At 44.1% G+C, this 72,089-nt stretch overlaps 1 protein-coding gene across 1 annotated transcript; it reads right to left on the bottom strand.

Moving 5' to 3' along the window:
- Window positions 1-28,223: 28,223 nt before the first annotated feature.
- Window positions 28,224-71,759, bottom strand: nfe2l2a (nfe2 like bZIP transcription factor 2a). The gene is made up of 5 exons (XM_085986092.1): window positions 71,615-71,759; window positions 33,034-33,303; window positions 32,724-32,819; window positions 32,048-32,230; window positions 28,224-29,935 (listed from the first exon to the last, which is right to left on the bottom strand). Exons 1-5 carry the CDS (start codon window positions 71,654-71,656, stop codon window positions 28,682-28,684), a joined length of 1,845 nt encoding a protein of 614 aa, XP_085842218.1. The 5' UTR covers window positions 71,657-71,759; the 3' UTR covers window positions 28,224-28,681.
- Between the last annotated feature and the right edge of the window lie 330 nt (window positions 71,760-72,089).

Below are 72,089 nucleotides of genomic sequence, written 5' to 3'. Positions count from 1 at the left end.
CTTTTTCTCTTCACATATCTATAAAAGCTTTTACAGTCAGTTTTTATGTTCCTTGCAAGCTTACTCTCATATTCCATTTTCCCCTTCTTAATTAATCCCTTTGTCCTCCTTTTTTGAATCCTAAACTGCTCCCAATCCTCAGGTTTACTGCTTTTTCTGGCCAATTTATATGTCCTCTCCTTGGATCTTATGCTATCCCTAATTTCCCTTGTTAGCCACGGTTGAGTCACCTTTTTTGTTTTATTTTTATGCCAAACTGGGATGAACAAATTCTGCAGTTCATCCATGCAATCTTTGAATGTTTGCCATTGCCTATCCACCGTCAACCCTTTGAGTGACATTCCCCAATCAATCCTACCCAACTCGTGCCTCAGACCATCGTAGTTTCCTTTATTTAAATTCAGGACCCTAGTCCCTGAGTCAACTATTTCATTCTCCATCTTAATGAAGAATTCGATCATATTATGATCGCTCCGACCCAAGGGGCCTCGTACAACAAGATTGCTAATGAATCCTTTCTCGTTACATAATACCCAGTCTAAGATGGCCTGATCTCTGGTTGGTTCCTCGACATATTGGTCCAGGAAACCATCCCGTAAACACTCCAGGAATTCCTCCTCCACAGTATTGTTACTAATTTGGTTAACCCAATCTATATGTAGATTAAAGTCACCCATGATGACTGCTGTGCCCTTATTGCACGCTTCTCTAATTTCCCTTTTAATGCCATCCCCAACCTCCGCATTACTGTTTCGAGGTCTATATACCACTCCCACTAATGTTTTCTGCCCCTTGGTATTTCTCAGTTCTACCCATACAGATTCCACATCATCAGAGCTAATATCCTTCCTTACAATTGTGTTAATCCCTTCTTTAACCAGCAATGCTACCCCACCTCCTTTCCCTTTTTGCCTATCTTTCCTGAATATTGAATACCCTGGATGTTGATTTCCCAGCCTTGGCCACCCTAGAGCCATGTTTCCATAATCCCAATCAAATCATATTCGTTTACCTCTATTTGCGCAGCTAATTCATCCACCTTATTATGAATGCTCCTTGCATTAAGACACAAAGCCTTCAGGCTTGTTTTTTTAATGCTCTTAGACCTATTAGAATTATTATTTACTGTGGCCATGTTTGATTTAAACCGTTGATTTCTCTGACTGCCACTTTTGTTTTTCTCCTTCCTATCTTTTGCTTTTATCCTTGTTTCCCTTTCCTCTGTCCCCCTGCTCAGGTTCCCAACCATAATATAATAGCATGTTTCTAGAGGTGGTCACCCTGCAGTTTAAGAGTATGCAGGCAGAGAGGGAATGGGTGACCACCAGACAGAAGAGTAGGACCAGGCAGGTAGTGCAGGAGTCCCCGGAGTGCATTGCGCTCTCCAACCAGTATTCTGTTCTGAGTACTGGTGAGGGCGATGGTTCCTCTGGGGAGTGCAGCCAGAGTCAAGTCCATGGCACCATGGGTGGCTCAGCTGCATGGGGGGAGGAAAGAGTGGAAGAGCAATAGTGGTAGGGGATTCAATAGTTACGGGAGCAGACGGGTGTTTCTGCGGCCGTAGACGTGACTCCAGGATGGTATGTTGCCTCCCTGGTGCCAGGGTCAAGGATGTCGTTGAGCGGCTGCAAGACACTCTGAGGAGGGTGGGTGATCAGCCAGAGGTCGTTGTCCATAACGGTACCAACGATATAGGCAGAAAGAGGGATGAGGTTGTGCAGGCAGAGTTTAGGGAGCTAGGAGAGAGATTAAAAAGCAGGACCTCAAAGGTAGTAATCTCTGGATTACTCCCGGTGCCACGTGCTAGTGAGTACAGGAATAGGAGGATAGAACAGATGAATGCGTGGCTGGAGAGATGGTGTAGGAGGGAGCCGGCTTTAGATTCCTGAGGCATTGGGACCATTTCTGGGGAAGGTGGAACCTGTACAAGCCGTACGGGTTACACCTCAACAGAGCCGGGACCAATATTCTTGCGAGGAGGTTTGTTAGTGCTGTTGGGGAGGGTTTAAACTAGCTTGGCAGGGGGATGGGCACCAGCATATAGGAGTAGAAAAGAGGAATAAGGTGCATAAAAGAGTTCTGAAGAAGGGTTTCGACCTGAAATGTTAACTCTGTTTCTCTCTCCACGGATGTTGCCTGGCCTGTTGAGTTTTTCCAGCTTTTTCTGTTGTTATTTCAGATTTCCAGCATCTGCAGTATTTTGCTATCATAAAAGAGTGAATGTGTTGGATAGTACTAGAGAAGGTAGTACTAGCGGCGGTAGTAGTACCATAATAGATGGGAGCAAACTAAGAAAGAGTACGAAAAATTCAAAAATGGGTTTAGAATGCATGTATGTAAAGTATGGTGAATAAGGTTGGTGAGCTACAAGCACAATTAGCCATGTGGCAATATGATGTGACAACGGAAACATGGCTTAAAAACGGTGAGGACTGAACACTTAATATTCAAGGGTACAAGGTGTTCAGAAAAGATAGGGAAGGAAAAAAGGGAGGTGGGGTGGTAGTGCTGATTAAGGAAGACATTGTAGTGTTGGAAAGGGAGGATGTTCTTGAGGGGACAAGGACAGAATCCATTTGGTTAGAGTTGAGGAGCAAAAAGGATCTGATCACACTATTGGGGGTATTCTATAGGCCTCCAAATAGCGAGAGGGAGGTAGAGGAGCAAATCTGCAGGGAAATCGCAGAGATATGCAAGAGCTATAGAACGGTGATATTGGGGGGCTTGAATTACCCAAATAGCGATTGGGATAATGCTAGGGTAAAGGGAAAGGAGGGGGAGGAATTTCTGAAATGTGTTCACGAGAATTTCCTTGACCAATATGTTCTTGGCCCAACTAAGAAGCAGGCATTGCTGGATCTGGTGCTGGGGAATGAGCTGGGCTAGGTTGATCAAATGTCTGTGGGAGAACACTTCGGTACGAGTGATCATCGTATCATAAGATTTAGATTAGCAATGGAGAGGAGCAAGGAACAATCTAGAATGGAACTTCTAAACTTGAATAGGGCTCACTTCAATGGGTTGCGAAAGGATCTAGCCAGGGTAAAATGGAATCAAAGACTGACAGGAAAAACTGTGGGTGATCTTTAAGGAGGAGATGTTCCAAGTACAGGCTAGGTACATTCCAACAAGAGGGAAGTAGAATAGATTGGGAAACTACATTAAAAGGTATGACAGTGGACAAGCAATGGCTAGCATTTAAAGAATTAATACATAATTTACAACAAATATACATTCCTTTAAGGCACAAAAACCCCACAGGAAAAGTGGTCCAACCGTGGCTAACAAGAGAAGTTAAAGGTAGTATTAGATCAAAGGAAGAGGCTTATAATGCTGCCAAAAAGAGTAATAAACCTGAGGATTAGGAGGATTTTAGAATTCAGCAATAGACCAAGAAATTGATAAAGAAAGGGAATACAGAATATGAGAGTAAACTAGCGAGAGATGTAAAAACAGACTGAAAAAGCTTCTATAGGTATGTAAAAAGGAAAAGATTAGTGAAAGTAAATGTGGGTCCCTTACAGGCTGAGACAGGAGAAATTATAACGGGGAATAAGGAAATGGCAGAGAAATGAAACAAATACATTGGGCCCGATTTTGTGGATTGTGTGGGAAATGGTCGGATTCCCTGAATGTGGGATTCTGACACACAAAAAAATGGGTCAGCCAGCTGCACGCAATTTTCCCTCAAGTGGCCAATTAATTTCCAGCGTGTGGGCAGCCTTGCTAATTGTCCATTTCCAGTCAGGAAGCCCCACAGTATGATGTCATCATTCGTGGTGCTTTCAAGGTCCACAGCAAGCATTGCTTCCTCTGTTGGCTTCCAAACGAACCATACAGGATGGCAGAGGAGCCTGCAGCAGCTGTGGCCAGTGCCAGACCCTGAGCTGCCTCCAAAATCGACGAAGCTTCACTGCAGGCATTATTGGATGGGGTTAGGGCCCACAGGGAGGTCCTCTTCCCTAGGTCAGGCAGGAAGAGGCCTCCCACTGAGACCAAGGCTGCATGGATGCAGGTGTCAGCAGATGTCAACTCGAATGTGCATGTAACCTTGGCATCACATCTCTAGCTCCTTCCTCTACTCCCCCACAGGACCATCCAGAGCCCCTGTCCCCACTGTGGAGGAGGAAGAGGCTGTGCAGCCAGACTCCTCAGAGGAAGCTCCAACCTCTGAGGGCGCAACATCAGCAGAAGTAAGCGCACCCAGCACCAGCGCAGACACTCACACTTCGGGGGGACCTTCGGGACATAGAGTAGTGTTGTCACCTGGTGTTTCACAGCTCACAAGTGAGCCTCAGCAGATTCTGGAGACAGGGACAGCAGTGGAGAGTCCTCGTCGGTGGGCGCAGGACTCTGCCAGCTCAGCACAGCTGCGCTGCATGTCGACCCTCTGCCTCTGGGTCCATCCGCAAGAGAAGAGGTGATGGATCTCCATGCACAGATGCAGGAGTCTCTGGCAGGCTTTGTCTCCAGGGTCGCTGCGAGTGCGGAGCGAATGGAGGAGTCCATAGCGACCATGAGCAGAGCCTTTGTGGAGTCATTGGCGCAGGAACGCATCACCATGGAAAGGTTGGCAACCTCCATGGAGGAGATAACTCGCCAGGGTACGGAAAACATGGTGAGTGCTCATAAGAGAATGACATCTCTTGAGGAATGTTGGCCATCTATTGAACAGAGAAACCAGACCTTCATGGAAATCCTTCTGAGTAGGACTGCCAGTGCAGATAGGGGTCCCCATGGCCCCCTCAAGCGCAGCAAGGTGCTCTCAAGCCACTTCCAAGCGCTGGCCCCTTCTGGTCTGTGCAGCTTCAGGTGAGTGAGCAGCAGCCTGGTGCTCCTGGTGCTCATCATGCTGTTCCTAATTCTGCTGCTGCCGCCTCTGCTGCTGGAGATCCTCTAATGGCAAGAAGGGAAGGAAGAAAAGGCGTCCCATGCTTCTGGTAGATGCCTCCGCTGAGGAAGCGCTGAGTGAGGGTGGCGAGAGGGGCTTCCCAGGAGATCACATTGGAGAAGTGTGTGAGGCTGCAACCTTCCACAGCTGTGCCTAAGCCTTGAAGAAGTAGCCCCAAGCCTGCAACAACAAGGTCCTTCAACATACAAGTGCTGTCCCTTTAAATTGCAGCTTTCCCGAATGACCTGCAGCTGACAGCAAGCAAGCCGGCATGCTTCACGCCAGGTTTCATCAGCGGGGTTCCCCGCAGGCGTGTTTAGCGTGGGGAACCCCTGAAAATCGCAAGGGCACCCTAAAATGGCATTAAACATGCCAATAATTGCTGATTAGGGTCCCGACGGCCAGTCCCACCAGCAGCGGGCGGGACTGAATCGGCTCACGGAGAAACGGCGGTCTGAAAGTCGGACGGGGCAGGGAATCAGATGGGGGGGTCGCGACCCCCTATTTCGGTGATTTTCGGCCCCCGCCCGCCCGAAAAGCCGCCCGACGGCTGGCAGAAAATCGGGGCCATTGTGTCTGTCTTCACGGAAGAAGACGCAAAAAACTTCCCGGAAATAGTGGAGAACCAAGGCTCTAGCGAGAATGAGGAACTGAAAGAAATTAGTATTAGTAAAAAAGTAGTACTGGAGAAAGTAATGGTACTGAAAGCCGATAAATCCCTTGGACCTGATGGCCTACATCCTAGGGTTTTGAAAGAGTTGGCTACAGAGATAGTGGATGCATTGGTTGCCATTTTCCAAAATTCCATAGATTCTAGAACGGTTCCCACGGATTGGAAGGTAGCAAATGTAACCCCACTATTTAAGGAAGGAGGGAGAGAGAAAACGGGGAACTACAGACTAGTTAGCCTGACATCAGTAGTAGGGAAAATGCTAGAATCTATTATTAAGGATGTGGTAACAGGGCACTCAGAAAGTAATATTAGGATTGGGCAGAGTCAACACGGATTTATGAAAGGGAAATCGTGTTTGACAAATCTGTTGGAGTTTTTTGAGGTTGTAACTAGCAGAATAGATAAGGGGGAACCAATGGATGAGCTGTATTTGAATTTTCAGAAGGCATTCAATAAGGTGCCACACAAGAGGTTATTAAACAAAATTAGGGCTCATGGGATTGGGGGTAATATATTAGCATGGATTGAGGATTGGTTAACGGACAGAAAACAGAGTAGGAATAAATGGGTTGGTAGGCTGTAGCTAGTGGGGTACCACAAGGATCAGTGCTGGGCCTCAGCTATTCACAATCTATATCAATGATTTGGATGAGGGGACCAAATGTAATATATCCAAGTTAGGTGGGAATGTAAGTTGTGAGGAGGATGCAAGGAGGCTTCAAGGGGATATAGACAGGCTAATTGAGTGGGCAAGAACATGGCAAATGGAACATAATGTGGAGAAATATGAAGTTATCCACTTTGGTAGGAAAAATAGAAAAGCAGAGTTATTTTTAAATGGTGAGAGATTGGGAAATGTTGGTGTTCAGAGGAACCTGGGTGCCCTTGTACACGAATCACTGAAAGTTAACAAGCAGGTACAGAAAGCAAATGGTATGTTGGCCTTCATTACAAGAGGATTTGAGTATAAGAGTAAAGACTTCTTACTGCAATTATATAGGGCCCTAGTGAGACCACACCTGGAGTATTGTGTACAGTTTTGGTCTCCTTACCTAAGGAAGGATATACTTGCCATAGAGGGAGTGCAACGAAGATTCACCAGACTGGTTCCTGGAATGGGGGATTGACCTATGAGGAGAGATTGAGTAGACTAGGCCTATATTCTCTAGAGTTTAGAAGAATGAGAGGTGATCTCATTGAAACATACAAAATTCTTACAGGGCTTGACAGGGTAGATTCAGGGAGGATGTTTGCCCTGGCTGGGGAGTCTAGAACCAGGGGTCACAGTCTCAGAATAAGGGGTAGGCCATTTAGGACTGAGATGAGGAGAGATTTCTGCACTCAGAGGGTGGTGAATCTTTGGAATTCTCTACCCCAGAGGGCTGTGGAGGCTCAGTCATTGAGTATATTCAAGACAGAGATCATAGATTTTTGAATATTATGGGAATAGTTCAGGAAAGTGGTGATGAGGTAGAAGATCAGCCATGATCTTATTGAATGGCAGAACAGGCTCGAAGGGCGAAATGGCCTACTCCTGCTCCTATTTCTTATGTTCTTATCCATATTCATGTCTACCACTTCAATGCCCTGTCTGCATCTGTGTTCTCTATCACAGACTCTGTCTCCGAACACTTCCTTGTATTCCTCAAGGAATTCCTCTGAGGCTGTATGCCTCAGAGACATGGACCATGTACAGCAGGCACCTCAAAGCACTGGAGAGATACCACCGACGCTGCTTCCGCAAGATCCTGCAAATCCATTGGCAGGATAGGTGCACCAACATTAGTGTTCTTGCTCAGGCCAACATCTCCAGCATCGAAGCTTTGACCACGCTCAATCAGCTCCGATGGATGGGTCACATTGTCCGCATGCCCGATACGAGACTCCCAAAACAAGCGCTCTACTCGGAGCTCCGGCACGGCAAGAGAGCCCCAGGTGGGCAGAGGAAATGCTTCAAGGACACCCTCAAAGCCTCCTTGAAAAAGTGTAACATCCCCATCGACACCTGGGAATCCCTGGCCCAAGACCGCACAAAGTGGAGGAGAAGCATTCGGGAAGGCACCGAGCACCTCCAGTCTCTTCGCCGGGAGCAAGCGGAAGCCAAGCGCAAACAACGGAAGGAGCGCACGTCAACCCAAGCACCCCACCCACCCGCCCCTTCAACCACCGTCTGCCCCACCTGTGACAGGGACTGTAGGTCCTGCATTGGACTCATCAGTCACCTGCGAACTCATTTTTAATGTGGAAGCAAGTCATCCTCGGTTCCGAGGGACTGCCTAAGAGAAGTATTCCTCACCACCCACAACCTTCTTCCTCCCCACTTCCTTCTGCATCTGCCCTGAAAAAACTCCCCAAATCACTTACAACTGCCTAATCATTGGCCCTCTATTTGCCACAATTCTTCTGCAGCCTTCAATTTGCTCAACCAATCCTTCGCCTATATCTTTGCCCTTCCCCCAGCAAAGTCTTTACTCCCATCTTGGTCACTCCCCCTTGTATGGCCTGCATCTTTGCTCCCTCACGTCCAAGGGGTGCAGATTTGAGTGCGTCTGCTGCACAACTGATTTAGCCATCCATCACCCGATCTGGCTGGACCACGTTGGGTGCTATTGGGCCTCACTCAATTGCCAAAACTGCCTTCCACCCGAGGATCATCCTGAAGAGCAAAGATAACCCCTAGCTTATTTTCTCCACTACCAATCATTTCCTTAAACCCTTCCAGACTCATCTCCAATAAGTGTGAGGAGCTCATGGACTCCTTTGTCACGAGATGATTCATTCGGATTCTCTGCTGCCGCACTCCCTTCCAAACCTGCCTCAGCCTTTAACCCGCATCTCTCTAGTTTTTCTCCTAGTTCAACTCATGCCACTCCAAGCTCATCTTGTCCATGAGACCCATCACCTGCTCCCCTTATCCCATTCTCATTAAATTACTGACCACCCAATATCTCTTTTTGGCCCTTATGCTAGCTGACATTGTAACTGGTGCCCTGTCCTCAGGTACTGTCTATCTTCCTTTCAAAATCACTGTTGTCGCCCCCTCCACAAAAACCACCCTCAACCCCTTTATCCTTGTAAATTACCACTCTATTTCCAACCTGCAAATTACCACTCTATTTCCAACCTGCATTTCCTTTCCAAATACCTTGAATGTCCTGTCACCTCTCAAATCTCTGCACATCTTTCCATGTTTGAATCTCTCCAATCAAGTTTCATCCCCTGGCATAGCACTGAAATGACCCTAACCAAAGTCAGAAGCGACATCATCTTTTACTGTGATGCTGGTGCATTATAGCTCCTTTTCCTTCTCAACCTCTCTGCAGCTGTTGAATTGGTCGACTACACCGTCCTTCTCCCATGCCTTTCCACCATCTGTCCTTGGCTTCCTCCTCTTCCTCATCTACATTATGCCCCTTGCCAACATCATCTGCAAACATAAGGCCAGCTTCCATATGTATGCTGATGACAAACAACTGTGCCTCTCCACCACCTCTCTTGACCCCGACAACTGCTTCTGTGTTATCTAACTCTTTGACATCCAGTCTTTGAGCCTCAATTTCCTCCTATTAAACATTGGGAAGACTGAAACCATTACAACTCTACAAACTTCATACCATTGCCACTAATTCCAACCCCCTCTCCAGCCACAGTCTTAGGCTGAACCAGCTGGCTCACAACCTCGCCATCCAATGTTCCCTGTAAGCAGCCGCGCAGCGCTCCAGGAAACCCGCGCAGCCAGCTTTTCAATGTAAAAGCCGTGCATGCATTGTCACTATTATTTGACCCAAGCTGAGTTTACGACTTGTATTCTCTCCATCACATAGACATCTGACTTCAACCTCTAACATCGCCCATCTCTGTTAGTTCAGCCCATTTCCTGCTGAAACCTTCATCTGTGCCCTTTCACCTCTGGACTCTACTATTTCAATGCATTTCTAGCCAATCTCCCATCTCTGTAAGCTTTAGCTCGTGCACTAAGTTCTGCTCATCATCACTGACCTACATTAGCTCCCAATCGCCCAGCCACTCAAATTTAAAATTGCCATCCTCATGTTGAAATCACTTCATGACCTCGCCCTTCCCTATCTCTGTAACCTCCTGCAGTCTTACTTTCTCTCCTGAAATCTCCATTCCTCTGACCAGTGCCTCCCCATCATTAGCAGCATACCTTCAGCCATCTTGGCCTCATTCTCTAGAATTTCCCCCAACCCCCTCCGCCTCATAGTCTCTCTCTCTCCCCTCCTTAAAGCCTACGTCTTTGTACAAAATTTTTGGTCACTCTTCCTAATATCTCCTTTAGTTTGGTGTCCATGTTTCTTTTGCTTAGGCCTCTGTGAAGTGCCTTGGAATTTTTTTTATATGTTTTCTATCTTAAAGGCACTAGATAAATTCAAGTTGATGTTCATCTGAGGGAGACAGGCAACAAGGACTTGGAGGGCCCTAAAAGGTAACTGTATCCTTTTTTTCAGACTGTGCACCAGAGCTTTGGGGCTGGAGGCCTTCATGCTGCTGTTTTTCGAGAGCAGCTGGAAGGCCCTGGAGCTGGCAGATATTACTCCTACTGCAGGCCTGAAACTGTTATAGCAGTGGCTGACTTCCCTCCACCTCATCTAGGCACTGCCAGGGGACAGGTATTTGCTGGGGAACCTGCATCCCATTAAAATGTGCTGAGCCTGGATTCAGGTCATGTCAGTGTGGTAAACCACTTTTATCGTTCACTACCGTTACACTATGGTTATCACTGTTATATCGTTACACTATGGTTATCACTGTTTACACTGTTGTATCACTACACGAGGTCGCCTCTTGCCACGCTGTTATACCTGGGCTGACCACTGCTGACTCCGCCCATAGCTCCGCCTACTTGCCCAGGTATAAAGGTGGTCGACTGGCTGGTATTCCTCCTTGTTGGATCCGATCACCCACGAGGGTGGGCTCTGTTATTTAGCCAATAAAAACCTATAGTTACTTTCTTAACTCGTCGCTTTTCATTGGATGAATTGATAGGTATATCAGTCAGATGTACTCTGAGTACACACGTGTCCAGGTGAAGGGTAGGGGTGAAAAAATGGGCCCCATTATATTTTGATTTGTGGTGTTGCTATGGTTTTGTCTTTTTGTAGAATTTGCTATTGGATCGGCTGTGGCATTGGTCCTAGTAAGCTGAAGTCTATGTTTTATAATAGTAGCTCACAAAGATTACGAATAAATTATCTTTTCATGTAACTGTCTCTCCATTTGTCTCCCACTCTCTCTTTCTATTTTACTCTCTTTGTCTTCACTTTTTATAGCTCTCGCATGTTTTCCTTGTCATCTCAGCCTTTGCCTCCAATAACTTTGTCACTCCTTTTGGTTAAATCTTTGGCTGGAATTTCCTCGGGAGTTCCCCTATTCCATTGCCATAACTTTGGCAGAATTTGATGCTGGAAACCCTGAGGAAATCACTGGCCTTTTTCTCTTCTATATACTATCAGTTTTAATCTTTCACTCTTATCTCTCTCCCTGTATTTTTGTATCCCTGAAGGGCAGGGAAGCCACAAATACTATGTACTGCACTTTCCATGAGAAAGAGGGAGCAAAGGACTGTGCACTTACCTTGACACTCTGTATTTGTTCTTGGATCTCCTGGCTCTGCAAAACCATGTTTATCTCCTTTGTAAAACTGTCCTTATTTATTTCCTACACCATGCTTCCTTCTATGGAGCTTGAGCTGTTACCTTTTTGGAGGAGGGTGGCCCTTAAAGAGCTACCACCCTCCTTTGCTGTACCTCCCTTCAGCGTTAAATACAGGGCTTCATTACTGAATGGAGCTATTTTATCCATGCTGTAGCTTGACAGTTGACACACCTAAAAAGTGACTACTTAAGGTTGAACATCCTCCTTTAAATACAGCTAATGGCCTCAATTTTGTGATTGGAAGATAGTCAGCTTGCCAGCCTGACTTCCGGGGGATATTTTCCGTGTGTAGAGAACCCAGGCAAATGAGAGGCTGACGTAAATTGCCAAATTGCGTGCAACAACCCCCACCGTTCAGTGGACACAGGAGCACCTGCTCTACGTGCAAGTGCAAATTCCATTTTTCATGTCTCTCAAAAGAGAGGGAAACTTCCTCCCATTGACAATAGATATTTTGGGACTCTCACAGTATATCTCTAGAAATAGGAGAGAATGTATTACAGTTTAATTGGTTAGTTACTATTGGTATTAGAATTACGTAAGCTACATTTGTGCTTTTTTACTTGCCAAGTTTCTCTGCTCTCCTTACTTAGCTATCCACTCACATTTTGTGGAACTCATTCCGTCATTTCCAAACTGCCTCCTTCGATTCCACTGCCCCTCCTGGTATTGGCCACCCTCTTCTGTTGCCTAAGTCTTTGAGAATTCTTCAGGGTAAATCATGGTACTTCCAAGGTAGATCTTGGGAATTGGTAATAAATTGGCTGAAGGTTAGAAAGCATGGGGTACATTTTTAAAGGAGTTACTGAATACTGGTGAGGGCGATGGTTCCTCTGGGGAGTACAGCCAGAGCCGAGTCCACGGCACCACGGGTGGCTCAGCTGCACAGGGAGGAAGGAGGAAGATTGGGCAAGCAATAGTGATAGGCGATTCAATAGTTAGTGGAACAGACGGGCGTTTCTGCGTCCGCAGACACGATTTTAGCATGGTATGTTGCTTCCCTGGTGCCAGGGTCAAGGATGTCACTGAGCGGCTGCAGAACATTCTGAGGGGGGAGAGTGAGCAGCCAGAGGTCGTGGTCAATATCGGTATCAACAACTGGTAGAATGAGGGAAGAGGTCCTGCAGGCAGATTTTAGGGAGCTAGGAAAGAGATTAAACGCAGGACCTCAAAGGTAGTAATTTCCAGATTACTCCCGGTGCCACGAGCTAGTGATTATAGAAATAGGAGGATAGAACAGATGAATGTGTGGCTGGAGAGATGGTGTAAGAGGGAGGGCTTTAGATTCCTGGGACATTGGGACCGGTTCTGGGGGAGGTGGGACCTGTACAGGCCGGACGGGTTGCACCTCAGCAGAGCCGGGACCAATGTCCTTGTCGTGGTGGTGGTGGGGGGGGGGGGGGGGGGGGGTGGAGAGGTGTTGCTAGTGCTGTTGAGGAGGGTTTAAACTAATTAGACAGGGGGATGGGCACCAGGATGTAGCATTAGAAAGGAGAAACAAGGTGTACAAAGGATTGGGAGGGACAGATAGCGCTAGAGTAAGAAATAGTACGCTTTTAGGTGGAGTCAGACTAAGAGAATACAAGAAGGTCTAAGATAGGTTTACAGTACATGTGTGTAAATAAGGTTGGTGAGCTGCAGGTGCAAATAGCCACATGGGAATATGATAAGGTGGCAATAACTGAGACCTGGCTCAAAAAAGGGCAGGATTGGGTACTAAATATTCCTGGAAATAAGCTGTTCAGGAAAGATAGGGAAGGGAAGGAAAGAAAGGAGGTGGGATGGCAGTATTGATTAAGGAGAATATTACAGTGCTGGAGAGAGATGATGTCCTGGAAGGGTCAAGGACAGAATCTATTTGGTTAGAGCTAAGAAACAATAGAGGTGCCATTACACTACTATGTGTAGTCTATAGGCTACCAACTATTGGGAAGGATATAGAGGAGCAAATTTGCAGGGAAATTACAGAGGTGCAAGAACCATAGAGTAAAAAGGCTGGCTGTACTTAAAAAGTAGATAAGTCACCAGGACCAGATGGGCTGCATCCTAGGATGCTGAGGGAAGTAAAGGTGGAAATTGCGGAGGTACTGGCCATAATCTTCCAATCCTCCTTAGATACGGGGGTGGTGTCAGAGGACTGGAGAATTGCAAATGTTGCACCCTTGTTCAAAAAAGGGTGTAAGGATAAACCCAGCAACTATAGGCCAGTCACTTTGACCTCAGTAGTGGGGAAGCTTTTAGAAACGATAATCCGGGACAAAATGAACAGTCACTTGGACACATGTGGATTAATTAAGGAAAGCCAGCACGGATTTGTTAAAGGCAAATCGTGTTTAACTAACTTGATTGAGTTTTTTGATGAGGGAACAGAGAGAGTTGATGAGGGCAATGTGGTTGATGTGGTGTACATGGACTTCCAAAAGGTGTTTGATAAAGTGCCGCCTAACAGGCTTGCCAGCAAGATTGAAGCCCATGGAATAAAAGGGACAGTGGCAGCATGGATACGAAATTGGCTAAGTGACAGGAAACAGAGTAGTGGTGACCGGTTGTTTTTTGGACTGGAGGAAGCTTTACAGTGGTGTTCCCCAGGGGTCGGTATTAGGAACACTGCTTTTCTTGATATATAATGACTTGGACTTGGGTGTACAGGGTACAATTTCAAAATTTGCACATGACACAAAACTTGGAAGTACAGTGAACAGTGAGGATATAGACAGGCTGGTGGAATGGGCAGACATGTGGCAGATTAAATTTAATGCAGAAAAGTGCAAAGTGATACATTTTGGTAGGAAGAACGAGGATAGGTAATATAAACTAAATGGTACAACTCTAAAGGGGGTGCATGAACGGGGCGACCTGGGAGCGTATGTGCACAAATCGTTGACGGTGGCAGGGCTGGTCCGACCTCAACTGGAGTATTGTGTCCAATTCTGGGCACCGCACTTTAGGAAGGATGTGAAGGCCTTAGAGAGGGTGCAGAAAAGATTTACAAGAATGATTTCATGGATGAGGGACTTCAGTTACATGGATAGACTGAAGAAGTTGAGGTTTCCCTCCTTCAAGCAGAGAAGGTGTGGAGATGCCGGAGTTGGACTGGGGTGGACAAATGTAAGAAGTCACACAACACCAGGTTATAGTCCAACAGCTTTATTTGAAATCACAAGCTTTCGGAGCGCTGCTCCTTCGTCAGGTGAAGTGGAGAAATGCATAAAGACACAGCTTATATAGTCAGAGAATAATGTCAGATGTTTACAGGTAATGTTTCCAACTGCCATTTATCCCACCTCGGCAGAGAGATAATCACAGATGATTGCTGTGATTATCTCTCTGCCGAGGTGGGATAAATGGCAGTTGGAAACATTACCTGTAAACATCTGACATTATTCTCTGACTATATAAGCTGTGTCTTTATGCATTTCTCCACTTCACCTGACGAAGGAGCAGCGCTCCGAAAGCTTGTGATTTCAAATAAAGCTGTTGGACTATAACCTGGTGTTGTGTGACTTCTTACATTCAAGCAGAGAAGGTTGAGGGGAGATTTGATAGAGGTATTCAAAATCATGAGAGGCCTAGACAGAGTAGATAAAGAGAAACTGTTCCCATTGGCGGAAGGGTCGAGAACCAAAGGACACAGTTTTAAGGTGATTGGCAGAAGAACCAAAGGCGACATGAGGAAAAAAAATTTACTCAGCGAGTGGTTAGGATTTGGAATGCACTGCTTGAGAGGGCGGTGGAGGCAGATTCAATCATGGCTTTCAAAAGGGAATTGGACGAGTACCTGAAGGAAAAAAATTTGTAGGGTTACAAGGAAAGGCAGGGTAGTGGGACTAGCTGAAGTGCTCTGGCAGAGAGCTGGCATGGGCACAATGTGTCGTATGGCCTCCTTCTCTGCTGTAACCATTCTCTGATTCTAGGATGGGGATAAGTGCTGAGCGGGGTGCCCCAGAGCTCAGTGTTGGGATCATTATTATTTCTAATTTATATTGATTTGAATTCAGAAACTCCATGCAAATTAGTGACATTTACTGATGAATGATGCCAAATTAGATGGGGTGGTGGAATCGAAGGAGGCAGTTTGGAAATTACATAATGAGTTGGACAAAATGTGAGCGAACAGAAAAATGGCAGAGAAAATTTAAGAAAGATAAAATTTAATGCAGGCAAGTGCAAAGTACTGAACATAGGAAGGAAAAATGGGTGACAGATGTACTCCAAGAATAATATTGAAATAGTTATGGATGAGGTTGAAAGAGATCTTGAAGTCTTAGTAGCATTAATGCTTACGATGTCCAGAGCAACAATCAACAAAGCTAATAGAATGTTGAACTACTTAGCTAAAACAGAATACAAGTCAGAGGAGGCCCTGATCAAACTGTACAGTGCTTTTAGCGTAAAGCGCTTTACAGGATCGTTATCAGACAAATTTTGACACTGAGTCACATAAGGGGGATATTAGAACAGGTGACCAAAAGTATGGTCAAAGAGGTAGGTCTTAAGGAGTGTCTTGAATAAGAATAGAGAAGCGGAGAGTGCCTTGAGCACTGTCAAGTTCTGGTTACCAAGATGTATTCAAGCGCTGGAGGCAGTGCAGAGAAATGTTAGGAGGTTGATCCTTTGTGTAAAAGGTCTGAGTTATGAGGAGAGACTGAGGCTTTACAGGCTGGAAAGGATGTGCCTGAGGGATGATCTTATAGAGGTATATAAGATAGTTAAGGAAATGGTAAGTCCTGACTATTACTTTAAGTTAAATTGCAAGAGTAGGACAAGGGGACATGGATTCAAACTAGTAAAAGTTAAATTTAGCACTGATATCTGGAAGTTTTTCTTAACACCAAGAGTGATCAACACATGGAATTAATTTACAGATAGTGGAGGTGAAAACCCTTGAATCATTTAAGAAACAATTAGATGCTACAGTGGGTCAAATATAGGGGGTAGACATTGGACCTTGTTCCCTTTTTACGGGTGTAAACTGTGAGCAATGAGAGGCAATTGCAGGGACCAACATCTTGCACCCCATGGACATCTGAAAGATGTCCAGCCCGATAGTGGGTCTGTCCATTATTCAGGTGTCCAGGGCTGCTACTTAAAATGGATGTTAGCCCCCTTGCAGAAGCTAATGAGGAGCCTAATGCCGGTTTTAGGCCCTCATTAGTAAATTGGGCTGCCCTGAGTGGAGCAGGCCCGACACCTGTTCTGGATGCAACTAAGCAAGCGGCTGCCATCAAATAGATTACGTATATCTTTAAACATTTTGATGTGGAGCCAGGAGGAGCAAGAGTGCCACTTCCAGCCTGTGATTAGAACACCTCCTGTTGTCCATTTACACTGCCCCCTAGGATTTACATGAGGGCCACTGTCGGCAAAGCAAGGAGAAGGAATTGATCCATTGGCAACATGGAAGCTGTCTCTGGGGGTGTGACAGGTGCTAGCAGCTCGCCCAAACTATTGAAATGAGGCCAAGGCCCAATTTCAGGTGAGTCTCGCACCTTTCAGTTGGGACGCTCATTGTTTGCATACTGTTAATTATGTGCCTGAGAACAGACTACAACCAAGTTCTTCCCCATACAATTTTCCTGGATAGATGAACTAAGATGGGCTAAATGTTTTGCCTTCTTTGTAATTATTTTCTGACCTTGTGACCTAAGTGGCCATTATTCCTGTATGAATCTTGATAGTGAGTGTTGGTAGACTACACAGTTGTAAGGACATGGCAGCTGAGCCTTATCCTGTTGTCATCCAATGTTCACAGACTTTCACTTCCAGCCTGAGTCATGGATAGTGTTCAGGAATGAGCTGGTTTTCTTTTTTCAAACCAAAGGCACTAAGGCCAACTGTGCTGCCCCCACTTCCACCACAGCTGAAATCAGCTAACTCCAGATGGATCAGAGGTTGAACCTGGGACCTTCCTGCTCTGAAATAAAAACAGAAAATGCTGGAAACACTCAGCTGGTTAGGCAGCATCTGTGGCGAAAGGAAGGCAGGGTTAACGTTTCAGGTTGATGGGGGTAGAAATTCATGTACTTACCGCCAGTCCGTAGTCCCATGAAATGGCGAAAAAATGGCGGCCACTGCTCTTTAGCCAGCTGGTGGTGGGTCCCGCGGCGGCCGCCATTTTCCTCCTCTTTGCACTGCCGGTAACTGACATTGCCCTTAACAAGAAACGGTGACTTCAATTGGCATGCAACGCTGACTTAACAACACCACTCCAAACTTCGACGCTAGTGCTGAATTCAGCGCTGGGCCCTAAGCATGACAGGTAAACCTGGTACATCTTTCAGGTAAGTTTGGATTTAAGCTTTTGGACTTTTTATTTTATTTTATTGCAGTAGTGGCTTACTGCAATAGATGTTAAAAGTTTTTTTAAGTGCGTAGGGAGTGCAGCTGGAAGCTTGCAAGGCCTTGGATGGTAAAGGAAGGCCTCTGAGAAGACAGAAAATGCTGCAAATACTCAGCAGATCAGGCAACATCCAGAGAAACAGAGCTCACATCTCGGGTCGAGATCTTGACTGACCAGCTGAGTATTTCCAGCATTTTATGCTGTCATTTCAGATTTACAGCATCCACTCGCAGAGGGAAGAGGAAGACACAGAAAAGGAAGAAGCTGAAGAGGAGGAAGCAGAAGGAAGATTGCTACCCAGATAGCCCCTTTCTGGCAGAATATCTGGGATGGAATCATCTACCTGCTGTACCAGTGACCACAACCCCAATTCCCCTTTCCACATTTGTCCCACACCTTACCTACCTTCTTTTACTGACCATCACAGCGTCCTCTTGGCCACATTGCTGAAATTCTTCTTCTTCCTCCTCTTTCCTCCCTCCTCCTTGTATGAAATGAGGAATGCACAAAGATGGCATTGTGGCGAAGGGAGGGCGGGAAAGCAAGAGGTGCATGCGAGAAGGAGGATACTGTATGAGGATACCAGCATCTTTTATCCTTTCAGCCCTGTTGCTGGCCAAGGGCTCAGTGCAGGCCATTCTTAGCAGGGGCATGGCTATCTCCTCCAAGGGGGTGAGGTGAGGCTAGCAATGGGAAATGTGGCTTGTGATTGGTGCCGATTGTTGGTAAGGTGAGTGATTGGGGGTGGGGGTTGTGCATTGAGCAGTGTATGAGGCAAGTGGTGCAGTTGGTAGGAGATGGCTTTTGAAGATACATTCACTCAACTTGACCAGTGGTCTGAGTCATGAATCATCTTTGGGCACTGGAGCCAGGTGGTGGGGCAACACTGCTGGCAGTGACTGCCTCATGATGTAGCCCCACATTATTCTTTTTGGAGGGCCTCCTGGCCCCTGTGGGTAGAGGACCTGTCTTGCAGTGTTGACCCCTGCACAAAGCTGGAGTGCTGCGTGCAAGACCCTGGGTACCCCTGATCTGGCTTGTTGAGCCAATATTGCTAGTGCTGAAGCAGTTTTCCCATTTTTTTGAGGTTCAGAAGGGAATTCAGCATTGAGCTGAATGATCATATGAGACTTTTTAATGTTAATTTTTTGGAAGGCAGTAAGGGCTGGTAACTGCATTTTTTCACTGCCTTTTAATTTGTATTAGTTCTGAGTGCATTGCCCCTTTAATTCCTAGCTCTTTTAATTGCCCATAAGTACTTGCGAGCTCCACAGCCTCGCTCTGAGACTGTGCGAAGCTCTAACTCCACTTCGAGGCGAAGTTCCCGTCCTGGAGGTCTCCCCTAATGTCACCAGGAGGGCGTTGCATGGAAGGTTAGCGCTGCGCCACCAATCTTCAGCCCCGTTGTGGCCATTTTCAGCCGGCAACTTACGTGGCGAATACGAATTTCTAGACCATGATCTTTTGTCAGTGTTCTGACAAAGGGTCATCCACCTGGAACATTACCCCTACTTTCCTCTCTCCACAGACGCTGAGTCTGTCCAACATTTTCTGTTTTTACTTCAGATTTCCAGCATCTGCAGCAATTTATTTTTTGTTTTGATTTTTCTGGTCTGGGTGGGTCAGCTAATCACTGTGTAAACCCACTGACCAAGTAGGGGAGCTGTCTTGTACTTTCATTTCAGCTGCATTTCCATCCAGACTGGTGCAATACAAATTCATTTTGTGCTTAAAATATCTCATTTCAATATGAGGTCAGTGAAACTTTTCATCCTATGTATTTTTTTTTTGCCTTCCCACTCTTCTGTTTTTCTAGTGTTTACTTTTAATTCTGACATTAAAACTTACATAAGTAATCTCTCCTTTATGGCAATGTATTGACATTGTAAACAAGAGAAAATAAAATAAAGAAAAATAAAAGCTGAGTAAATATGGAAATAGTTTGCTTTTTAAGTTTACTGATTAATTAGATAAAATATGAAAATATTTATTATCAATAGTCAAAGTTCAATTCTATTGCAGTTATAATATGTGTTTTATTTGGTACAATTATGTGCTAAGAAAAGATATACTGGAATTATATTTAAAATAGCTGCTTACAATTTTTAAGTATTAAGGCCCAGGAATGTATTGGTTCTGCCAGTCTCTTGCCTTAACACCTGGACAATACTGTCAGAAACCCCAGGACAAAAGCAGAGACCCAGTTGTGAAAAGTCTACACAGATCTCCACTGATACCAGAAGTTTTCTGGTTTCTTTGCAAGGGGACGAACCTCTGTTTGCTCCTTACAAGGCAAATGATGGCCAGTGCCAAGGAACTCCTAAACGGGAGTTCATGTTTCTCAGGCTGGAAGGGGGTTCGACATATCCGTGAAAGACAGTACTTCAAATGAGTGGAGGTGTACTGGCCTCCAAAAGGGCTATTTGGGCCCCACCAGTGGGGTTCAGATCAGGCAAGTGGCCTGGACACCTAAAGTGATTTTTTTTTCTCACAAAAGCAGAGTGTCAAGGGACAATGGCTGGTATGGGGGGAATCTGGGCAACAGGCAGGTGGGCACTAGAGTTTCTAGTGGATATGTGCAGGCAGGTGCCAAAGATGCACCCGAAGTGGCACTTGCACCTGCCTGGCCCATGTAAATGAGGGGTCCTTGCACTGACCCCATAGACCCTCGGTTGGCAGTAATTTCACCTGCCCCTTAGTTGTGCAGTGTCCCAGAACTTTTCTTGAAATTGGGCACAGGTTTCTTTTATGCACTGAGTTAGCATTATTAGCAGTTTAGAGGGGCAGAGAATGAGATTGTATCATCTAGTGGGTAGGATCAGCAGTGATGGATTTGATGCCTGACCTGCTGAGTGCTTTCAGCATTTTCTGTTTTTATTTCAATTTCCAGTATCCGCAGTATTTTGCTCGTTTAATGGATCTGATCTTTTCTTGCCTTTTTGCATGTTCATACAGCACAGGCAGATGCAGCAGAGTATGGGACTAATAATGTGCTCTGTGGCACCCATTGCACTGCTACAGTTTGGCAATAGGTGCCTGTATTATCAGGAGCGGAGGCCTACTCAGTGACGGATGCATATTGTGCTTTGAATGTCAAGAGTCTGTATGAAGATTGTACACAAAGCTCATTAAGGGCATTCATTTTAATTCAATTAATGTAACACTATATAATGCATTGGGAGTGGCTGAACAGCTCTCCAGATGTTCAACATTAATTTCAAAGGTAGGCTCCTTCTGTTTTGTATAAGGTTCTTAAACTGCACTTTATTTTTTAAAATTGCTGCCATTACCTGCTCATTATTTTTACTCATAATACTGTAGAGCTGAATAGTTGTTTGTCTGTATCACTGCTGTACACAAAGGAAGTTTAATCTGTACAATCAGCTTCTTAATTCTACGCTATCTGATAGCTCAGCCCGTTGGCTCTGTGTCTATGCTCATACTGTGCTGCCTATATGGGTATTCCTCTCTGTTTCCGGTTTTGAAGGAGAATGAGAGGAGCCAAGCTAAACAGATATGTTGGCACCTTCAGTGTATTTAGAATCTGTCCTTACTTTGTACTCATTTGTATAAGGCCAGACATTTGTAGATGGGCGTGCAATAAGACATCTGCATGGGCAGACTGATTGTTTATCCAAGGGAGCCATCACAGAATTGAACATTTTCCTGCAACCACAACTAGAAATTATCTTCATGACAGAGATGGCTCTGTCTGTGGCAATCAAGATAGCCACTGCCTTTGACTTTGTAGAGTCCTTCCAAGCAACAAACCTGCAGTTCACAGATGCCTTATTTTTCATACAGACTGAGGTCATACTTGACACATAGGAAGATGGCTGTGGTTGTCAGCAGTCAATCATCACAGGTTAAGGACATTGTTGTAGGATTTCCTTAGGGAAGTGTCGTTGGCCCAACACTTAACCTGGCAGCAAATTTGTAGACCTAGTTTTTCTTTGCAAATCCTACTGTTTATGCTTAGAAATAGAGTAGAAAGCTTGTATGTGAGGAACCAACTAGGGAACAGGCTATTTTAGATCTGGTGTTGTGCAGCGAGAAAGGGTTAATTAATAACCTTGTACTAAAGGGGCCCTGAGGGAAGAGTGACCATAATATGATAGAATTTTATATTGAGTTTGAAAGTGATTGTTTAGATTTAAGACCCTAGTTTCAGATTTAACAAAGCAAATTACGTAGGTATGAGGGGGGGGGGGGGGGGGGGAGTTGGCTAAAATAGATTGGGAAATGACATTGAAAGGTAGGATGGTAGACAAGCAATGGCTAGCATTTAAAGAATTAATTTACAACAAATATACATTCCTTTAAGGCACAAAAACTCCACAGGAAAAGTGGTCCAACCGTGGCTAACGAGAAGTTAAAGATCATTAGATCAAAGGAAGAGGCTTATAATGTTGCCAAAAAGAGCAATAAGCCTGAGAATTGGGAGGATTTTAGAATCCAGCAAAAGAGGACCAAGAAATTGATAAAGGGAAAATAGAATGAGAGTAAACTAGCAAGAAACATAAAAACAGACTGTAAAAGCTATAGGTACAGATATGTAAAAAGGAAAAGATTAGTGAAAATTAATGTAGGTCCCTTACAGGATGAGACAGCAGAAATTATAATGGACAATAAGGAAATGGCAGGGAAATTAAACAAATACTTTGTGTCTGTCTTCAGGGAAGAAGACGCAAAAAACCTTCTGAAAATAGTGGAGAATCAAGGGTCTAGCGAAAATGAGAAATTGAAAGAAATTATTAGTAAAAAAATAGTACTGCAGAAATTAATGGGACTGAAAGCCAATAAATCCCCTGGACCTGATGGCCTACATCCTAGGGTTTTGAAAGAGGTGGTTATAGAGATAGATGATGTACTGGTTGTCATCTTCCAGTTTGACCTTGTGTAGTGGTAGCTCTATTAATCTGGTTACTATCCATGATTGTTGAAGAGACTTTTGCTATATCTGTACCGTTCTCAGCAGTTTGTTTATGTATAAACTTGACCCAGTGAGCCGGTTAAGAACTTGCATTTATTTACATTGTGATTTTAACATCATAAATGTCCAAAGGTACTTCTCAAAGCCAGAATGGATGAGAGCTGGTAAGATGGCAGGATTTAAGGAGAGAGTCCTAAAGTGCTACCTCTCTGTCCATGTTCAAAAGCCTCCTCACGACACACCTCTTGATCATGCCTTCAGTCACTTCCCCAGTTCTTTTACTATTATGTTTCATTCACAATGTAAATGCAAGAAGTTGTTCTTAACTGACTCACTGTTGAAATTGCAAACCTAATAGGCTAATTGATGGGTCAAAGTGCTGACATAAATAACAGGGAATAAACAGAGAAGCTTTGAGAAGACATTAGTGTAGATGTCATCTTTCTGGTCACTACTTAGGTGGTGGAGAGCACAAAGATGTAGGATGTGACTAAAACTTTTGGTCTATATCAGGATACCTGAAATTTGGCCTTCATACTCTCTGAAACATGTCTATTTCAATGACACCTTGGAAATGCTCCATGTGACAATGTATTAACTTGCTTGGTTAATAATATTTATGTCCAGCAAAGTAGGATTTGCTTTGTGAAAAATAAATATATAAAAATGTCATGTTTGTCTCACTGAAAGCAGAAGGTTGTTGAGAAAGAAGGAAATAAAGGGGAAGGAAAGAAAAAAAGTTCAGGCAGATGGTTTAAGAAGTTTTCTGAGGGACCATTGGGAGAACAATCTCCAAGCAGAAAAAAAGTATTGAGGGAAAGTTGAAAGTTTATTTTTTTTTTAAATTAGGCCCCAAATTTCCACACTGAGTTGCATCGCTGTTACACCAATGAAAAAAGGTTTGTTCCCACTGGTGTTCTGGAGAGATAGTTACACAAGTGTTTCCGGGGTCATCTCATTTGCATGCCAATTGGAATAGTCATGGTCATAAATCCAGGTAAAATGGGTGGAATTCGTCGGAGTGCATGAAAACGAGTGCAGCAGGTAAAAAGTCAGTCCAGCCAGCACACTTCAGCAGCAGAGTGGGCAATAACCAGGTAAGGAAGGAACAGTGTTTGGCTCACTCATTTGAGACTCAGCTAACTTTATTGCATGATTCAGGCACAGTAACTTGTCTATATGGGAGTAGGAAGTTACAAAGGGACATAGACTAACTGAGTGGGCAAAATTATGACAGATAGCATTCAATATGGGGAAGAGTGAGGTCACCCATTTTGGATCTGAGAAAGACATAAGAATATTTTCTTAATGGTGAGAGAATGAGTTGTGGAGGAGCAGAGGGATTTAGCAGTCTATGCATACAAATCACAAAGTTAGTGTACAGGTACAAAATGTAATCAAAAAGGCTAATGGAATATTGGCTTTTAGCTCAAGGGCATTGGAATACAAAAAGAGAAGAGATGCTTTAGTTGTACAGAGCCTAGGTTACACCCTGTCTGGAGCACTGCATTCAGTTTTGGACACTAAACCCCAGGAAAGATATATTGGCCTTGGAGGGAGTACATTGCAGATTCATCAGAATGATGTTGGGCTTAAAAGGTTAAATTTATGAGGGGAAGTTGCATAAACCTGGTTTGTATGCCTTGGGCTTATAAAGTGGAGGGGTGATCTAATCAAAGTCTTTAAATTGATGCCCAACAAGGAGAAGGCAATGCAGCTTGTGGGGAGGCACTCAGCTCTTGCCATGAAGATGGCAAAGTTGATGACATATTACCAGCACTGGGCCGTGACAGAACACCTACACTGTTGCCCTTGATATCCCTGTGAAAATCCACAAGAGTGTAAAGTTCACACATTTTTAGCTTCTTCCCTTTCCTGCAGAACCATCATAGCAATGGGGGGCAGAGGAGGAGGAAGATGATGAGCAGCAAGACAGATATTTCTTCCTGGTTGATGATGACAACTATGGTGATAAAAAAGATAATGAGGGCCAGGTCAGCCAAGAATTCTTGCAGCATGATCCTTTCCAGCATTCATCTGCCCCAACACACTCTCTCTAGCACTTCCTTCCTCACTCCCAGGCACCAGCTTAGATACTTTCACCTGGATTCACAGAACTCGGGGAGTGGGGTGAGGATGTGCCACCTTCCCAATGAAGCTGGAGAAAAAAGTTCCCCATGGCTTTGGAGTCATGGCACCCAGAAAATCATGGATACTCACTTGAAAAGATGTATGTTCAAGGAACATTTTATCTATGTGCAGGCTGCGAGGTAAATCTCCAAGGATTTGCAGGAACTGACTGGCGTGGCTCACAAGTCTATAGCTGTCTTATGTGGTAACATCTTTGTAGCAGGCACTAATGTAACGAATGACAGCTTGATTGGAATCTGAAGATGATCCCCCATCTAAGAAGTGAGCAGGATCCAGTCAGTGCCTCCATCTCTATTGAAGCACAGACTACAGTGCTGGTGGCAATGGGGAAGGGAATAGAGCACAACCTGCATTATGTCTTCAAGACCATTGTGACTGCTGTGCCTCAGGCTTTCAGGATCTGATGGCTACCATTAGGCCATCTCTCCTGCTGATTAATTGTGTCACAGATCCAGGGGCCAGTGGAACAGCGATGGCGGTCATCTCTCAGGACTGCAGCACATGCCAGGCCTCCAGCCTTCTCCCTCAGAGTACCAGGCCAGTGGAACATGGGAGATGAAGCCAGTTTGCCCAGGAGCAAGCTACAGCGCTGCAGCCAGCAGTGGCTCCCTGCCAGGAGCAAGCTGCCATGGGATGAGGGCCACTTCAGTTCCATGAGCCTTCTGTAGAGCATGAGCTGCCAACCGCCTCCCACAATCCTGGCACTCAGGTGGCACCTAGAAGCATGAGGATAAAAAAAAGACATGTACAGACACCCAGAGGAAGCACTATGTTAAAGAGTAGGATAATTGTGTCTACTTTGTAAATCACTAAAAACAGAATGTGCCTAGACATGGCACTTGGTTATTGATGGTTAGAGACTTGGTACTGATGTCTTCATTCAGGAAATGATTATTGGCACACTCACTTATGTAGGGGCAAAAAGGGCTGATATGTTGTCATGTGGTAGGATGGGTAATGGATTGAGGGAGTACCTCTTTATTTGAAAGTGGGGGGAAGGAGGTAAGCTGTGAAATAAAAGGTAGAGTGTGTTACATGGAAGACTTCAGTGACGACTTGTGCTGTGATGCCTCTTGACAAAAGGAGTCTCCTTTGATCCATCCTGTTCTGCTGCTCCTCCTCCTCCATGATAACATACAAGGTTATGGCAATATGGAATGCCACACCTGCTCCCAGGAAGCCCTCACTGTGGGTGGTGGTTCTAAAATCTGCTGGCAGTTTGACCCTGTGAGAAGCATCAAACAAATCCCAGGTTGGGCAGAAATGACTTCCACCCGACTTCAGAATTTGCTCAGCAGCATCACCGTGTAATGAGAACCTGTAACTACATACATACAGACTCAAAGAAGTACTCTTCTAATTCAGAGTCATAGTGGCACCGAAAATGCTACTTAGTCCAGAATAAGCAGTACATACAGGCGTCACAGGCAAAGGAGATGCACACAAACATGCAAAACTCCAGCATGCTTATTGCCTAGCCTCAGCACCAGTCCAAATCCCACTCCAATCCATATTGCTCACTTTGATTTTTCCCAGCACTCAACTATTAACTGGGAATTGCTTATGCCATGGCACCTACCCATCTTCTCTCAGCTGAAATGAAAACAAAACAATTAAAACAGAAAAGCAGAAGAGAGGGCAGCACGGTGGCATAGTGGTTAGCACTGTTGCCTCACAGCGCCAGGGACCCGGGTTCGAATCCGGCCTCGGGTGACTGTGCAAACTCCACACCGGGTGCTCCGGTTTCCTCCCACAGTCCAAAGATGTGCGGGTTAGGATGATTGGCTATGATAAATTGACCCTTAGTGTTAGGGGGATTAAATACGTTGGGTTACGGGGATAGGGTGGGATATGTGTTGGTGTAGGGGTACGGGGATCGGGTGGGATATGTCTCGGTGCAGGTTCGATGGGCCGAAATGGCCTCTATCTGCACTGTGGGGTTTCTGTGATTCAGTGATTCTGTGAATAGGAGATAAAATAGAAGTCAAGCGGAGGAGGAAGACACTAGCAAAACAAGACATTGAGACTTGCTCACAGAAAGACAATAGGTACTGTTCTGCTAACTTTCCAACAGGAGCTGCACTATGGGAGATTCACTAGTATGTAAAAAAACTCATTTATGGTTATGCTCACAGACCAAAAAATGAATTAGTACATACAGTATTTTCCTCATCAATTGCAGGTAGTTAAATAAATGTGTCCCTCATCTACCAGAATTACATTTGTGTCTAATGTACTGTAGTTGCATTAATACACAATTGTTTACATATTGTTAGTTGTATTATTCTTCCCCTCAGATTGAGTTAAAGTTTATGGTTTGTTTTATTTTGATGTTTTCATACAAAAGAAAAACAAATGCAGTTACCTTCAAAGTTTTCACCTTTCCTATTGACCAAGTTGGATACATTTTTGTTAGGCAAGTGTATCAAGAGATATGGAGCAAAGGCAGGTAAATAGAGTTGAGGTACAGATCAGCCATGATCTAACTGAATGGCATGAAGGGGCTGAATGTTTTAAGAAGGGTATGGTGAACAAAACATTATTAAAAACACTTAGTGAAAATACACCAACTGGAATGAGAATTGCATATGAAACAGAAATGGTTAGCTACAGTAGCAGTGGTGGGAAAAGGACAGATTCTCCCCCCCAACATGATAGATCAGGAATATACTTGTCTCAGAATTCTGTAAGTTGATTTTACATTATTTTTTTTAATGATCTAGTGTTTCCACTTAAATGCTCAAAGATACTTGAATGATTGCAGAAGATTGACCCTAGGTGAATAGATGTGTGCAAGCATAGATCAGTCAATACTCATACAAACAAAAATGTTCTAGACAGTCTGAAGTTAGTTTGGCCATTTGGTATACATTTTAAGAGGTTACTGTCAGAAATGGTCAAAAGTGACCAAGTAGTCAAATGCTTGGGAGTTAAAACTATTTACCTACACAGATGTGAGTTTACATGCCATATTCTATCCATGGTCCCAGTCTTGAAAACATAGGACTTATTTTCTTTCAGGTAGTTGCAGTGTTGATTTACAGCTCCTACAAACCAGTGCTAAAATTACATACAAATACCACTAATAAGTGAGCTATATATTTCAAAAATAGGGCTTCTGAGATAGTAATTCACTGAAAAGTTAAAAAACGGGAATATAACCTATTCACAACTTTCAGTGAACCTCTCTGCTCCATGGAGAGAACAGGCTGTTGATCAGTGACTGGAAGAATCAGCAAAAAACAACTCTAGAGAACTAGAGGGAACAGTGCAGAGAATGAATCATGCAAGAATCTCAAATGTGGCAGACCAGAGAAGGGGCTCAAGGAGATACAAGACTGTTTGTCTAGGATAAGCAAGTGACACGTGGAAGAGCACCATTTCAGTTTTTAACTCAATAGATCCAAACTGGAACCTATTTTTGGATTCTAATCATGTAAATACTGAAGTTGCAGAGGCCACACTTTCAGGACACAAGTCAACACTCTTGTAGAGCATAAACAGTTACATTTTATTTAATTTTTTTCTATATAAAGCAAAGAAAATGAAAAAATCATAATAGATTTTCAATTTTTCCATTTTTATCTATTTTTGAAATGTAATAAAGTTATAAAACAAGTACTTGCAACAGAAGAAATATTAGCTTACTAAAATACAATCTTTATAATTCTATGAAAGACCTTCAATTTAATAGCAAATTAGATATATATCTGCATATATAAATAAGATGTGCAGTATTTACAAAACTATACAGGAACACTAATAGAAAAAAAGGTGTGCTAAGCAGTAGAGAAATAATCAAAATGAAAGCACTGGAGAAAAGGCGGCCATTTACAGTCAATTTGCAGCCATCACTTCTGTTTCACCTCTAAGCCACCAGTAGCTGTAAGAAATAGCTTTAGTTAGTTCTTTTGCATAGGAGACTCAGTAACATATGAAAATGAAAGTCAAACTTGCATTTCACATGAGTCTCAGTTTAAAAAAAAAAGGGTCCAATAAAACAAAGCCTTTGGAATTTCATTCTCTCTTTATCTCAAGTTTCTTGCTCCTTGGAACGAGGAATACACTGCCATCACTGGTCTGCTGTAGCGAGTATTCACTGGGAGAATACGGATTTCCATCTTCATCTCGTAGCATACTAAAAACCTCATGATACAGATTGTTCAGCTGCTGTTTGATCTGCTGAAGGCTTTTGGCATGCTCCCCCTTTTCTTGGAGGAGCTCCTCCTTCTCATCTTTAAGGTGATCCAGATCGTGTTCGAGTCCCATTATGCTTTCTAGTTTACGCTTGCGGCAATTCTGAGCTGCCACCTTGTTTTTGCCACGGCGACGGATATCACGAATGAGTGCAAGCTGGGCCTCACCAAGCTGGTACTTGGACACCATTTCATTGAAATCATCAACAGGAAGGTTAACAATCTTTCTGACAGAGAAAGGAACATTCAGTGCTTTAGCCCGCTGCTCATCCCTAGTGAGCCGAGCTTCCATCCGTTTGGAATATTTGTCTTTGGTGAATGGGGCTTTACTGTGGCCAGGACTCACTGGCAGATCATCCTTTGGTCCTTCAGTGTAAAGGTTCAGGCTAGCATTTGACTGTGTAAGATCATGAAGAGAGGGTGCCCGATAGTGACTGTCATTTTGAAACTGCATTGGGTACAGCTCAGCAAATTCAGGCTTAACACTCCCAGGACTGCATTCCATGTCATCCATGTCAGAGTCACTGTAACCATTAGAAGCATCTCCACAAACAGACGATTGCATTGAATTACCTGGAGAGGCTCCACTAGGGCTTGAGCCCATAGACAGGCCAGAGTCTGAATCAAGAATTTCAGGCAAATTTGGTGGCTGCTTACAATCAAAATCTTTATTCACTTCCAAGTGAGAGATGCTGATTTGTTCAAGAGGAGGATCATCCCGAATGCTAGTAAGTGATTCATTCATCTTGGTACCTTGGGAAATGTTGCTGCTTTTCTGGGTATTCAGAGACGTAGAGAAAAGCAGGTCACTGAAATGATTATTGCTGAATGGAAGGTTCATACTATCTGAAACATTTGATTTGAGCTGGAGGAGTGTGTGGCTTGCAGGTGGCATTACTTCTTCATAGGGACCATCAAAAAGAGAGAGGAAACTTGTGTTGCTGCCTATCATATGGTCAGCTGGCAGATTTGCACCGAGGCTGTAGCTGTCACTTTGCATTTCAGAAGTTTTGCTCTTGGAAGTATATCCTGTAGATCCAATACTAGTAACATTCTCATTCTGCATGCACAGCCACTGTACAGAAAAAGCACACATACAAACACATAAGGAAGAATCAAGATATACCTTCACCATTTTATTAAAAAAAAAGTTGAGTGTTGCCTGAAGTGAGTTCGAAGTGTGTAAGATTTATGAAAGGTAGTGAAGATGTTTCCACTTATGAGGGAGACAAAGACTTGGGGCCATTAATACAAGAGTGTCACTAATAAAACCAACAGGGAATTCAGGAGAAACTTCTTTACCCAGAGAGTGGTTAGAATGTGGAACTCGCTACCACAGAGAGTGGTTGAGGCAATTAGCATGGATGCATTGAAGAGAAACTGGATAAACATACGAGGGAGAAAGGAATAGAAGGTTATCCTGATAGGCATGGAAGAGTAGTGGGAGGAGGTTCGTATGGAGCATAAATACCGTCACAGGCCAGTTGGGCCGAATAGCCTGTTTCTGTGCTGTAAATTCTATGTAAAATAGTGCAGAAACTTGCTTTCACATGGGTCAGGCTGCATCTATTCAAAAAGTCAGCAAAAAATCTCATATGCAACTGCTAAATATTTAACCAGCAGGACTACTTCCAAAGGCAAAATAAGAAACTGCCTGAAATTGTAGTAGTAAATATCTATAAAAATAAAATTGAGTTTAATAATGTAATTAGCTGACTTTGGTGGAAATTTTTGACCCCGGTTACAGGGGCAACTGCAAGAAACAAGCATGTTCTCAAATAAATTGCCCCCTATTTGTTTGTTAAAGATACTAAGAATACAATAAATGTTTAGCTTAAAAAAATTATTCAAATGTTAGAAGGTCCTGATGCTATAAATTTGGTGATGTTGATGTAATGAGGGAGTGTGAAGCTTTCTACATAACCTGTCAAAATCATGCTGACAGTCAGCAAGTGCAAAAAAGCCACAGACAACCAGTGGCCAATGTGATTTTACTGCATTAGATACATTTCTCAAATCACTTGAGTATCGACAGTCTGCACAGGGACCTAACTCCCAACACTGAAAAGTTATTATGAAAGACACAAATATTAAACATTAATCTGGAAGATTTCCTGTCTTATACGTTCCTTCCCTTTAAACATAGAAACATAGAAGATAGGAGCAGGAGTAGGCCATTCGGCCCCTTGAGCCTGCTCCGCCATTCAATGAGATCATGGCTGATCATCCAAGTTCAGTACCCTGTCCCTGCCTTCTCCCCATATCCCTTTAGCCTTAAGAAATATATCCAACTCTTTCTTGAATATATTTAATGAACTGGCCTCCACCGCCCTCTGTGGCAGAGAATTCCACAGGTTCACCACTCTCTGGGTGAAGAAATTCCTCATCTCTGTCCTAAATGGCTTACCCCTTATCTTTAGACTGTGATCCCTGGTTCTGGACTCCCTGACCATCGGGAACATCCTTCCTGCATCTAGTCTGTCTAGTCCTGTTAGAATTTTATAAATTTCAATGAGATCCCCTCTCATTCTTCTAAACTCCAGCGAGTATAAGCCCAATCGACCCAACCTCTCCTCATAAGTCATTCCTGCCATCCCAGGTATCAACCTGGTGAATCTTCGCTGCACTCCCTCCATGGCAAGAACATCCTTCCTCAGAGAAGGCAACCAAAACTGCACACAATACTCAAGATGTGGTCTCACCAAGGCACACTCAAGATATTTACTTGCAGTGCTGTCATTAACTTAGTCTCAACTCTCAAGATAAAATGTAGCTTCTGTAAATTAGAGGAAAGTAAAAGTTTATACATACACCACTGCCGCCGCCACCCCCCCCCCCCCACAATATATTTTCTCTCATGCAATAATTACACTCAAATAGTACTGCACACTGTATGATTAAATCCTCCATACCAAATGTAGATACACTCTGCAGGATGAAAGCTTTTATTGTTTAAAATGTCCACTTATCTGCATTTAAACACATACACACAAATTAAGGTCACATAATATGCATTTGAAGAAAGAAAGTAAATGGAGCTGGACCCTGAATGTCAGATTAATATCCTCCGAGACAATGGCAGGTTTGTTCTGTGAACAAATGGTTTATTACAGGTCTGAATTCTTTGGGTGTTTGTTACATCCATGCTCCCTCTGTACTAAGTGCTGAATTCAGCTATTGTATTTACCTGAAGCTCCGGGATCGAGAGCAGCTCTTGCCAGGTTTGCTCCAAGTCCTCCAGAGAGTTTGATTCAGGTGCTGCGGATGGAAGGATCGAAGTAGTTCCTTGCTGTGTCTGATGAGGAGCCATTGGCTGTGGACTGCTCTGAGCTGGAACTGGAACGGGAGATTCAAGTGCAACTGTACGAGACTAGAAACAATAAGTTTTTTAAGTTTTTTTTATGAAAAGAGCCCTTTGCTGCTGCCCAACCCTTACAGTAAACCTTACATTTCCTGAGTTATGTTGCAAAAATCTTAGGAGGAACTATTTAGGTTCCCTGAATCTCTGGTTACATTTCCTCATAAAAGCTGCCAGTGTTTCAGTTATTGTGACTGGAACAGTAAAACCAGAAGGTAACACTGTAGTGTATCTATAGTTCTTACAGTAAAAGTTTTGCATTTTAAAATAATCCACCCGATAGCCGCTTTTAAAGTACTGCATTTATTTCAGAAACATCCAAATTCTAAATGAATTCCTGTTCTAACAGGGCAACTAAAATCAAGTGCCTTATAACCACAGGAACTGACACATTTTCAAAATTGCACACACAGCTATTATAAAGATAAACATTAGGAACTCAGCAAACACAACATCTTTCTAGGGTTTACAGTTAGATGGTAGGACTGGTTATAAAAGGACTCACCTCTACGTCCTCTACAAATGGAAATGACTCTGCAAGAAGCTGCATGCATTCATCAAATGACAAAGCTCCATCATCTTTCTCTCTTGTATTTGCAGTCTGAATTAAAATTGGTCGGCAACCAAATATTTTTAAAAAAAAGGAGTGGGGAGAGAAGAAAAATAAAGTTTAATATGATGTTTTTGCATATATTTATATAGAGATCTATACAAAAATTAGATGCATTTCTAAGTTTGTTTTCATAAAGCTGTAGTGGAAGAGCAAAGTAGTTCCTGAAGCTGTACTTCATACAGGGCTGTTCAAGTCTTTGTACCTGTGCAGGTTCTGGAATTCCTCCTGGGATCTCAGGTTCACTGTGCTTTGCTGGCCGAATGGCAACAAATTCGCCGGTCTCTTCATCTAACTGCAGCTGTGCCAGTAGAGCCTTCTCTTGTTCCTTCTGCAACTGCTCCTGCTTTTCCTTCTCAAGTTTCTTCTGTTTCTCTAGCTCATACTCCTTTTGTCTGTAGTTATAATCAAAATCTTCACGGACAACACCAAGGTCGATGTCCTGCCTCCACAGGATGTCAATTAAATCGATGTTCTGTTTAAAAAAAAAAGCAAGTCAAATTAGAAATGCGGTAGTGAACGGCATCAATTCACTTTGGTTGCAGTTACAATACATAGATAACCCCACAGGTTGGTATAAATATATCAAAATCGTCACGGACAACCCCAAGGATTAAGTACTTAACCATTTCCAGACAACATATTTCCATTCAATGTCACACTCTCTCTGCGATACCCAAAAAACAGTTCAGAATTCACAGTAGTAATTGTGTTTCAGCTAAGGCAAGGTGTTGCTTGCTAAACAAGAAAAGGCTGAATGCCTTGTAGTGTATCAGAGTTTGAAATACCCATGATCTTCAGTCTCAAACAAAAATATCAGTCCTGCTCAAATGGACATCTGTGTGCCAAAGAATTTCAGTAATCTTTTAAGGTTTAAAGTGCTGCATCAGTAAACAAGGTGATGAACGCCAATAAAAGGTACTAATTTTTTTCCCCTGAATGGCATTAGGTGCAGAAATTAGGTCGCAATCTATGGTAATTGATTTTTGTTTTATGAATTTTTCTACAAATGATCAGAAAGTTTTAGTTAGCCACATTTTCTTCCTATATATAGTCTTGCCATCTTGATTTCAAACATTTTTACAAGCCTGAAATTTGAATGCAGAGTTCCACAGCCAAGAGCATAGAACAAAGTTTTGCAAAGAATGAAACAGACAGCCATTAATTTTAAGGTTCAATTTAAGCAAGAACTAAAACATAGCTTTTGGTGAGAGCAGAGGACAAAGAGAGACACATGCCGTATGCAATTTGTGAAAGCTATTGTTTGAGCATAAAGCAACTAGCTCCTTAAGTTCAACCCTGATTAAAAACACTTTATAAATGTTCATATGTACAGATACATAGTGAAATGAATATGAAGCATTGGCATTTCACATTACTTAAAACACAAAAGACCAGATCTAGTCCTTTTACACACTCCCTAAAGCCAATAGATCTTTTTCATATAGTCAACTGCAAAAAAAAACCCCACAATTTCATCAGAAAAAGCTGCTGACATATCTGGTAGGATTTAAAAACTGCTACATAAACTAGCCTCAATACTTGATTTAACAGGCAAGTACAGCAATTATTTATTCCTTAATATTTGAAAGGAAGAGTGCATGGAACTTTAGACGGGGAGGCTATAACAGAATACAAAAGCTGCCTTTGTAGCTAAGCAGGTGGTCACCAGGGTGACCAAAAGTACCCTTGTTAAACACTGTCCTGTGAGCACTGCAGTAAGTGGTCCCTGTTTCACTTCACTGCAACTGCTTTTTTATAATAACTATCCTGTGCTGCAAATAAAATTAGAAACTTTAAAATGTATATTACTAACATTTAATATTTTAACAAACACAAAGAGACAAGTATTTTAATGAAAAATATACAACATAATTTACAGTTCACAAATACCTGTAAGTAAGCCAATACTCTAATGCAAACCTTGCCATTTACAGTTAAAAAAGGAAACAGTAGACAATTCATGTATTATGAAAGCCTGAACAGATACATCTTTATTTCCTTGATTGCTCAACATATTGCATCATCTTACTGGAAGAGAAGCACTGATCTGACTGTCTTAGTGCATTAGGGAAATGCCCACTCAACCCTGTAACCACAAGAATGAGTCAATTTACATACTGATCAGGATGGAGGGAGCAATAAGAGATGAGAAAAACAAGCAACAGATACCTGCTCTGCACATCCCTCCCGACTCGAGCTGCAGCACAACAATTAGATTAGGGCTATTCCCCCAACTGCGCCGTTCCTTCCTGGTTGGGAGGTCAGGTGACCTATTTCCAGGCCTCTGCCACTGCAGCCTGTAAGCCAGCCACATGAGTGTATGATAACACATCCTAGATGAATTGGCCTCTAATTCTTGCACTGTCCCAAAGGGGAAAGGGCCAAGAAACAGCACAGATTATGTATAGGAACTTGTTTTCTAGACTGCTCTCTGTACACTGGTAGCCAGTTATTTTTAAATAAAGAAAGTACACATCATAAGTAGGGCCCAAATTAGGCAATATTACCTTGGACTGGTCAAATCCAATCATGGAAAATTATGAAATTCAATTCAATAAACCTGGTAAGCTGTGGGCTGGCACCAAGGAAGATGACCATGAAAATTATTGGATTGTAATTAAAATTCCAATTGGTTCACTAATGTTCTTCAGGGGAAGGGAAGCTGCCACCCTACCTTGTCTATTTTGGATCCGTGGTTCAGTGGATACGCTATTATTAAATAATCACACAGATGCTGTACATTAACAAATAACAGGTCTTTACCGGAGGAGGGTAATCTCTAGACTGGGGGTACAGAGGCATGCGCAAAGCTTATATACCGGTGTGGTCACTGCCGGTACTACAGTATACAGGAGCTGTAAAAGTAGTTCTGACTTAAAGGCACATATACTACAATTCCTCCCCTTTTAGATTAGTAATACCACTAATATTCAAATAACAATTAACATTTCAACATGTACATTAAACAAAAGTCCATTTATAGATTCAGTCTTTGGGGCGGCTTCCTGACCCTTTCGGGTTAGCGCCTTTCCAGAGGTTCTTGTTCTTGGTGCAGAGGCGATTCTGACCCCTTTTTAATCAGGTAGTTCATCAGGTTCCACTGCTACTGGGTCTGAAGTAGATGCAACCTGTATGTCGGGTTCATCCCCAGGTACTCGAGACATGGGGTTGACGCGATCCTGTGACGCTAAGATATGATTGACATGGCGTCAGTGTTCTCCCCGACATCCACTGTGTACATTAATAGGCCCTGCCTTGTACATATCGTTCCGGGTTGCCACTTCTCTGTTCGATAGTCACGGGTCAAGACTGGTTGCCCTACATTGAAGCTCCTTGTCGGCTTCTCGTTGATGTGCTGGAATTGTTTGTCCTCAACATTTCTTCGCACATTTGGTCTGAGCAAGTCCAGACGAGATCTCAACCTTCGGTTAAAGAACATCATGGCCGGGGTCTGGTTGGTAACTGCATGTGTCGCGTTTCGGTAGGCTAATAAGAAATTGTCCATCTTATGCTGTAGTGGAATTTCATCGTCGCACATGGCCTTTATCGCCTTCTTAAAGGTTTGTACAAACCTCTCAGCCAATCTATTTGTGGCTGAATGATACGGGGCGGATGTGTAATGCCTTACCCCATTCCTTTTCATGAATTTTTGGAACTCGGACACAAACTGTGGTCCATTATCAGAGCAAATCTGCTCTGGCAAACCGTTTCTGGCAAATATGGTCCGTAGGACTGCAATCGTTTTCTCGGTAGTGGTTGAAGACATTATCACCACCTCAGGCCACTTTGAATGAGCATCCACTGCTATTAAGAACATTGAGTCCATAAAGGGACCAGCAAAATCAATATGCACCCGTTGCCATGGAGAGGAGGGCCACTCCCATGGGTGTAGAGAGGCATGTGGTGGTGCATTTTGGACCTTCTGGCATCCTAAGCAGCTCTTAGTTAGGTCTTCGATTTGTTGATTGATTCTCGGCCACCACACAAGCCCTAGCAAGGCTTTTCATTTTCACTCCCCCCCCCAGATGACCTTCATGTTGCTCCTTTATCACTCTCTCCCTTAACTTGGGTGGAATCACCACTCTGGATCCACACATCACTGTCCCCTGGCATACTGACAGCTGTTCTCTTCTGGATGAGAATGCTGGCAACAGTGAGTCGCCATGTGTTGGCCATCCCCTCACCGTCAATTCATATACCCGTGACAGCGTCGGATCATTGCGGGTCTCCTTCTCTATATCCGCGTTTGTTACTGGCAATCGTTAAATTATTGACGAATAAAATACCTCGATAGGGTCCACTGCTGGTGCTTCCTCCACAGTAGGCAGTGGCAGGCGCGATAGCCCATCAGCGTTCCCATGCTGTTTCGTGCCTTTATATTCTATTTCATATTGATTCGCCCCTAGAAACAGGGACCATCTTTGTAACCGCTGTGCAGTAATCACTGGAACGCCCTTCTTAGGATTAAAGATGGAGACAAGTGGTTGGTGGTCAGTCAGCAAGGTGAGCTTCTGCCCATGCAGATAGTGGTTGAATTTTTTCACTCCCCATACTAGGCTGAGGGCCTCCCTGTCAATCTGGGCGTAGTTGCGCTCGGCTGAGGTTAGTGACCGAGACGCAAAGGCTACTGGCCTCTCCAACCAGTCTGGGAATTTGTGCGACAGCACCGCTCCAATACCGTCGGGTGATGCATCACATGCCAAACGAATTGGTAGTGCTGGGTTGAAATGGGCCAACACCTCTTTTGATGTGATCAATTCTTTACACTTCTGGAAAGCTCGTCTATGTTCGTCATCCCACTTCCATGGTACCCCTGTTTGCAGTAGAGTGTTCAGCGGGTGTAATACCGTAGACAAATTTGGTAAGAACTTGTGGTAGTAGTTTACCAGCCCGAGGAACGCCTTCAGTTGTGACACATTTTCCGGTGCTGGAACCTTGACTACTGCCTCAATCTTGTCAGGGGACTTATGTAACCCCTCATCGATGACGTGGCCACAATACGAGATCTGTTTCTGGACAAACCTCGCACTTGTGGCGATTAGCTCGTAGCCCATACTCCTTTAATCTGGTGAGCACCTTCTCCAAGTTGGCGAGGTGATCACCGTCATTTTCGCCCGTGACCAAGATGTCATCCAAATAACACTGGGTCCCTGGAATCCCTTGCAGGACCTGATCCATCGCCCTCTGCCAGATAGCCGGAGCCGAGGCTACTGCAAACACCAGCCGGTTGTATTGATAGAGACCTTTATGGGTGTTGATCGTAAGGTAATGTTTGGAAGCTTCTTCTACCTCCATTTGCAAGTACGCCTGGGCTAGATCAATTTTGGTGAAGCGTTTACCTCCAGATAGCGAGGCGAAAATATCCTCAATTCGTGGAAGCGGATATTGCACCGTGTGAAGGACTGGGTTCACTGTCACCTTAAAATCCCCACAGATGCGGACCTTCTTTGGTTCCCCAGGCGTATTACTCAACGACCTCTTCATTACAGGAACGATGAGTGTAGCCCACTCGCTCCAGTCCACTTTGGACAGTACTCCTGAACGTTCCAACCCTTCCAGCTCTGCTTCAACCGCTGGTCTGATCGCATAAGGCACTGGTCTGGCCTTCAAAAACTTTGGGCTTGCATTTTCCTCTATTTTAATCGTTGCCGTTATTCCTTTTAGTGTTCCCAGTCCCTCCTGGAACACTTCATTTGCATCAGTTAGCATTTTTGACAGTCATCCAGGTGTGATGTCGTCATCCTTTTTGGCCTCAACCTTCAGTGCCTGTATGGAATGCCAATCTAATTGTATCTTCCAGATCCATTCACGTCCTAGCAGTGGTGGTCCTCCATTTGGCAATACATATATATCCATTTTAGGTATTTCCTGGCCTTTATATGTCACTTTCACCCTTATTTTTCCTTTGGGGTAGACTTTTTGCCCCGTATACGTCTTCAAGACAATCTCTGTAGCTTTCAAGGGTATGTGTGAAAATAGCCGCTTGTAGTCTCTTTGATTTATGACTGTTAGAGCTGACCCTGTGTCCAATTCCATTTCCACTTGGACTCCGTCTATCTCGAGTGTAACCCAGATAGTCTGGTGATCCTCCATTTCGGTTACCTTATGTAGTTTCAGACAACCCAGCTCCTTGCTTCCGGAGTCTGTGTCACTTTTCTGTTCGTCTGAACCACTGTCCATCATCTGGTGTACCTTTTTGTACTTCTCCTGTGGAGATTTCTTACTGTTGGTTTTCTTCCCAGACCTGCAGACTCTTGCTATGTGTCCTGCTTTCCCACACTGTCTGCACACTTGGTCCTTGAACCAACAATCTTTCTGGTCATGTGTTGTTCTGTCGCAGCGCTAGCACTTCCCTGTTCCATAGGACATTTCATTGGTGCCATATTCTTGTGGTCTCCGTTGTATCTCTGCAGCGCCCCTTGTGGCTGCTTCGTGTGATACTGCCATATTGAAAGCTTTGTCCAGCGTAAGGTCCTTTTCTGATAGAAGCCGTTTCTGGGTTCCTTCACTTTGTAGCCCACACACAAACTTGTCCCTTAACGTGTCTGCTAGTCCCGCTCCAAACTGGCAGTGTTTCGATAGCTTGCGCAGTTCCGTTAGGTACTCAGCATTGCTTTCGTCTTTGTGTTGGTTCCTTTTATGGAACTTAAACCCCACACCGCTGCGGATAGCAGAACAATTTAAGTGGTCCTGTAGGATTTCTACTATGCTTTCAAAATTCTTGTTTACCGGCTTCTCTGGGGTTATTAGATTTCACAGTAACCCATAAGTTTTTGCACCCATGGAATTTAACAGAACCAGTGCTTTATTAGCATCTGGCACTTCATTCGCCCTGCAGTACACCTCAATACGTTCCACATATGTCGCCCAATGTTCGACTTCATTGTCGAACGTAGAGATACTGCCACTCTTCGGCATCCTTGGGTGTGCGTTAACTATCACCAATGGCGCCTCCCGCGCTTCCCCTTCTTCTCCGCTGGCACAAAATGGCGTCTCCCGCGCTTTCCTTCCTTCCCGCGCTCACCCTTCTTCTCCGCTGCGGCTTCTAAAAATGGCGTCTCCCGCGCTCTCCCTGCTTCAATGGCGCCTCCCGCGCTCTTCCTTCTTGTCCGCGGCTCAATGGCGTCTCCCCTTTCTTCGCCCCGCGGACCCTGTTCAGCCCGTGAGCACTGGCTTTGCTCTGCGCGTTCTTCTTTTGATATTTTTCGACGCCGCTCAGTCTAGAACCCGGCTGTTTCTTACCCTCTCTCTCTCCGGTTTGTTTTATTTTCCTCGACGCCGCTCGGTGTTCAACCCCCGGCTGCGCCCTGCGCTCTTCACCCTCTGTCTTACCCAGTCGACGCTGCTCGGCTCTCTCTCCGCCGTCGGTCGGCTCCAGCCGCCGCTGCTCGGGAAGGGTCTGTGCTGGACCTGTCGTCGGTCTCTTACTGCTCGTTGTGGCTGGGGAACCAAGCCCGGCTCTCCACAGCCTCCACTGCGAAGTTGGATCTCTGCCTGACTGCTGGGCGGTTGCTCGTGGTCGACGCCAGTGTTCCTGGCCTCGACTATTTTTTTTTTTCCTGTTGCAGGTAGATTCGAATTGACACTCGTCGCCACTGTTGGATCCATGGTTCAGTGGATACGCTATTATTAAATAATCACACGGATGCTGTACATTAACAAATAACAGGTCTTTACTGGAGGAGGGTAATCTCTAGACTGGGGGTACAGGGGCATGCGCAAAGCTTATATACCGGTGTGGTCACTGCCGGTACTACAGTATACAGGAGCTGTAAAAGTAGTTCTGACTTAAAGGCACATACACTACAGTCTAGCCTACATGCGCCTCCAGTCCCACACTATGTGGTTGACTCAATGCCCCCAGGGCAACTAGGAATGGACAATAAATGTGGTCTCGCCAATGTCACCCACATCCCAAGAACAAATACAGTGGTGTCTCTGATATTCACAGCAAGCCTTGGATGATTAACTTGATAAAGTTCTTTAAGTTCCTTCTCCTGTAACATTTTTGTGCAACTTTCTTGCTTAATTTTCAAAATTCTTAGTTTTGTGTGTCCCTGGACTGCCCTTTTTCATTTTGAAGCATTACTGATCATTGACATTCAAATAACAAGCTAATTCCTACACTAACAACAGGGCTTTAATGAACCTAAGAAAGGAAGAATTTCAAACTGAATGCATTATTTCCATTTCCATTACAATCAAGGAAGAGAATTTGCAAAGATACTAACAGAATGGATCCAAAGGAACATAGAAAGAGAACCAATAAAGCCCCAAGGCTATTTAATCCACACATACATATAAAAGGGCAAAAAAGGACCTGCAAGTCCATCAATGTTCACCCTGTTTGCTGGATGGTGCAACCTTCTGGACCTGTCCGCCCCAATTGCAAGTATTACTAATTCCTGATGGGAAGGTAAAGAAACAACAACAGCTAGCTTCAGGGGGGAAAAAAAGTCTTCAGAAATTCCTCCCCAACTCTATAATGCAATCAAGCAAACTCTAGGAAACCATGATACCCAAGATGCATTACTAGACATCTCCAGAGTCCAAGGATCAATCCTTGGCCCCTTTTCCTCATCTACACACTGTCCTTTGGTGATATCATCCAAAGCCATGGGATTAGCTTCCACATGTATGCTGATGACACCCAGCTCACTCACTTCTCGACCAATCCATTGCTTCTGTGCTGTTAGACAGAGTTTTGGCTGAGTCATAACTTTCCCCAACTAAACACTGGGAAGACCAAAACCATTGTCTTCAGCCCTTATCACAAACTCCATACCCTTGCCACCAACACCAGCCCCTGCCTGACCACTCAGGCTAAACTAGATTGTTCACAACCACTCGGTGTCCTGTTCAAACATAAGCTGAGTTTCTGACCTCATATCCTCTCCATTACAAAGACCTCCTACTTCCACCTCCATAATGTCACCCACCACTACCCCTACTTTAACCCATCCATAACAGAAACCCTCAGATCACACCTTTGTCACCTCCAGACTATTGCTCCAAAGCTCTCCTGGCTGGCTCCCAATCCTCCATCCCCCATAAACTCCAGCGTCTCCAAAGCTCTGCTGCTCACACCCTAACCCACATCACATCATGCTTGCCTTTCACACCCATCTTTGTTGACTTACACTGGCCACAAATTTAAAATTCTTATCTTTTTATTTAAATCCTTCCATGGCCTTGCCACTCCCTGTGTTGTTGGAACAGGTGAGCATAACTAACCCACACGTCCTTAGATAGGCCCAAATGTCCTCCTTCCTGCCATCGACAGTGACTTTTTGTCTATGTAGTTTATAGTAATTTCCGGATCCTGCTATTGATGTCCACAATTTAAGTCATTAATTATATTCGCTTGACCCCATGGGGGAAAAATTTGGTATCGCCCCATTTGGGGCGCCATTATCAGCTGTGCGCAAAATTTAGCACCTGGCGCTAATTATCGCCTCCGACAGCAAACTTGGCTTTTATCGCCCCTGGAGGTGATTGGAGCGCTAAATCAGGCGCTTCACACCTGTCTTAAGGCGCAAAGGCCGAGGAGTGAGGCGCTACCTCAGAGCGCTGACGAAGCAAGGAAGGGCAAATCAAAATAAACCTGCAAAGTGCTGCTCAGTACTCAAAACTCCTTCACACAGCGTTGAATCTCTCCAGAAGTTTCTCTCTCTCTCTCTCTCAATGCGTGGTGCAAAAATGTCACCGACAAAAAAAGGCAAGAAGCGGTCGCCTTTAAATAGCACTCTCCTAGCCCCTTTCTGACAGCATAACGCTCCCCTCAACCTGTCGTTGCTAGCGGCAGGCGGTGCCACTCAATATCCGGTCCGGGGCGCTAACGGGGCGTTGCGCACTCGACTGACGTCACAATCTGCCGGCGCAGGAGATCGTGGCGGTAGTGTTTAGCACCGCCGCAAAATGTCTAGTTAATTTCGCGAGCGGTGCAAACATCGCCGCACCCAGCCTCTAGTTGCTTTGCGCCCCATTAAGGCGCTAATGGGAGGTGCAAACAACTGAATTTTTCCACCCATGTTTCGCCATTTCTCCAAAGTGAGTAATTAGCTCTTAGCCTATTTTCACTAACAGATCCATGTTTGGTATCATCCTCAGCACACATCCAGAGCCTCAAAATCAGATGTGGAGACCAAAACTAGATACAGTACTCCAAGTGCAGTTTATATAACACAAGTACTGTAAAATGCTCATTTGCTCAAATGCTCACCTAGCAATATTTCAGGAGAACCTCATTTGTTTTCACTTTAGCTATGAAGATTTGTAATCCTGGATCCCTCAAGTTTATGACCCCAAAATCTCATGCTTTCACAGCTCAGAAGTTCTAGGGTTTTAGAATTGTGGAAATGACAAGACTAATAGAACAAAGTTCACCAAAATCAAGAAGAAGAACACGAGAAATTATGTGGAACTTCATTCTGTGATGTACCCTCACTGCGGCATGTGATTTTGTCACTTAATAACAATGGCTAAATTGGAGATGCGGAAGATGTAAAAGACACTTATTGAAGACTGAAACTACTAGTCCAGATTCAGAAAATGTAGCAGTACCAGAGGTAGTAAAAGTACAGATATTTAGAAGATTGTTCGTGGCTATACCTGCTTCATTTGGAGAATGCAAGCCAGAGGGATACAACAGTTCTTTAAGAGAGAACAATGGACAGCTGACCTTGTGCACATAGAAAATGTGCCAACACATTGAAGATGAGCAGTGGTAACACAAACAGTTTACGCATATATCTTCGGACAAAGCACTACATTTACACAAGGAAAATATAAATCTATCAACTGCTGCATTAAGTCTGATGATAACAATGACTATAGTAACAGCTTAACTGATTCCTTTAGAATTCAAATGGTCTTCAGGCAAAGCTCGCAGACGTCAGTCAAGTGCAATCAACTTCCTTTTCTCTCTTCCCATATTCCAAAATGTTACGTTAATTTGAATGCTTCGGGGTTCCTGTTCAACTCAAGATTTTTTTTGACACTTTTAATTGATTAGCTAAATACATCTGGATTCCCCCAATTTAACAACTTCACGCCTGTCTCTTTTGAGAAAGCAACTATAAAACCAAATTGAGGTAAACACTCTGTAAAGCTGTTCTAATGTAACTGCATATAAATTGCAGTCAACAGCACACAACCAGAACTTTTTCACAAACATATTCACAACCATGTCAGGCTTGTCTCAGTGGTAGCACTCTCACCTCGGAGTAAGAAGGTTGTGGGTTCAAGTTCCACTCCAGCACATAATCTAGGCTGATATTTCAGTGTAGTACAGAGGTGCTATCTTTCAGATGAAACATTACACTGAAGCCCCGTGGGTCTGATCAGGTAGATGTAAGAGTTCCCATGTCACTATTTAAAGTAGAGCATAGAATTCTCCCAGTGTCCTGGCCAATATTTATCCTTCAACCAATGCCAACAAAAACTGTCATTTATCTTATTGCGGTTTGTGGAACCTTGCTCTGCGCAAATTGGTTGGCAAGTTTCCCTATGTTATAACAGTGCAAACACTTAAAGTATGTTATCCATGAAGTGTTTTGGGTCATCCGGAGGTCACGAATGCTGCAAGTTATTTTTTTTAGTGATCTGCAGTGGTATCTGACATGCATGAACAAACCTTCATAACAATAAGTGTGTTTCACTTATTATACACTGCCTTTGAAAGACCTTCTGGAATTCACAACATATACCACATTCTTGTGCAATGGGAAGACACTCAACTATCCCAAATACCCTGGGAAGAATATGGATGATGCATTTAAGGATATTATTCTATAGTGTGAATAATCTCTCTTAGTTTCCTAACTTGCTGCTGGAGGTCAGTTATTAACTGTCTCTGCCCACTCTCTACACACTGATGTACAGATCCTTTAAAGTGGAGTCTGGCTGAAAGGAAACCACCATCTCAGTAGAGCAGGATCAGACAAAGGACAGTTCTCTGGAAATACCTGGATGTCCACCTCAGGAGAATAACTGAAGCAAAGCTCTCAACAGCACTAACAGAGGATGACAGCAGTGTATTAAGGGTATGTATCAGCTGTGGCTCAGTTGGTAGCACCCTCACCTCTGATTCAGAAGGTTGTGGGTTCAAGTCCCACTCCAGAGACTTGAGCACAAAAAAATCTAGGCCGACACTCCAGTGCAGTGCTGAGGGATTGCTACACTGTTGGAGGTGCTGTCTTTTGGATGAGACGTTAAACCAAGGCCTTGTCTGCTCTCAGGTGGACGTAAAAGATCCCATGGCACTATTTCGAAGACGAGCAGGGGAGTTATCCCCGGTGTCCTGGCCAATATTTATCCCTCAATCAACATCACACACAGATTATCTGGTCATTACCACATTGCTGTTTGTGGGATCTTGCTGTGCACAAATTGGCTGCCACATTTCCTACATTACAACAGTGACTACACTTCAAAAAAGTATTTCATTGGCTGTAAAGTGCTTTGGTACGTCCGGTAGTCGTGAAAGGCGCTATATAAATGCAAGCCTTTCTTTTTTCTTATGGCTGGAGGGGGCAAGGAAAAGAGGGAGAGGACACTGGATTGTCCTTGAATATTTATTGAAGAGGGACAGGACAGAAACAGCACAAGCAGGGACTCCACCTGCACAAGCCTCAAACTTTCAGAGCAGCTCTGCGCACACAAGGGATGCAGGGAGTACTTTTAACCCCCCAAGAATGGGATGGGAATTTAAAAAAAAATTTTTATATAAAAAGTACACCCGACCCCAATCCGCCCACTTTCGGTTTTAACGGAAGTGGGTCTGGAGCAGGCGACCAATCCGCTCTCAGGAAGCAGGTTGGACACAAATCTCAAGGCGCCTGGGTGCCTCCATTTTAACTGCAGGGAAAAGACGACAAGAAGGTTGCATTTACAGCACTGCTCGTGAGCCAGGAGGAGCAGGAGTGTTTCCTCCAGGCTCAACAAGCTTACTTCTTTACACCCCAGAATTCTCTGACCACCCCACCCCCATTACCTGGCATCCACTCCTCAGCTGCTTTCAGGCAGGAAACCTACTGAAAACTTTTAAAAGATGTCCCGCGGTTAAATGCTGCACATCGGGAAACCCTTACTTTCGGGTTTTCTGTCTGGAAATCCCCCCTCCCCCCACCGTTTCACGGCCGAGTAAATATAGGGGCCATAAAGTCTAATAGCCAACTATAAAATGGTAGAAGAATGGAAACTGTGTTCACTAACATGATTACCCTCAAAGAAAATCAGGAAACAAAGGCTCAATTTCAATTAACTAAAGCCACTCTTCCCACTGGTCTTCTTTGATGGGAGACAGGCTTCCCCCTCCACCCACCCACCCCCATCATATTAGATCACTCGAACAACATTTCTGTATAGACATTATGGGAAAAATTCAGATAATGGAATATTGGCTACCGCTCTGAAGTACAAATTGAAAGTCCTCTCTCTCTGGCCTTCTAGCAGGAACAACTGGTTAGGGGTTCTTTTTAACAAAAGTTCAAGGAAGTACTGGATAATTTAAAAAAGCTTAATACATGGTGTATGTGCATGCACACCAGCCTTAGCGCTGCCCACCCCGCCGCTTCCTTCTTCTATAGTGATTGCATTTCAGAGCTGAAAAATGAATCATGTTAGTTTAATTGCTCAGACAATAGCGATTATTTGAATCTTTAATAGCACACTGTGATACAAACTACTTACACACGAGAAAGTTGCTGCAGATAAAAATCACCAGCAGAAAAATCTCAATCTACCTAAATAATAAGTTCATCTTGTACTATACAAGTCTTTGCTACAATGATGAAGCGGTCAACACATGTTCAGTATTCAACAACCTTTATTAATGGCCACCAATAAGCAGAAATTATATAATCAAGAAAACAAGTATGCAGCACTTGTTACGGGCTGAGAGCTTTGGAAAAGGTTTATTTTTTTAATATAATTCCAGATTCATCAGGCTAGTCTCAAAATGTGATACCAGAACCAAGAGTTTGTAACTATCAGGAAAGACTGAACAAGCTTTTTTATTATTCGTTCATGGGATGTGGGCATCGCTGGCAAAGCCAGTGTTTATTGCCCATCCCCAATTGCCCCTTGAGAAGGTGGTGGTGAGCCGCCTTCCTGAACCGCTGCAGTCCGTGCAGTGAAGGTACTCCCACAGTGCTGTTAGGGAGGGAGTTCCAGGATTTTGACCCAGCGACGATGAAGGAATGGCAATATATTTCCAAGTCAGGATGGTGTGTGATGGTGTTCCCATGCACCTGCTGCCCTTGTCCTTCTAGGTGGTACAGGTCGCGTTAAAGGAAGTGCTGTCGAAGAAGTCTTGGCGAGTTGCTACAGTGCATCTTGTAGATGGTATACACTGCAGCCACGGTGTGCCGGTGATGGAGGGAGGGAATGTTTAAGGTGGTGGATGGGGTGCCAATCAAGCGGGCTGTTTTGTCCTGGATGGTGTCGAGCTTCTTGTGTTGTTGGAGCTACACTCATCCAGGCAAGTGGAGAGTATTCCATCACACTCCTGACTTGTGCCTTGTAGATAGTGGAAAGGCTTTGGGGAGTCAGGAGGAGAGACACTCGTCGCAGAATACCCAGCCTCTGACCTGCTCTTGTAGCTACAGCATTTATGTGGCTTGTCCAGTTAAGTTTCTGGTCAATGGTGACCCCCAGGATGTTGATGATGGGGGATTCGGCGACGGTAATGCCATTGAATGTCAAGGGGCAGTGGTTAGACTCTCTCTTGTTAGAGCTAGGGCTCTTTTCACTAGAAAAGATAAGGCCAAGGGGTGACCTAATAGAGGTCTTTAAAATTATGTAGTGGTTTGGGGTTGTAGTGTATGTACCCATCTACCTTTAAGAGAACTATTGTATGTAACCGTTCACCTTTAAGAGAACAATTTTAGGTGTGGCACTACTTTGTTTGGCTTCTGTATACTGTAATACCGACAGTGACCACACCAGTATATAAGTGTTGTGCCAGGAGTTATTGGGCAGATTCGCCCTGACCTTCGAATAGTAAAGTCCTGTTTTAAGTTACTCTTGGAGTCTGTGTATTAATTAACTAAACAACCCACAGACTTTACAGGGGTAGACAGAGAAAATGTTTCCACTTGTGGGGGAGTCCAAAACTAGAAGCCATAAATATAAGATAATCACTAATAAATCCAATAAGGAATTCAGAAGAAACTTCTTTAACCAGAGAATGGTTAGAATGTAGAATAGCATAGATGCATTTAAGGGGAAGCTAGATAAGCACATGAGAGCAAAAGGGATAGTAGGTTATGCTGATGGTGTTAGATGAAGTAGGGTGGGAGGAGGCTCATGTGGAGCATAAACATTGGCATGGACCAGTTGAGCAGAATGGTCGGTTTCTGGGCTGTAGGCACTGTGATTCTATGTAATTATGCAACACTGTTTCGGTCACAAGTTAGCAAAGATCATGTGCTTGTGCTTCCTCGATCTGCGACAATGGCAGGGCCTGAACACAAACACCAAGGAGAATCCAATTTTCTCAAACTAGGCACCAGGATGATTAATCCTTCAATACTCTCAGTCTCATCAGGAGCAGCATGTAAAAGGACCTTCTACATTTCGAGAATAGATCAGCGGAAGTTAAACATTTTCAAGTGAATTTCATGCCAAAACAATCATTTACTAAACAACTTGCCAAAGCCTGCATCCAAAAGTAAAACATACACTTTTCATCTAGTTAAATCAACTACTTAGAAATTGCAGCTATGCAAAGCAGGTTAAAAGCAGTGAAGGTAAGTGGGCTACAAATGGAGTCCAGCCAGAGTTGGATACACGCACGCACACATTAGACAGGCAACTTAAATCTATTGTCTGGAAACATTCAGCAGGCCAGTCTGTATCTATGAAGAGAACAGATGAATTAACATTTCAGGTAGGGACACTTTGGTAGAACTGGAAGATATTACAGATGAACAACATTCAAAAACAAAAAAGGGATGAGGGAAAGAAACACACATATACAAAGAAATAGTAAAAATCTGTAATGTGTTTCAGTGTAAAACAGGTTTTGTTTAAATGGCTGAAGTAATATTAACACAAAACAAGACAAGACAATAGAAGGCACAAGGTCAGAAATTAAAGACATTTACAAGACACACAGAACATGTGAATACTTGAATCGTGGGTTAGGACAGAAATGGAAATACACAAAAAAAAACAGGCAAGTGAAACAGGCTTCTTCAGTCACTGGAGCTTTGCCCCTACCATCTCAGCTATTAATAATTGTGTCTAATAAATGTCCTTAATGTCTCACATTATGCTTCAAATTGTCTCGTGCTAATATCACTTCAGCCATTTAACCATTTCCTGTTTTCCACAAACACTTTGCTGTCCTCACGCATGTGTAGGTGCCTGTGTTCTCCCTCCCCTTTCTCTGTTTGTTTGGTTCCCTTTTTAAATGCTATTCGTTTGTAATATCTTCCAATTCTGAGCAAGGGTGCACATCTGAAATGTCAATTCATCTGTCCTCGCCACAGATGGTGACTGACCTAATGAGTGTTTCTGGCATTTTCTGTTTCTGTTCCAATTTCCAGCATCTACAGTTTTTGCTTTTTCAATATATTATTGTCTGTTCATCCCACATTTTAATCAGTTTATCAATATTCTTGAATTTTAGATCAGAGTTAAAAATGAGTTTAACTACCATCTGCAAAGGTTTTTTTTTTTTTTTTTTATACTGCCCATTCCAGTAACATTAAAAAAAAATGTATGCATTATTCAACTGAAAGAAGTGTAAGAGTGCGTGTATGTGCGCGCGAGTCAGCTACAGGATTTCAGTCTACACATCATGAAACCTGCGACAGACAATCATTCAGGATTATGAGAATTACCAAGAATCCTAACTGATATTGCATTTATTCAGGAGAACCATTTCCTACACAATTTTTCCCATACCACTGCCATTCCCACTGCTGCAGAAGCCATCCTATTTTATATTGTGAAGACCTTTCTACAGCAATCAGATCCACTTTAAAACAATCATGCAAGCACAATCAATCCACTGAGGTGGAAACCTTTCCTAAAGTCTGTTTGCATAGGCTTTTCTGACCCGTTTTGACATTGAAGAGTGATTCAATCCATGGGTAGCCATGTTTTTCGCTGTCTCTTCCTCCAGTGACACACTTACATTGGTGCCCGAGGCTCTGCTACCAATGGAAGGGTGACTAAAAACTACCTACTGTGTCTAGTAGCAGGAATGCTCCTTCGTAAGTTTGCAATCAACTGGGAGATGCCAGCAGTGGCAAACCGGCTATATAAATATGCTATTAGATTTCAAAGATAAATCATTGGTCTATTTATTAGATAAGAAGATTTAAAGGATAGCTCTGTATTCTCATTATGTACTCAAACTGATGCTATCCAATCCAATTCCACTATTCCCACTCAAATTGAGAACTGCAATTACTTCAGCGCAGTCAGGGTACAAACATTTTCTCCTCTGTTTACATCATTAATATTCAGAACTGTAACACACTGTTAGGTTTTGGAATTTGTGACTATGCCACCAAAGGGGACCTTAGTTCGGGTTAAGATCACAGGACAGCAGGGCTGCTAGTGGCCTAACATGTTGTATCCTTTATTTTTTAATTAATACACACAGATAAGTTGCATGGATTGAATTCAGTGAGTGTGGTACAGCTGTTCACCTTATTGTAAAATAAAGCAGAGGCTCAATGATTCATGTCTGGCCTGATTTGACCAATGTTTGCTCAGTTCATGAGAGAGATTGAAGAGGTACATATGCAAAAGGCACAAATATCTGGTTCAGGCCACAAGGGGTACTTTGTTACACCCCCGGGTCATGCCATTGTACAAGTGGATATCGAGCAATGCGAGTCAACTCCCACAATAGCAAGACGCTCAGTCACTTACAGGAGCACTTGACCCAAGGAAGTATCTACCGCAGATTTGAAAAATCTTATCTGCAGGCAGCAAAAAATTTGTTTGAAGAATTAGACTTTCAGCAAGTTTGTTTTTGTGCTTGCTATGTATGATATTTCAAAATTATCACATTAATCTTGTAGGTATGCAGCCATGGCAAGACCAATGATAGGAATTTTTCAATTCAACACTCAAATGTAATTATTGAATTCACTTTAAAGAGGCATTTTCAGTTTTTGTACAGTTTAGATGGTTTGCTATTTGTTACTCAGGGTAAAACATCTTCAAAGAGGAAAGCTATTGGCCACAATTTAATATGAACTTTTTATATAGTATCTCATGCATCACACAATGAATTACAAAGCATTTGTGACAAGACTGGATACATTTTTAGCTGCCGTATTTACAAACAAGATAAAACAATAAAAATGCTGAGGCTACAGCTCCACATATGACTTACTCGCAACCCAATAGCCATAAAACCAAATACTATTCTGAGTTCCCTCAATGGTTCATCTGATAACACTAACTGTAACTAAGCCAGTTTCCAGATTAAATCTGCAGTCAGTCCCAAGTGACAAGGATACTGCAATTGGGCTCAAACCTTAAGTTAAAGAGGGGAAAATCAGACAGGTTTCCCACTTCTGATCACTATCTAGTAACCTCTGCTGGAAAGCGAGTATGAATTTGCATTGCTTTGACTCAAGAAGAATGACCACTTTGTGATCAGGTAATGGAAGACGATCGCCATCTATGGAACTGTATCCCAGCAAGCAGTCAATATCTTCAGGAAAGGGGGAAGATGGAAAAGTGGGGGGAGGGGGGGAAATCAAACATTCTGCTCTACAAGAAAGTTTTGCAGTCTATTTCTTCAAATTCATTAGACTAGTATTAAAGCTCTATTTTTGTCCCAACACTTTTGCCTTATGTTCAGGATGAAAAAGTTGATTCAAAATCTGCACCCCTATATGTGCCATGTCTGAAATAGAGTACCCAAGATCAATAATGCCCTGCTAATTGTTGCAACAAGCACTGAAGTGTGTGTGTGATGCCCAAATTTCTGACTTTTTCTAAATATGAAAAATACCTTGCAATCAGATCAACATACAGGCTAAAGCTAGTAGTCAAGTTTATTTATAGGTACACAGAAGCACTAAGACACAGCAACATTATTGAGAGTACAACAATAAATATAGAATTCAGCTCGCAAGAGGTTAAAATGTTTTCTTTTTAAAGAGAGAACACTTTCTTATACAGCCTAAAATACTTTGTTGGACATTAATTGCCCTATTTATCACAGGACAAAAACTCTGTCTTTGACACATCACTTGTTGAATATATTCTTGGCCTCCTCCCAACATTCCCCCTATATATATATATATATATATATATATATTTTTTTTTTTTTTTTTTTTTTTTTTTTTTGAGTGCGTGGCCGCTTTAAGGGGCTGCGCAGCCCATTCACAGTTTCGCACATGTGTGAACATTGGACAAGCTGGTCCCAGACTGTGCAGGACCAGCGGAGCGCTGCCGCGAGGGAACATTGCCTCCTCCTATTTCATATCTGCATGCTGATCCTCATTGACATCATCAGAAAATACATCAGGCTCCACATGTACGCCGACGACACTCAGCTTTACCTCACCACCACCTCTCTTGACCCCGCCACTGATTTGTCACGCTGCTTGTCCAACACCCAGTATTGAATGACCAGAAATTTCCTCCCAACTAAATTTTGGGAACACCGAAGCCATTGTTTTCAGTCCCTGCCACAAACTCCATTCCCTAGCCACCAACTCCATCCCTCTCCCTGGCAACTGTCCAAGGCTGAACCAGACCCTTCACAACCTTGGCATCCTATTTTACCCGGAGCTCAGCTTCCGACCCTACATCCTCTCCCTCATCAAAACTGGCTACTTCCATCTCCATAACATTACCCGTCTCCACCCCTGTCTCAGCTCATCTGCTGCTGAAACCTTCATCCATGTCTTGTTACTTCTAGACTTGACTATTCCAATGCTCCCCTAGCTGGCCCCTCACCTTCCACCCTCCGTAAACTTGAGCTTATCCAAAACTCTGCTGCCTGTATCCTAACTCGCACCAAATCCCGTTCACCCATCACCCCTGTGCTCGCTGACCTACATTGGCTCCCAGTCCAGCAATGCCTCTACTTCAAAAGTTTCATCCTGGTTTTCAAATCCCTCTATCGCCTCACCCCTTCCTATCTCTAACTTCCTCCAGCCCTACAACCCTCTGAGATCTCTGCGCTTCTCCAATACTGGCCTCTTGTGCATCTCCAATTTTCATTACTCCACCATTAGCGGCTGTGCGTTCAGCTGCCTAGACCCTAAGCTCTGGAATTCCCTCCCTAAACCTGTCTCTCTGCTTCTTTAAGAAGCACCTTAAATCCTACGACTTTGACCAAGCTTTTGGTCATCTTTCCTAATATCACCTTATGTTGCTCAGTGTCAAATATATTGATAATTGCTCCTGTGAAGCACCTTGGGACGTTTTACGACGTTAAAGGTGCTATATAAATACAAGTTGTTGTTGTATATTAAGCTATTATGTTACTTGAATGCAACTTTCCATGTCGCCCTCTCTAATCAAACAGGTTTAACTGGAACTTTAAACTTGTGCAACTGCAATCCTCACGTGGTTGTATCCATCTCCAAGACAACCTGCAAACACACCCAATATTCAGGTTTCATATTTACAAAACCACAGGATAAAAAGTCCTCCCCTACAATACAATGCAATCTGCTGCACCCATTGTGTGATCAGACATTAGAGCAACTAATCATCCTAGCAATTCTTCACCAAACACTCAAAAGATACAGAAGGCATTAGGCCAGCTAAAAACAGCAAAACTGTAGATGGTACTGTATTTGGAAATTGAGAGTTGTCACTGCACAAATAGAACAAACCAGACAGCAAAAAAAGGGAAGACATGTAGGAGGCAAAATTCAATTTCAGTGGGGGCACAAAACAGGAGATAGCGGATTGGCCACCCATTATGTACCCCACCCAATTTTCCTTTCCATTGAAGTCAATGGAAAGGAAAGAAAATCAGGCAGGGTGTATAACGGTGGTTGATCTGCTACCATCCGTTTTGCACCCTTGCCGAAGTTGAATTTTACCTCCCGTAGAACCCAAACTACATATTGGAACACAGACATAACCCAAATCTAATGAACTTAGAGGTATGTGTTCATCAGGGGATTGGTTAAGCACTCTGCCTAGAGGTGGCAAAGTGCCAACATAGTCACTAGTGTGTTGCAACCCACCGTCTTCTTCCTGAGTATTTTCCAATTATACATAACCTGCTGCATTAAACCTCAATTTTATCCTAGGATCTTAAAGGTTTGCTTGGTAGAAGTGATCAACAGCTTCAGTGGAAAGAAAACTGGAAGGATAAAACCCAAACTGGTGTATTTTCCATTTACATTAGCTTGTATCAGTTGTGAAGAACTCTGTTAATAATTAAACTCGCCTGAACAGCAAGCAGTGCAAACACTGGATTCTGATCTCCATGATCACGTCACTTCCTAACCCCAGACGTAAACTGTATGCCTCTCTCCGTAAACTGGAAAGGTTTCTTACAGTTTTTGCATTTCAAAAAAATAACCTTTAGCTGACTGCAGCTCTGCACTTCACTTCACTTCACTGGCTTTGGATAATAGGAGATTTATAGCACAGGTAGGCTCAATATCACATGAAATAGTTACTATATGGAGAATCTTTATTAAGGTTTTCCTGGAGGCTTCTTAGCAGCCGGTGGTTACTAGTGCAACATTTTTTTTTCAAATAACCTCAATAAAATTACTATCCTTGACTTTCCTGCGATCATACACTAGAAATCATTGAAAAACAAAGAAAATGAAATGAAAGCAAGAACTTGCATTTATTTAATACTCATTAGCCAACGTCCTAGACTCCTCCATCACCATCCCTGGATATGTCCTGTTCCACCAGCATGACATATCCACCAGAGGTGGCGGCACAGTGGTATACAGTCGGGAAGGGGGGGCCCTGGGAGTCCTCAACATTGACTCCGGACTCCATGAAGTCTCGTGGCTTCAGGTCAAACATGGGCAAGGAAACTTCCTGCTGATTATCACCTACCGTCCTCCCTCAGCTGATGAACCACTTGGAAGAAGCACTGAGAGGAGCCAGGGCACAGAATGTACTCTGGGTGGGGGACTTCAATGTCCATCACCAAGAGTGACTCGGTAGCACCACTACTGACCGAGCCCTGAAGGATATATCTGCCAGACTGGGCCTGCGGCAGGTGGTGAGAGAACCAACACAAGGGAAAAGCCTACCTTGTCCTCACCAATCTACCTGTTGCAGATACATCTGTCCATAGGAGTGACCACCACACAGTCCTTGTGGAGACGATGGCCTGTTTTCACACTGAGGGCACTCTCCGTTATGTTGGTGTGGCACTATCACCATGCTAAATGGGATAGATTCAGAACAGATCTAGCAGCTCAAAACTGGGCATCCATGAGGCGCTGTGGGCCATCAGCAACAAAAGAATTGTATTCCACCATAATCTGTAACCTCATGGCCCAGCATATCCCTCACTCTACGATTACCATCAAGCCAGGCAACCAATCCTGGTTCAATGAGGAGTACAGAAGAGCATGTCAGGAGCAGCACCAGGCGTACCTGAAAAGAAGATACCAACCTGGTGAAGCTATAACACAGGACTACGTGCATGCTAAACTGTGAAAGCAGCAAGCTATAGACAGAGCCAAGCAATTCTATAACCAACAAATCAGATCAAAGCTCTGCAGTCCTGCCACATTCAGTTGTGAATGGTGGTGGACAATTAAACAACTAAAAAGGAGGAGGCTCCAAGAACAACCCCATCCTCAACGATGGCCGAGTCCAGCAGGCGAGTGCAAAAGACAAGACTGAAGCGTTTGCAACCATCTTCAGCCATAAGTGCCAAGTGGATGATCCACCTTGGCCTCTTCCCAAGGCCCACACTATTACAGATGCCAGTCTTCAGCCAATTCGATTCACTCCATGTGATATCAAGAAACGGCTGTGCGCACTGGATACAGCAAAGGCTATGGGCCCTGACAACATCCCGGCTGTCATGCTGAAAACTTGTCAAGCTGTTCCAGTACAGCTATAACACTGGCATCTACCCAACAATGTGGAAATCTGCCCAGGTATGTCCTCTCCACAAAAAGCAGGACAAATCCAATCCAGCCAATTACCGCCCTATCAGCCTATTCTCAATCATCAGCAAAGTGATGGAAGGTGTCGTCGACAGTGCTATCAAGCAGCACTTACTCACCAATAACCTGCTCACTGATGCTCAGTTTGCGTTCTGCCAGGACCACTTGGCTCAAGACCTCATTACAGCCTTGGTCCAAACATGGACAAAAGAGCTGAATTCCAGGTGAGATGAGTGACTGCCCTTGACATCATGGCAGCATTTGACCAATTGTGGCACCAAGGAGCCCTAGTAAAAATGAAGTCAATGGGAATCAGGGGGAAATCACTCCAGTGGCTGGAGTCATACCTAACACAAAGGAAGATGGTTGTGGTTGTTGGAGGCCAATCATCTCAGCCCTAGGACATCGCTGCAGGACTTCCTCAGGGCAGTGTCCTAGGCCCAATCATCTTCAGCTGCTTCATCAATGACTTTCTCTCCATAATAAGATCAGAAGTGGTGATGTTCGCTGATGACTGCAAAGAGTTCAGTTCCATTCGCAATTCCTCAGATAATGGAGCAGTCCGTGCTCGCATGCAGCAAGACCTCGAGAACATCCAGGCTTGGGCTGATAAGTGGCAAGTAACATTTGTGCCACGCAAGTGCCAGGCAATGACTATCTCCAATGTGAGAATCTAACCACCTCCCTTTGACATTCAATGGTATTATCATTGTCTAATCCCCCATCATCAACATCCTGGGGGTCACCATTGACCAGAAACTTATCTGGAGCAGCCACATAAATACTGTGGCTACAAGAGCAGGTCAGAGGCTGGGTATTCTGCAGCGAGTGACTCACCTCCTGACTCCTCAAAGCCTTTCCACCATCTACAAGGCACAAGTCAGGTGTGTGATGGAATACTTTCCATTTGCCTGGATGAGTGCAGCTCCAACAACACTCAAGAAGCTTACAACATCTACAACAAAGCAGTCTCACTTGATCGGCACCCCATCCACCACCTTAAGCATAAATTCCCTCCACCACCAGCACAACATGGCTGCGGTGTGCAACATCTACAAGATGCACTGCAGCAACTCGCCAAGGCTTTTTTGACAGGACCTCCCAAACCCGCAACCTCTACCACCTAGAAGGACAAGGGCAGCAGGCGCATGGGAACACCACCACCTCCAAGTTCCACTCCAAGTCACACACCATCCTGACTTGGAAATATATTGACGTTCCTTTATAGTCACTGGGTCAAAATCCTGGAACTCCCGACCCAACAGCACTGTGCGAGTAACTTTACCACATGGGTAGAAAGAGGGATGAGGTCCTGTAACAAGAATTTAGGGAGCTAGGTAGCAGATTAAAAAGCAGGACCTCAAAGGTTGTAATCTCTGGATTATTCCCGGTGCCACGTGCTAGTGAGTATAGGAATAGGGAGGATAGAGCAGATGAATGCGTGGCTAAAGAGTTGGTGCAGGAGGGAGGGCTTTAGTTTCCTGGATCATTGAGTCTGCTTCTGGGGAAGGTGGGACCTGTACAAGTCGGACGGGTTGCACCTGAACCGGAACGGGACTAACATCCTTGCGGGGAGGTTTGCTAGTACTGTTTGTGGGGGGGGGGGGGGGGAGGCGTTTAAACTAACTTGGCAGGGGGATGGGATACGGAGTGGAGCGATAGTAGGGAGTGATGCACAGCCAAATATAGAGGAAAAAACAAGTCAACCTGGAAGGCAGAGCAAATATGTAACAGCACAAGGGAGTATGGCAAGGCTGGATGGCATTTATTTTAATGCAAGGAGTCTGGCGAGTAAGGCAGATGAATTGAAGCTGTTGATCAACACATGGGAGTATGATATTGTTGCCATCACAGAGACATGGTTGAGGGAGGGGCAGGACTGGTAGGTCAATATTCCGGGGTATAGAATCTTCAGGCAAGACAGAGGGGGGTGTAAAAGAGGAGGGGGTGTCACAATATTAATCAAGGACTCAATTACTGCTGTAAGGAGGGATGATATCTTAGCAGGTTCTTCTAATGAGGCCATATGGGTAGAACTTAAAAACAAAAAGGGGGCAAGCACTTTGCTGGGAGTGTACTATAGGCCCCCAAACAGTCAGGGGGAGATAGAGGAACAGATATGTAGGCAAATCTCAGAGAAGTGTAGAAATAACAGGGTAATAATAGTTGGGGATTTCAACCTCCCCAATATTAACTGGGATAGTCAGAGTGTGAAAGGCTTAGAGGGTGCGGAATTCTTAAAGTACATCCAGGAGAGCTTTTTGAGCCAGCATGTAGAAAGTCCTATAAGAGAGGGGGCGGTACTGGACCTAATTCTAGGGAATGTAGCCTGGCAAGTGGTAGAAGTGTTAGTAGGAGAGCATTTGGGTGACAGTGACCATAATTCGGTGAGATTTAAGGTAGTCATGGAAAAGGACAAAGATGGATCGGAAATAAAAGTTCTAAATTGGGGGAAGGCCGATTTTAATATAAGGCAGGATCTGGCCAAAGTGGACTGGGATCAGTTACTTGTAGGAAAATCCACATCAGAGCAGTGGGAGTCTTTCAGAAATGAAATAGAGAGGAGTACAACGCCAACATGTTCCCGTAAAAGTCAAGGGTGGAACCAACAAACCCAGGGAACCCTGGATGTCAAGGGATATACAAGAATGGATTAGGAAAAAAAGGGAGGCTTTTGGCAGATACAAAGGACTAAAAATAGTGGAAGCCCTAGCGGAGTATAGAAAGCGCAGGGGGGTACTTAAAAAAGAAATTAGGAGAGCGAAGAGGGGGCATGAAAAAACACTGGCGGGCAAAATAAAGGAAAATCCCAAGGTGTTTTATAGAAACATAGAAGATAGGAGCAGGAGTAGGCCATTCCGCCCCTCGAGCCTGCCCCGCTATTCAATGCGATCATGGCTGATCATCCAAATTCAGTACCCTGTCCCTGCTTTCTCCCCATATCCCTTTAGCCTTAAGAAATATATCCAACTCCTTCTTGAATATATTTAATGAATTGGCCTCTACTGCCTTCTGTGGTAGAGAATTCCACAGGTTCACCACTCTGGGTGAAGAAATTCCTCCTCATTTCTGTCCTAAATGGCTTACCCCTTATCCTTAGGCTGTGACCCCTGGTTCTGGACTCCCCGATCATCGGGAACATCCTTCCTGCATCTAGTCTGTCCAGTCCTGTCAGAATTTTATAAGTTTCAATGAGATCCCCTATAATTCTTCTAAACTCCAGCGAGTATAAGCCCAATTGACCCAATCTCTCCTCATACGTCATTCCTGCCATCCCAGGTATCAGCCTGGTGAATCTTCGCTGAACTCCTTCCAAGGCAAGAACATCCTTCCTCATATAAGGCAAACAAAACTGCACACAATACTCAAGATGTGGTCTCACCAAGGCCCTGTACAACTGCAGCAAGACATCCTTGTTCCTGTACTCAAAGCCTCTCGCTACGAAGGCCAACATACCATTTGCCTTCTTAACCGCCTGCTGCACCTGCAGGCTTACCTTCAGCGACTGGTGCACAAGGACACCCAGGTCTCGTTGCACTTCCCCTTCTCCCAATCTATTGCCCTTCAGATAATAATCTGCCTTCCTGTTTTTGACACCAAAGTGGATAACCTCGCATTTATCCACGTTCTATTGCATCTGCCATGCTTCTGCCCAATCACCCAACCTGTCCAAATCATCCTGGAGTTTCTCAGCATCCTCCTCACAGCACACACGCCCACCCAGCTTTGTGTTGTCTGCAAACTTGGAGATATTACATCTAGTTCCCTTGTCTAGATCATTAATATATATTGTGAATAGCTGGGGTCCAAGGACCGATCCCTGCGGTACCCCACTAGTCACTGCCTGCCACTCGGAAAAAGACCCATTTATTCCAACTCTTAAGGGCAAGAGGACAACCAGGGAAAGAGTAGGGCCCATTAGGGACCAAAGTGGCAATCTGGGTGTAGAGCCAGAAGATGTAGGTGAGGTTTTAAATGAATATTTTGCATCTGTGTTCACTATGGAGAAGGACGATGTAGGCATAGAAATCAGGCAGGGGGATTGTGATATACTTGAACAAATTAGTATTGAGAGGGAGCAGGTACTAGCGGTTTTAGCAGGCTTAAAAGTGGATAAATCCCCAGGCCCTGACGAGATGTATCCCAGGCTGCTGTGAGGGGCAAGGGAGGAGATTGCAGGGGCTCCAACACAAATTTTCAGAACCTCTCTGGCCACAGGGGAGGTGCCAGAGGACTGGAGAACAGCTAACGTAGTACCATTATTCAAGAAGGGTAGAAGGGATAAACCAGGGAATTACAGGCCAGCGAGCCCAACATCAGTGGTAGGGAAATTATTGGAAAAAATTCTGAGGGACAGAATTAGTCTCCACTTGGAGAGACAAGGATAGTCAGCATGGCTTTGTCAGGGGGAGATCATGTCTCACCAATTTGATTGAATTTTTTGAGGGATGACTAGGTGTGTGGATGAGGGTAGTGCAGTTGATGTAGTCTTCATGGACTTCAGTAAGGCTTTTGACAAAGTCCCACATGGGAGACTGGTCAAGAAGGTAAGAGCCCATGGGATCCAGGGCAATTTGGCACATTGGATCCAAAATTGGCTTAGTGGCAGAGGGTGATGGTCAAAGGTTGTTTGTGTGACTGGAAGCCTGTGTCCAGTGGTGTACCACAGGGATTGGTTCTGGGTCCTTTGCTGTTTGCAGTGTACATTAATGATTTAGATATGAATGTAGGAGGTATGATCAGTAAGTTCACAGATGACACGAAAATTGGTGGAGTGGTAAATAGCAGGAGGGAAGCCTCAGGCTACAGGACGATATAGATGGGTTGGTTAGATGGGCAGAACAGTGGCAAATGGAATTTAACCCTGAAAAGTGTGAGCTGATGCATTTTGGGAGGACTAACAGGGCAAGGGAATACACAATGAATGGTAGAACCCTAGGAAGGACAGGGGATCAGAGGGACCTTGGTGTGCATGTACATAGATCCCTGAAGGCAACAGGACTGGTAGATAAGGCGGTTAAAAAGGCATATAGGATACTTGACTTCATTAGCCAAGGCATAGAATATAAGAGCAGGGAGGTTATGATGGAGCTGTACAAACCGCTAGTTAGGCCACAGCTGGAATACTGTGTGCAGTTCTGGTCGCCACACTATAGGAGGGATATGATTGCATTGGAGAGGGTGCAGAGGAGATTCACCAGGATGTTACCTGGGCTGGAGAGCTTCAGCTATGAAGAGAGACTGGACAGGCTGGAGTTGTTTTCCTTAGAGCAGAGAAGGTTGAGGGAGGACCTGATTGAGGTGTACAAAATTATGAGGGGCATAGATAGGGTAGATAGAAAGGAACTTTTCCCCTTAGTAGAGGGGTCAATAACCAGGGGGCATAGTTTCAAGGTAAGGGGCAGGAGGTTTAGAGGAAAAAAAAATTCACCCAGAGGGTGGTTGGAATCTGGAACTCACTGCCTGAAAGGGTGGTAGAGGCAGGAACCCTCACAACATTCAAGAAGCATTTAGATGAGCGCTTGAAACGCCATAGCATACAAGGCTACGGACCAAGTGCTGGAAAATGGGATTCGGATAGACAGGGCTTGATGGCCGGCGCGGACACGATGGGCCGAAGGGCCTCTTTCTGTGCTGTATAACTCTATGGCCTGCAGTGGTTCAAGGAGGAGTCTCAGCACCTTCATTAGGGATGGGCAATAAATGCTGGCCTTGCCAGTGACACCCACAACCCGTGAATGAAGAAATGATAAAATCTCAGGACATCCCAAAGCACTTCACATCCAATGAAGTATTTTTGAAATGTAGTCATTTTTGTAATGTAGGGAAATATTAGGAACAAACTGGTAGCTGGTATAATCTGCTAACAGATGTAATTTAGAACAAGCTTTGAACAGATACGATTAGCTCCCACCATACCCTTTTTTGTACATAATCTAATTTCATTCTTGAGACAAATAATTACAAGAATTTCCCAGCTATGCCAAATAATTTTCTCATAGTATGAAAGGACAATCATATAGGCTGACATGCATCAATGTATTTTTTGTTTTTTTTTTATAAAAAGAGCAATACCACAGGACATTAGTCGTACAGTAACTCATTCAACACAAAAAGCCCTGTTAATATGGCCAATCCACCAAATTAAATTGCACAACCCGATGCCTGCACATGTATCACTAACTCTGTAGGTGAAAGTTAACATAATACAGTGCAATCTTGTTGCATGCAACAGGTTTGAATACATAAAAGCGGCTAATAACCAGACATATATATCCAGCAAGAGGAATGGGATCCAAGTCAGTCCGTGCAACATCAGGAACAAACTGGCAGCTGGTAAAATCTCCTAACAGGTGTAATCTGGAACTAGCTTTGTTCAGACAGGCTTAGCTTCCAGCATACCATTTCTCTACAAAGAGAATCAGCCTTGATCAGATTTGCATGCCTTGTGCATGGTTAGCAATATACCAGCATACTGTCTCCATATCAGAAACATTGTTCCACAAGTTACAGAATTCATTCACCACCAGTAGATCCTCAGTTTGCCAAATTTTGAGAGATTGTGTTCAATTTTTTTTTATACATTTTTTTTTCTACCGTATATTTGTTTTTTTTAAAGACACCGAGATCAAACACAGGCATTTAGGGGGGAGGATGGTAGTAACTGGCGCACTTCACATTCAGATTTAGTATGCAGGTTTTGACTGGAGTTCACCAAGTTTAAGATAACCATTTTCCCCACCCTATAGATTATTTTATAATCAGCAACTTCAAACATCAAAACAGAACAACAATTAATATGGATGATGTTAACAGATTTACATATACTTGAAGGGTATATCTTTCTAAATAGAAATGTTAATACAGGTAGACTATCCTTTATTCGAAAACCTCGGGACCAGCCGTGTTTCGGTTTTCGGAAAATTTCGGATTTCAGAAGGTATTTTATAAGACTGGGAAATTTGTCGGGGGTGGGGGTCGGCGTCGGCGGGTCGGGGGTCGGGGTCGTGTGCACGACTTACGCTGAACGAAAAAACCTTCGGTTTTCAGAGGATTTCGGTTTTCGTAAGTGCGGATAAAGGATACACTATCCCTTATCCGAAAGGGTGGGGGGGTCGGCGGGTGGGGGGGGGTCGGGGTCGTGCGCACGGCTTACGCTGAACGAAAAAACCTTCGGTTTTTAGAGGGTTTCGGTTTTCGGAAGTTCGGATAAAGGGTAGTCTACCTGTATATCATTCGTGGCTGTCTACTTTTTTATTCAAGAAAAGTAAAATCTGCAGCAACTGGAAATCTGAAAAACAGAAAATGCTAGAAACACTCAACATGTCAGTCAGCATCAGGTGAGTTCACATTTCAGGTATAGACTTTTCTTCAGATACTTAAGTCACTTTTGGACCAATTCTTGCTTTTGTTTAATTCTTTGAGATAACCGTTAATCTTTCTCTTTTCAATGTCTACTTTTATTAACATCTCCGTTTCTTTTATACCTCCCTTTCTTGCTCAGTTGTGTTCATACACAAAGGACACTACTTTCTTCAGCCAAATTAGAATCATAGAATGATACAGCACAGGAGGCCATTCAGCTAATCGTGCCTGTACTGGCTCTTTTTAGTCCCACTCCTCTGTTCTTTCCCCATAGCCCAGCAATTTGTTTATTTTCAAGTATTTATCCAATTCACTTTTGAAAGTTATTATTGAATCTGCTTCTACCATCGTTTCAGGCAGTGCATTCCAGATCATAGCAACTTGCGTAAAAAAAGATTTCCACGTGTTGCCTCGGATTCCTTAAATCTGTCCCCTCTGGTTATTGAACCGACTGTCACTAGAAACAGTTTCTCCTTATTTACTCTATCAAAACCCTTCAAGATTTTGAACACCGCTATCAAATCTCCCCTGAACCTTTTCTGCTCTAAGGAGAGCCACCCCAGCTTCTCCAGTCGCTCCACGTAACTGAAGTCCCTCATCCCTGGAATCATTCTCGTAAATCTCCTCCACCCTCTTTAAGGCCTCGACATCCTTCCTAAAGCGTGGTGCCCAGAATTGGCCACAATACTCCAGCTGGGACTCAACCAGCGTTTTATAAAGGTTTAGCATAACTTCCTTGTTTTTGTACTCTATGGGCAGGATTTTCATTGGGCCGTGGAGGCGGGATTGGAGGCGTGTGGGGGGTTAAAATCTCGAAATCAGGGGCACGAACCCATCATAGAAACATAGAAGATAGGAGCAGGAGTAGGCCATTTGGCCCCTCGAGCCTGCTCCGCCATTCAATGAGATCATGGCTGATCATCCAAACTCAGTACCCTGTCCCTGCCTTCTCCCCGTATCCCTTGATCCCTTTAGCCTTAAGAAAGATATCTAACTTCGTCTTGAATATATTTAATGAATTGGCCTCAACTGCCTTGTGTGGTAGAGAATTCCACAGGTTCACCACTCTCTGGGTGAAGAACTTCCTCCTCATCTCTGTCCTAAATGGCTTACCCCTTATCCTTAGACTGTGAGCCCTGGTTCTGGACTCCCCGACCATCGGGAACATCCTTCCTGCATCTAGTCTGTCTAGTCCTGTCAGAATTTTATAAGTTTCAATGAGACCCCCTCTCATTCTTCTAAACTCCAGCAAGTACAAGCCCAATTGACCCAATCTCTCCTCATACGTCATTCCTGCCATCCTAGGTATCAGTCTGGTGAATCTTCGCTGCACTCCCTCCATGGCAAGAACATCCTTCCTCAAATAGGGCGACCAAAACTGCACACAATACTCAAGGTGTGGTCTCACCAAGGCCCTGTACAACTGCAGCAAGACATCCTTGTTCCTGTACTCGAACCCTCTCGCTACAAAGGCCAACATACCATTTGCCTTCTTAACCGCCTACTGCACCTGCATACTTACCTTCAGCGACTGGTGCACAAGGACACCCAGGTCTCGTTGCACTTTCCCGTCTCCCAATCTATTGCCATTCAGATAATAATCTGCCTTCCTGTTTTTGCCACCAAAGTGGATAACCTCACATTTATCCACATTATACTGCATCTGCCATGCATCTGCCCAATCACCCAACCCGCCTCCATGCCAGTTTCAAAGGAGGCGGATACCCGACCTGTGCTGGGACCTGCCTCCCCGAGGCAGGAAGGGGATTAGTGCCAATTAACTGCCTGTTAACAGGTAGTTAACAGGCAGTTTTTAGCCTAATCCCTTTTTTTAATCCCTGAAGTGTGGGATTCCCGACAGCTCCAAACCACGGCAAGTTAGCGAGGCGAGCCGTCGGGCTGAAGGACTTGGAGGGTTCGAGATGTCCGGTGTTCAAGTGAGTGATGGGTGCATGAGTGAAGAGGTAAGTGTGTTTGGTGTGTGTAAAGTGTTTAAAGAAGTTTTACTTACCTTTTCTTACCTTTACAGCCTTCCTTCCTTCAGGTCTCGGGACTCGCTCATTTCACCGGCACAGAAAGCAGAATGGCCGCGAGCTGTCAAAAGTTGTAGCATTCAGCTTTCTGTTCTGGAGAGATTTCTAAATCAGCCCGAGAGGAAGGAATTAACTTGGAGTACAGATTGTCAGTGTTTGACAGCTTCAAAGAGCTGTCAAACACTGATATTTCATCTGTCAAGAGCTTTTGACAGATGAAATGTCAATCTGTGACGTCACCTGTTGCCGTGTGGCACTTAATTGGCCTGCCGAGCCCGCTGGGCGGACTCAACAAGGTCAATCAAGTGAAAATCGCGTGGGTTGGTCACAACTCAATGGAGGCAGGACTACAACCCCGAAAGTTGTAGTCCCGCCTCCTACACGCCTCCAGTATCAAAATCCAGCCCTATGCCTCCATTTATAAAGCCAAGTATGCCTTTTTAACAGCCATCTCAACTTGTTCTGCCACCTTCAAAGATTTGTGTACATACACGCCCAGGTCTCTCCGTTTCTGCACCCTCTTTAAAATTGTAACATTTAGTTTATATTGCCTCTCCTCATTCTTCCTACTAAAAGAAATCACTTCACACTTCCGAGTTAAATTTCATCTGCCATGTGTCTGCCCATTTCACCAGTCTGTCGACATCCTCCTGAAGTCTGTTACTATCCACTTTACTGTTCACTATATTTCTGAGATTTGTGTTATCTGCATTATGCCTTGTATACCCAACTCCAAGTCATTAATATATATCAAAAGAGCAGTGGTCCCAACACCAACTCCTGGGGGACATCACTGCACAATCAACCGTTCACCACTACTCTTTTAGGGATGGGCAATAAATGCTGGCCGTACCAGCAACGCCCATGTCCTATAAACGAATAAAAAAAACCTGTCTGCTTTCTGTCCCTTAGCCAATTACATATCTATGCAGCAACTGCCTTTTAATCTCATGCGCCTCAATTTTGCTAACAAGTCTATTATGTGGTACTTTATCAAATTTTTGGAAGTCTATATACACATCAACCGCAATACCCTCAACCACCCTCTCCATTACTTCATCAAAGAACGCTATCAAGTCAAACACAATTTGCCTTTAACAAATCAGTGCTGGCTTTCATTTATTAACCCATATTTATCCAAGTGCCAAATAATTTTGTCCCGGATTAATGTCTCAAAGTTTCTCCACCGCTGACATTAAGCTGATTGGCTTATAATTACTGGGTTTATCCCTCTCCCTTTTTTTTTTTTGAACAGGGGTGTAACATTTGCAATCCTCCAGTCCTCTGGTAGAGTTCTGACGAGAGGTCTTTGACCTGAAATGTTGACTCTGTTTCTCTCTCCACTGATGCTGCGTGACCTGTTGAGTATTTCCAGCATTTTCTGTTTTTATTTCAGATTTCCAGCGTCTGCAGTGTTTTGCTTTTGTACCAGTATCGCAAGTCTATCCTCAAATTTATTTTCTCATCCCTGGCATCAACCCGGTGATTCTGTGCTCTCTTCTCTTTATGGTTTGATTTCTTATGTATAATGGGTTGGCAAACCACACGCAGTACTCTATGGCCTAACTTTGCCTTATACTTCTGATGAACCCATCAACTGTGCCTTTGTCATCTCCAGGCATGACTATTCCAGTGTTCTCCTGGCCAGTCTCCCATTCCCCACAAACTTCAGCTCATCCAAAACTCTGCAACCCATATCCTATACCTCACCAAGTCCCGCTCAACCATCAACCCTGTGCTCGCTGATCTACTTTAAATCCCGGTCCTCCAGTGCCTCAAATTTAAAATAATCATCCTCGTGTTTGAATGACTTTTTTGCCTCACCCCTCCCCATTACTGTAAAGTCCTTTGGCCCTACAGTCCTCTTGGACCTCTGCATTCCTCCAACTTAGGCCTCATGTGCATTCCCCACTCTCTTCACCCCACCATTGCCAGATGTGCCTTTAACTGTCTAGGCCCTATGTTCTTGAATTTCCTCCATAAACATTTCAGCCTCTCTCTTCTCCTTTCAGAGGCTCGTTAAAACCCACCTCTTTGCCCAAGCATTTTGTCACCACTCCTAATATCTCCTTCTTTAGCTTGGTGTCCAGTATTTGGATAACATTGGAATAGTCAAGTCTGGAGGTAACAAAAAAAAGGATGAGGGCTTCAGCAGCAGATGGGCTGAGGCAGTCGTGGAGAGGGGCAATATAAGTAGGCAGTCTTTGTGATGGAAAGGATATGGGGTTGGAAGCTCAGCTCAGGGTCAAATAGGACACCAGGGTTGCGATCAGTCTGGCTCAGCCATGGGTAGTGGCCAGGGAGGAGGATGGAATTGGTGGTTAGAGAACAGAGTTTGTGGCGAGGGCCAAAGACAATGGTTTCGGTCTTCCCAATGCTTAATTGGAGGAAATTTCAGCTCAATCAGGACTGGATGTCAGACAAGCAGTCTGACAATACAGAGGCAGTGAAAGGATCAAGAGAGGTGGTGGTGAGGTGGAGCCAGGTGTCTTCAGATGATGTCACCGATGGACAGCATGTAGATGAGAAATAGGAAGGTTCCAAGGATAGATCCTTGGGGAACTCCAGAGGTAACGGTGCAGGGACAGTCCTACTGAGTTGGTCAATGGAGAAAGGGTATCAGGAAGATGGTGTGGTCAACCGTGTCAAAGGATGCAGAGAGAGCAACAAGAGGGAAAATGCACCACAGTCACAGAAGATGTCCTTTGTGATTTTGATTAGAGCCATTTCAGTGGCGTGAATAGCCTGCCATCACTCACCATCTAGGCTAGCACATGAAGAATGGTTACTTGGTTAAGGTACGGGACGGCTGGCAGCACTCACGGAACTGTATTCCATCAGCAGTTATCACCTTCAGGAAGTGGGAGGGCAGGGAGGGAGAAATTGAGTGACAATTGCTTAGAAAATTATGGCTGTATGCACATTTCCTATACCCAAGTCATTCTACAGTGCTGAAGTGAAGTTGTCACCCGAAACAAACTTTACAATCAGCTCCTATCTGGATGTGTTAGGAAATCATTCACAAATCGGTAAACCAGACATTCACTTGCATCCACTTTCGGGCAGATACATCTACTTTCCTGCTGATGATTCCACAAACCAATTCTACATCTTAGTAAGCAAGACTATAGACCTTTTCATATTTGAGCTATGAAAAGGTCTATAATCATGCTCAGTCAGATGTAGATTCTTGCTAGCAAAGTAAGAAAAGCTAAATGATATACGAATGACCATTTATGCTTTTTCAGATTGTGGCTTCCGAGACTATAAACTGTAGGTAATGTGCAGCCCAAGAAAGTTGTTGCAATCTTGCATACATGCTTCTTTGCAATGTAAAGGAACACTTGTTTTCCGAGCGGCAGGCAGTGACTAGTGGGGTACCGCAAGGATCAGTCCTAGGACCCAAGCTGTTCACAATATATATTAATGATCTGGACGAGGGAATTGGATGTAATATCTCCAAATTTGCAGATGACACAAAGCTGGGTGGGAGGGTAAGCTGTGAGGAGGATGTCGTGAAACTCCAGTACGATTTGGACAGGTTGGGTGATTGGGCAGAAACATGGCAAATGCACTATAATGTGGATAAATGTGAGGTTATCCACTTTGGTGGCAAAAACAGGAAGGCAGATTATTATTTGAATGGCAATAGATTGGGAGAAGGGGAAGTGCAAAGAGACCTGGGTGTTCTTGTGCACCAGTCGCTGAAGGTAAGCATGCAGGTGCAGCAGGCGGTTAAGAAGGCAAATGGTATGTTGGCCTTCGTAGCAAGAGGGTTCGAGTACAGGAACAAGGATGTCTTGCTACAGTTGTACAGGGCCTTGGTGAGACCGCACCTTGAGTATTGTGTGCAGTTTTGGTCACCTTACCTGAGGAATGACGTTCTTGCCATGGAAGGAGTGCAGTGAAGATTCACCAGGCTGATACCTGGGATGGCAGGAATGACGTATGAGGAGAGATTGTGTCGATTGGGCTTATACTCACTGGAGTTTAGAAGATTGAGAGGGGATCTCATCGAAACCTATAAAATTCTGTCAGGCCTGGACAGACTAGATGCAGGAAGGATGTTTCTGATGGCCGGGAAGTCCAGAACCAGGGGTCATAGTCTAAGGATAAGGGGTAAGCCATTTAGGACTGAAATGAGGAGGAATTTCTTCACCCAGAGAGTGGTGAACCTGTGGAATTCTCTGCCACAGAGGGCGGTGGAGGCCAGTTCATTAAATATATTCAAGAAAGAGTTGGATATATTTCTTAAGGCTAAAGGGATCAAGGGATATGGGGAGAAGGCAGGGACAGGGTACTGAATTTGGATGATCAGCCATGATCTCATTGAATGGCAGAGCAGGCTCGAAGGGCCGAATGGCCTACTCCTGCTCCTATCTTCTATGTTTCTATGATACACCCCCTCACTCCACCAGACTAGTAACAAATATAAACAGGTACTCACCTCAACAGACCAAGGTTTCCCTCCCTCCTTCCCTTTCAATGCATGCTCTGCCTACCCTACTTAACTTAGTTGCTGGACTCCAGCCATAAACTGCTGATATTTCGCCAACAGCCAACATGACCAAGAAACTAGTGCACCACACAATTACATCAAACTGACCTTTTGCACACATGATGGGTCATTCCCTCCCTAAACCTCTTTGCCTCTAAGCCACTCTTTAAAACCTACCTCTTTGACCAAGCATTTGGTCATCTGCCCTAATATCTCCTGTGGCTCAGTACCAAATGTTGTTTGCTAACACTCCTGTGAAGTGCCTTGGGACGTTTTACTACATTAAAGGTGCTTTATAAATGCAAGTTGTTGTTGGTGGTGGACGGGTACACAAAGGGACTTTTGACTCCTCTAGGCATGTACTACAGCATTTGGTTTTTAAAGGACAAGTGAACTGAGCTATTTGTAATGTTCCCAATTTATCCAATTTAAGTACAGGATTTGATCAGCACAACCCCTTCTGACTGGAAAGAGAAAAACACCATTCAAACATCCTGCATGTAAACAATATTGACATTATGGATCCTAAGGTTTTAAATAGAAACTTAACAAAAAGGAACAACTGTGAACCTTCCCAACTGCAAGATCAAAAATAATAAAGACTGAAGATTTTCAGGGGTAGAGGAACAGATAAATGACAATACTTTTTTGTCAGTAAGGAAATAAGAGAATCCCCTTTATTTACTTTCCTTTAAACTTTTTTACTGTTCGTTTTGTTGTTTTATCCACTTTCAGTCTTTACTTTGCATGATACATTCGTGAGCATGATTGTTATTTATCTGATCAGAATGGATTAAAATAGCTCATGACCTTCACAATACCATCACGCAAAGCAGTAAAGACATCGAAATTAATCATTAACTCCCCATAAAAATGTTTGCTCCACAATCGCTGCAACTCATACCAAGGGTCATGCTAATGTAATACACGTGACAACTCACTGAATTGTGATAGTTGGGCAAATAAAGGAGGAACAATCAGTATAGGCTGGTTATCGGGGAGGTGAGGGGCGGGGCGGGGCGGGGCGGGGCGGGGAGGAGGAAGAGTTCAAGTTTAAAGAAGAAACGAACATAAATTTATCAGCACTTTTGGCTTAAGCAACAGCCAAGCCTTTTCAGACACGCCTGCTTGTCACCTGTCGTTCTGGACTCCTGCCGTTCATTTACAGTAAAAACCTGTGGGCGGAGTCACGATCACACCCTGGGATCAGCTGGAAACCTTCTCAAGCGGCCAGAAGTCAGCCAACCTCTAAAGCCCGTCAGAGAAATCACAAGACTGCGAACGTTATACCGACGCACACTAATATTACCATAATTGGGCGAGCACGTTACAACCCACAATCTCCTTGGAGTCAACCTTTTTTAACACCCTTCCTGTATTACTAACGCCGCTACACTAGAATGACTTTGCACAATTTGCAATAAGTTTGGCGCAGGATCGGAAATAACGCTCTTGGTGAACGCCCACGTTTCAGTGTCTCGCTTCACATCAACACAAGCTCAGAAAACATGTAGCGGGAGTGGATGGGTGAGGAAATAAAATCCAATGATCAGAATTACGGGGTGGGGGGCAAGACATGACACCCATCTCAAACTAGTCGCCCAAGTTACTTTAACCATAAGAATGATAACCGACACATGAATGAGTCTTACCCATTGCCAACGGTTTGTATCACGCGATCGGAATACACTACCTGAAAGTTGACTACTCTGCCCCCCCCCGGTCTAATTACTCCGAAATGCAGAAGCTTCCTGTAGCTGGCGGTGAGAAGAAAGCTGCTAATCACAGTACCTGCTGCCTCTGCTCCTGCGCCAGTGGCCGCTCAATCTCCATCACCCTGCCGGCAATCGCTACTTTCCCCAGACAGCAAAGCAGCCGAGCACGCTCTTCCAGCTCTTCTGACGCACGTTCCCAGAACAGCGCCAGACTCGGCTCAGGCCCCGCCCACAGCATGACGCCGACACCTCGCCGCGCCAAACAATGGGCCGGCTCTCCATGTCAATCATTCACCCAGTCCCGCCCCATCCCAGCTATTCGCTCCCATCCGGCCGATCATCGGCCTATCAATCATCGTCAGGCCCTTCTTCCGATCTGTCAATCTGCCGGGCACAGTCTGATGGGCGTATGTAGAGGAGCGATGCAAACTCGGAGTTGTGTAATGCACATAGAGATAATAAATAACAGTGTGTGATGCCGAAGGTCTGGACTTCTGATTGACCTGAAGCGGAACTTCCTCCTGCAAAGTGGTTATAGTCACAAGAAAAGC

This window comes from Somniosus microcephalus, chromosome 4 (assembly GCF_052327205.1).
Source record: "Somniosus microcephalus isolate GS21.2 chromosome 4, FLI_Smic_1.0, whole genome shotgun sequence".
In the NCBI taxonomy this organism is placed as follows: domain Eukaryota; kingdom Metazoa; phylum Chordata; class Chondrichthyes; order Squaliformes; family Somniosidae; genus Somniosus; species Somniosus microcephalus.
Note: the sequence above shows the minus strand (reverse complement) of the source record. Positions and strands in the feature narration are given on the sequence as shown.

Bases quoted from the DNA above. Each gene is read 5' to 3' on its own strand.
- nfe2l2a (XM_085986092.1), bottom strand. From the start codon at position 71,656: ATGGAGATTGAGCGGCCACTGGCGCAGGAGCAGAGGCAGCAG. The intron at 32,820-33,033 runs GTACAAAGACTT...ATTTTAATTCAG, and splicing joins GAATTCCAGAACCTGCACAG to ACTGCAAATACAAGAGAGAA. The intron at 32,231-32,723 runs GTGAGTCCTTTT...TATTGTTTCTAG, and splicing joins CATTTGTAGAGGACGTAGAG to TCTCGTACAGTTGCACTTGA.